The sequence below is a fragment of the Pinus tabuliformis genome, chromosome 2_2, assembly GCF_031772625.1.
Source record: "Pinus tabuliformis cultivar Carrire ecotype Pingquan chromosome 2_2, CPIR1, whole genome shotgun sequence".
NCBI classification, from domain to species: Eukaryota; Viridiplantae; Streptophyta; class Pinopsida; order Pinales; family Pinaceae; genus Pinus; species Pinus tabuliformis.
Window position 1 is genome coordinate 868,815,479 of NC_142300.1, and position 72,089 is coordinate 868,887,567.

Consider the following 72,089-nt stretch of genomic DNA (forward strand, 5'->3'; position numbering starts at 1 on the left):
TTTCCACCAAACAAAACTGATTCACAATAATCACTTCTCTGATAGCTGTACCCAGAACACAGTAACAGTAACCAAATACCAGATTCTGAACCCAGAACACTGCAGCAACAACCAGAGGCAGCTAGATCACAATAAAATACATATACGCTACTTACACAACCTGAAACCTGCGTGTATACGCTCCTGTATTTGGAGCAACCTGCGTATACGCAGTTTCCCTTTGCTGAACCTGCGTGTATACGCGCTTGCTCTTCACTGAACCTGCGTACAGATCTAAAAAGGATAATATGCTCTTTCAAACAATTAAACACAAGTTAACCCAGATTATCAGATTTATAGATCAAGCGTGCGCCTTACAGACCAGATCAAGATCATACAGATATACTATCATTCAAGCCTTAAAGATTATCACCCATCAATAGATCTTATCCTTCTTTATGCGCTTAGGTTCTTCCTTTATTCAGATCCAGATCTGCATATAACCCCAATCACAAAATGTTTCAGATCTAGCACCCGTTAGATATTCAATTGATTCAAAAATATACTTTGCCAAATGATCTCCTCCCTCTTTTATAGTCTTAGGCCTTTCTCAATACCATGAACCAAAACCATAATAACACAATACCACGGGCTCAATACTTGGGATCAACACGTCTGACGAGATACCATGGTCCAAAACCATAGGTTCAAATACCAAGGACTAACTGCCACGGACCAAAGGTAAGTTTTCCAACATATACACGCTTTTCCTTGCATGAAAGTGTGTGTATACGCATACGCACCTTTGTAAAGTCCAACCTGCGTGTATACGTGACTTAGTCTAGCTGAACCTGCGTATATGACTTTTCCTTCATTCTGAAGACCTGAATTGAGATCTGTCACCAGATAGAGTTGCCATCAAGGACAACACCTATGCCATAGCTCCAAACCTGTACCATAATGCCAACACTCTTATATATTAGCCTTTAGATGTACTCATTTGTCACAGGTAGAGCCTTTGCTACTAGCAGGCGTCCATAACCTTGACGGGGTTACCTTTTAACCATCAATGATTCAATATCCCATCTAGATAAGAGTGCAATTTTTAGAGATAAATTCAGATCCATATACTTACTTTTTTTTTCTTTCTTTTCTAAAACAATTTATTTTTTCTTAATAATTTCATTTTTTGTACTTAAAGGTCATTGTCTTGGTTTGGTGGCCAAAAATTGACAATGCCATTCACTGGTTGTAATTCAACTGAACAAGCTTGCTTGTGATGAGACTGCTTGTCTTTTGGTTAACATAATCTCAAGCCATTACCCTGTTTTGATATGCAATATTGGTAATGTCAGTTTGTTACTTCCCTATGAACATGGTAATTCGGCTTTTGATGAGACCTCTTATCCTTTAAATTTTAAGTATATTTTTCAATTACACTATAAAAAGAGAACAATTTACTAGATGGGGAGAATCATTGACTCCTTTATATTTTTTGGATGCAAATTATAGAGTTAAGGATGCTTCTCTGTGGAGAGTCTTTGTTTTGTTATAGATACTTTTTTTGAATGGTGGTAGAACAAATATTTCTTTATAAAGTTGTGTTTTAGCAAAGGACAAGTAATTTTGGTGGAGAACAAGCAGATTTCAGAGTAATATAACTTAGCTTATGTTTCAAATGTGAAAATTATCTTCTCAACAATCTCTACTTATACAAGCAAAAAGTCAAAATATAAAAGAGATTATTATTGTAAAGGCCAAAAGTAAATGCTATTTCACTTTTATTTTCCTAAAAAGTAAAAGAAATAGTGTACAAGGGATAGAAGAGGTTATCTTCAATGAAAAATATTTCTTCATAATTTTCCCATTAACAGGTAGAGAATCTCTCTTGCCTGATAAATATTGCAATAAAAAGGTTGATGGGCCTATTTGTTCCACAATCTGAAATGTGCCAAGCCACATTCTTTGGAATTTGGTATGCTTACCTTTTTGCTCGTGTGCTTTATCCCACTTTATTACTAGGTCTCTGAGCTAAAAGGATTTTGAACTTACAAAATTCGCATCATATGAATATTTGACTAACTGTTGATGTTGTGCATGTGTGATTTTGGTTTTATCCCTTTCTTCTTCGAGCTTGAGGATTGTGATTGTCTTAATTTCATAGAAGAGGAAGGAGTTTTTTCAATAAATTGAAACAGGGCAAAAGAGGGAATAGCTACATTTGTAGGGAGGACAACCTCTTTCCCATAGACCAAATTAAATGGAGAAGTTCCTATTGAGGCCTTTTGTGTTATTCAATCTTCCCATAGAGGAAATGTTAAAGACTTGTGCTAGTTTTTCTGACTTTGATCAACGGTTCATTTGATAATCCTTATGAGATTTTTGTTTGTAGATTTGGCCAAACCATTTTTCTCAGGATAGTAGTTAGCAAAATATTTAAGTTTAAAACCTCTTTTAAGAGAAAATTATGTCAAACATGTCAAATAATGTTTTTTGCCTATGAAATAAGATAGATTGTCAAACATGAGGGAAGATGGTAGACCAAATATGGTAATAATAAACTGGTCAATAAATTCAATGATGTTTTCAGAATTGGCTACCTTAATTGGAATTGCTTCCACCCATTTTGTGAAGTAATCAGTTGCTATAAGGATATATTTATGCGGATTAGAAGAGTGAGGAACGATCTCACTTATTATGTCTAGTCCCCATTGTTCAAATGGTTGTTCAATGTTGACTGGTTGTAATGGTAATGCGGGTTTCCTCTGTCTTCCAGCAACTGTTTGACAAATTTTACATTTCCTTACATATTCATGTGCATCTTTGAATAAGGTTGGCCAATAATAGCCAGCATGCAGGATTTTATGTGCCATTGTGTCTCCTCCAAAATGTCCACTAGCTGGTCCATCATGGAGTTCTTGCAAAACCTTTTCTGCCTCATATTTTTCAAGGCATCTAAGAAAAACAAAATCATAATTATTTCTAAACAACACATTATTGATGATCTCATATTTCTTAGCTTTTATCCTCAAAACCCTTTTTCTTTTGTAATTTAGTTGCATAGGGGCATATCCATTTTTTAAATAAAATATGATATCACCATATTTGGATTCAGTGGCATTGAGGCTTACCTCATATACTTGTATATCATCACCTGAGTCTTGTAGTGTTGGTAAGTTGGATGCTCCTGCTAACATTCTACGAAAAACTTGACCTTTAATAATTGTAGTTGGTTTAATAGATTTCTCACTACTGAGAATGGGACTACTACCTTAGTATGAGTTTTGAGGAGAAAAGGTCTGAAATTATTTATTGATTTGAAAATAGTGAAAGCGTTTTTTTCAACATCTGAATAATTTAATTCATCCCCCTACAAATTGGAGCCAAATAAAGAAATTGGTGCTTCGACTTTGTCATCATTGACCTATGTTAATATAGCTACATATGATGTCTTGGAAGCAAAAGTATATAGAATGAAATGATTAGAAAAATTCGGAGTTGCTAAAGAGGGAGAATTTATGATTGCTTGTTTAATTAAAATAAAAGCTTCATGCTTGGTATATCCCCATTTAAAAACATAATTTTTTTTAATCATAGATTGGAGGGGTAAAACAATTCGTGAAAAGTTAGGGACAAATCTTTTGACAAAATTTATCTGACCTAGGAAAGATTGCATGGATATTTTATTATGAGGTGAAGAGATTTAAGCAATTTCTCTTATCCTATCAGGATAATTGTGAATTCCTTCCTTGGATACAATAAATCCAAGGAAATTTCCTTCAATTAAAGCAAAGAAATATTTCTTGGGATTGAGAGAAATTTCATACCTCTCACAACGCTCAAATATTTGTTTTAAATATTTTAAATGATTACTGCATTTTTTTTAATACACAGTTATGTCATCTAAAGAAATTACCACTGACTTATTCACCAAACCTTTGAAAGCTATGTCCATGGCTCTCTGAAATGTTGCACCAGCACTGATTAACCCAAATGGAACCTTTTGGTAAGCATAGGTTCCCCATTTGGTCTAAAATGTGGTCTTTAACTGATCATCTGGATGTACGAGAATCTAATTATACCCTAAAAATCCATCCAGAAAAGAGATTAGTTCTGAGCCTGCAACTGATTGCAGTATTTGTTCCATAGGAGGTAATGGAAGTCGTCCTTGTGACAAGCTTTATTGAGATTGTGAAAGTCTATACATATTTAGATATCATCATTCTTTTCCCTGAATAGAACAAGGTTGGAAACCCACCTTGATTGCTTGACAAGAAAATTATTTTGGCTTTGAGAAGCTTATTCAATTCAGTTTTGATCTGATTTTCTAAATTCGGGTGAATTTTTCCCAACTTCTATTGTACAGGATTTTCTTCGAATATCATGGGAATGGTATGTTGAATGATGGAAGTATCATATGTATTGAGATCTTCATAGTTCCAAGAAAAGACAATTTTGTAGTTCCTCAACAAATGAATAAAGGTTTACTTTTCATCTAGTGTAAGACCAAGTCCCAGACTGAGATTTTAAGGTTTAAGGTCAGTTCCAAGATTAACTAATTCAAACCTCAAAGTTGGAATTTGAAGTTTTTAATTAGTGGGTTTCTTGAACCTGTCTTTAAGATCATATAAGTCTTCCAGCTTAACCACAAATTTAGTTATGGAATTTATAGTTGCTTCTTTCTTAAGTTGGCTGTCATGTTGATCTTCATCTATTATCTAGTCATTGTAAGAACCTTCAAATCTTAGGAAAAGTATGATATCTGGATCATTATTAAAGAATCACCAATTGTTGATATTGTCAGGAATAGAAGGCTTAAAAATTAATTCAATAGAAAAGCGACCGGGGTTATAATCTCCTGGTGGAATGAGCTTGGATGCAACGTTAGCCAAAAGATCGACACTTTCATTTTGAAGTCTTGGGATAGGGGAAATGTTAAATTCTATAAAATGAGAGGTGAGGTCCTAGACTAATGATTGATAATGTTTCAAATGTACAGATAGATAGTGTATAGTATTTCTCACCGATTTAATTACAATTTCTGAATCTCCAAACACTTGAAGATGTTTCATATCAAGGTCGATGGCTTTATACAACCCTTAAACTAATGCTTAATATTCAACAATGTTGTTTGTGCATTCAAATTCAATTCTGAATGCTAACATAGCTTTTTCCCCTTCTGGGCTAACTAATATGCATCCTGCTCTAGCTCCATCATTAGATTTAGATCCATCAAAAAATAATTTCCAAAATAAAGACTTAACTATAAGTTTGTCTACAAAATTTATACACTTAGAGGCATCTGTTTGAGAATAAGTTTCTAGGAAGGGTGAAGTATTTGCATTAAAGTTACCTAAAAATGATTCAATTGAATAATTTCCAATGATATTTTTGTTGTATGCAACTGGCTCATTCTCTCCCTCTAGTTTTGTAACCATATACTTTTGATGTCTTTCACGGTCAACCCTTATTTGTTTTGTCTTACCATTAGAGGGAAGCCACATATGGGACCAGTTGGTTGCAAAATAGCCATGAAGTTTTTCTGACCAGTCTCTGTTAAGGATTAGATCATAGAATTCAGGGATATCAACTACAAGAATGTCAATGACTTGACATACTTTCGGGTTTGATGAGAGTCTAATAGTGACTTGATTGAGTTCTCCTATAACTTCGACTTGAGATCGATCTAACTGCACAATGAAAAAAACATATTTTTGGGGCTCCACATTCAATTTCGCACAAATTGTTCTTGGTAGAATGTTAGATGAAGCTCCAGAATCAACTAAACAATTATGTATATTTTTATTGAAAACTTCAAATTTTAAAAGAAATGGAGGTGTATGGGATTTGGATCTTCCTCCTATTAGAGCAATGTCACTTGGACCAATTTTTTCTAATGAGGTAGTAGGATGCCTTCCCATTTCTTGAGTTGCCTATGAGATTACAGCAATGGGAAGAGGAGAAGTAGGGACTGCTTTTAGTTCTTTGAGCAATAGCTTATGTTCATGTTTTATCTTGCTAAGCTCATGGAATGTAATATCCGCCCTAGTATTTTTCATATCTTCAACGATGTTGTATTAAATTTCATTAGAGGCTACCAGGGTTTTAGCTGAAGGTGAAGAATTTGATTGAGGAGTTGTTTGAGTGGATTTGGGGGAATATTTCTTACCTATTTCTTTTTCTTTGGGAGTTGGAGTTGATGTTTTATGTTTTGGATTTTTTTGCGGAAAATATAAAGTGTTTCTACTCCTAGTTGCGACAGGTAATTCTTCTTATGCTTCTTCATTAGGAAGAATTAAATCCCACTTTCCTTGTAATTCAACTACTTCTTCATCATCAGTTTATTCAGCATTTGATATTGTTCTTGGAGGCTTAGGATCAGAGGAATGGTTTCTTTTGTAAGGTCTGTAAGCTTTCCTTGAGGAAGTCTCAGCTACCTATTTTTTGATGTCAACCACTTCATTTGACATGGTTTTAAGGATCTTTTGTAAACCTTCAAGATCAAAAGGATAATTTGGTGATTTTTTCTTAGATTCATCCCTAAAAGTTACCTTCTTGGATTTTCGTTTTTCTAATGAATTCTTTTATCTAAAGCTAAAATGAGTTTTTCTACAACTAATTATTCTTTCATGTTTTCTACCAAAGTTGGTTTGGCAACCCTGTCGACAAAAAACACTACGTTTGAGGGAAGAGAAGAAATGTACCATTCATTTTGTACTTCATCACTAGGATTCGATGTCATTGGGATCTTATTCAATAACTTATTAAAATGTGAATTGAAGTCCTTAATTGGTTCTCTAGGTTCAACTTTCAAGTTGGAGAGATCATTGAGAAGAGTAGCCATCGATCGGTCATCTCCAAACTTGGTTAGGAACTTCTCTTGAAAGGCAGCCCAACTATTAATGGAACTAGATGGTAATGAAAAATACCATGAACCTGATGATCCTTGTAAGGTATAAGGGAATAATATTACAACTGCATCTTCTTCTACCACTTCATTAAGATTTATCAACAACATAAAGTTGTTTATGTGTTCTTCAGCTGGTAGGCCATCATCAAGTTTGAACTTTGGAAACCACTTTTCTGGATGGGTGGGAAATGGATGTAATGGTCTTGCCATTCGAGAAGCCCCTAGAATTTTCCATGGTATTTGAGCCATCATGGGTATCTGTGTAGAGGAATATGTTCCAGTAGATGAAGGTGATTGGGTAGAGGAGGCTTGTGCTCCAGTACCAGTGTAAATGACGAGATGGAGTGGTGAGGTGGATGATTTATTTTGTGATGAGGTGGATGGAATAAATGAGGGTGTTTCAGGTATGATGATAGAACCTCACTATGAGCTTCAAAGTGTGTTTTATTAGTTTTCCTTCGATTTGGTAGAGGGAATTGAAATGGGGGAATCCAAAATTTTTCGCTCTTTGATCTAGTTAACCTTTGAGAGGGAGGAAATTGAGAAGAAACACTAACTTGGGATAACTCAAATTCTTCCTGAGATAAAGAAATCCCCTACAGTTTATGGATCAAAGACTAAAATTCAGGAGTTTCTATAGAAGAAGATTGATATGATTTCTTTGGGATCTCAGTAGTGGATTTTAAGGATTTCTTTACAATGTATTTCCTAGGATTTGGGGATTTAGAATGTGACCGAGAAGTTGGAGGTGGTGGTGAGGGAATTTTACTCTTAAAATGGCTTTCTGATTTAGATTTACTTGCCATTCATAGTTATTCCCTCCTTCTAGCGCCAAAATGTTGAAGCCTCGAAAATCGTTGCGAAACCATGGGGGAAAACCACCCGGTCTGGACCTTGAAAGAAGCTCCTTTTCAGTTTGGTGTAGTGGCTCCAACTGGGGATAATGGGACTAGTTTCCCAGAAAATATTTTGATAATGTTGGTGGGGTGATATATGATGTAATGGGAAAATGATTGAGCTAAGTGTAATCTAATCTAACTACTAAACACATGCATATATCCTAATTTAAAACTATTTAACTATAAATATACCTAGGAATTAAATACAATATGCAATCTAGAATGATGTCGTACAACAATTGGTAATAAATATAATTCAATTGCGACAAGAAATTAAATCGTTTTGGATAAATAGTTAGACAAAATGATTGAGAAAAATATATCGCATATAAAATCGTTCATGTATTCAAAATGAAATCAGAGCTAACATCATACAAAAGTGCAATAATGCTAAACTATAATTCAAACCTTCATACATAAAACAATTGAAAGAAGAAGTATTGCTTAATACATAAAAAAAACATGATCATAAGATAAAAGTATCATATATGACAAGTCCTGCTCATGTGTTTCAGCAATATTGACCCAATTTCAATCAATCCAACACATTCTAAGAGTACAAAAGTGAATTTCAGTAGAGCATGCTAGATATTTAAAAGAAAAAAGAAAATAGATCTTGTTCCATTCATTTCATCAAAACCTCCTCAAAAGTATAGAAGTGTAATGTTTTGAAAATTGTTTTTGATAAAATTTCTAGACCCCTCTCTAAATGCATGAGAGGGGTTTAAATACTAAACTATATGTCTTAAAATAGATTATTACAAAAATAGTTGAGGAGGTTTCAGACAACCTTCCTCAAATTATGCAAAAATAAAACTAGAAAAAAACTAAATTAAATGACTAACTCCTTTGAACTTGATCTCTAAGGTCGCAAATATCAGTCATGGGCTTGAGTTGGGGCGGTTGACTGATTGGAGATTTTAAATGCCCATCAAATATGGAATCTGTTAGTGTTGGTACCATCTTTTGTGTAGAGGTTTTTAAACACCTCAAGGTCATCCACTGGATGTGTGGTTTCACTAAAAACTGCCAGTATGCTTCCCAACTCAGCCTGTTTACCTATTTGATTGCCTCCTCCTTTTCCTGTGCTACTTGTCTCCACTACTGCTCTAATTGTTTGACATTCGGAAGAAATCCTGGTACACATTCCTTAACAAGATTGGCGCCATGAAGTTTTTCTTTGGTGGCTTCTATTATGTTTTTTTCTGTTGTCGATGCTATCGTTGTTTCCCTTTCCATTTGTTTCAATTGAGAATCCCAATCCATGAACAGAATATCTTTATGACACTCCTCCAGTTTTGGTAGGTCAGCCTTTCTCCCATCCTATGATTCTTGCCAGGTGACAAAGTATGAAATCCTTTCATGGATATTGTCGTACTCAAGACTCATGTCAATAACATAGTTTGTTAACTTATCACTGGTCTTGTAATAAGGACTTCTCTACGAGATTTTCTAGCAAAGTACTTCCTTGTACTGCATTAGTAGTGAATTAAGGTTGAGATCTTCCTTGATGAATTCATCGATTTGTGGATTGTCCTTAAACTTATCTATCATATCTGCGAATCTCTTTCTGATGAGATGGCTTGTTTTTATATTCTCATCTGTTTGAATTCCCTTTGGAGTTGTTCTACTTGTAATTATGCTTGTTGATTAGATTTTTCTTAAGCTAATTGTTGTTTTAGTAGTATAATTCTTTGTTCCTTTTCCTTGAGTAGCATTTGGACCTCTGTCACCTTGTCTATAATTGATGTGGCATAGGGTCTTGTGAATTGCGACAACTTTGTGAGATTCTTAGATGGTTCAATAGGTGAATACTTCGATACGATATCCATTGGTTCATTTTCCGAAGTCGTAACAACCACAATGTCCACTTTTATTTTCTTCCTTTGTCTCTTTACTACATCTTTGTGGGTAGGACTATAGAATACATCTAGCGGAGTTATTTCCTCAATTCTTAAGACAATTTTTGAAGTAGGAGTAGTAGGAATGACCTCAACATCCTGAGTGCCCGTAGTTTCTACCACTGTTGTTTCTGGATTTGAATTATGTTGGGTTTTCTTAGGATTTTTCATTTCAGATGTTTGTTCAGAAACTATAGCTAATTTCAGAGACTTAATGATCTATGTTTCTTTTAATGCATGTTTATAATCATGTAGCACAAATGCACCACATTGTAATGGAAATGTAGGCCAAATGGCCTTCTCTTGCTCTTTTAGTCCTCTGCTTAATCAGCCTTCCCCTGTTATTTTGTAGGCTATTTATCTGGCCATTAGTTTGTCGGGGACACAATATGGGAGAAGATGCAGTGAAGCAATGCTCCCAAAATATCTGATGTAGGTGAATGTCTCTTCCCCAAACCATCTGGCTACTGGCAAGATATCTACTTCAGCCTCTTTGGAAAACCTAGGGGAAGTTCTGTTGTACATTTATTTATGAATGGGTAGCGTAACCCCTTGAGATATTTTATAAAAATGGTGGGGGAATTGAGATTCTGACAAAATTTTATGGTACATATGGATGGGAAGCGGGTCCTATACAATCCACTACCATCCCATATTAGGAAATTGAGAACTAAAACATATTGCATCCATAACAAAAGAACTCATGAAAAAGGGGAGAAAAATCCTTAAGGAAGAACTTATTTTCCTTATATATATTCTATAATGGCCTTAGCCAAATTATCTGATAGAATTTGAGCCCAGTTCATTATTGTTGCATTCACTGTTGCATCTATTAACGAGAGCCATTCCATGGAAAACTTGGTGATATCGGGTCTACCAAACAACCTACATATCATTGCTGCTACGAAAATATGAGGTGGAGAAATGGATTTCATAGAGTACATACCAGTTTTATCCCATTTGAGCTTGCCTTCGCTTGATTTCCATGTCTGCGTGACATCTGACGGGTCCTCATTTTCCTTGGAAAATTGCTCAAGGAACTATTTGTTGTAGAGATTTTGTGGCTCTGGTAACTGGTACATTAGTCGTAGGTTATCTACTGAGAAAGACCCCATGACCTCTTGTCTAGGATTCTTGAAGGTTATGTCTGTGATGTCCACCTCATCAATTATCCATTTGACCATATCTGTGTATGGGATTATCTTTGGTCTTGCAGCTATGTGGTGTAGGAACGAACATGCTGTTTCGAAATAGTAGGCATCAGACGAATCCTGAGTATCTGTCATGGCCTTTGTTACTAGTGCCCTCGGGTGCTCTTCTTCTAACAAGTTATACGTGGCCTCCCATGCTGAAGTTCCTCCTTCCTTGCTGCATGTGGTATCAGAGAAAAGAGGAACCATTTCTAATATCTCGGATGCAACTGCCTTTCGCTGCTTCGCAATTGTTTCTAATGATGTTCCCTGTAGATTTTTCCTGAAATGGAACAAAATGGAAGTTATCAAGTCATCACAAGTAATAATTATAGTGAGAATGAATGATGCAGTTAACCTGAAAAAGGTGACAAGAAAGGAGATTTTAATCAAATGTAGATTAAAAGATATTGTATCACATCGAGCCTCTTTTTAACATAAATGCCATTAACCTTATTAAATAACCACTAATGGTTCCTTATCATTGCCTTTATTACTCATTAAAGTACCACATCGAAAAATGGGAAGGAAAACTTTTAAGGTGGCGGGTTTAAGCTGCGAGAATACCGATTTTGGGATTGCGATGCAATATCACAAATCACATTATCACATATTTGATTGTGCGCTTTCCCAAAGTTCTTTAGAATTCTGTGGGATGTAAGATAAGCAACATATCCTTTGTTGTTTAGAGCGTAGTTTGTGTGAATGAGTAATTACTTCATAAAGCACTTTTCACTACATGGCGGACTTACTTACAATTCATGTTATTGGCTTCTATCGGGTCCGGGCTTTATCACAATTCAGAAGCTTCCGTAGTTCATATATTAGGCTTTTAAGTAATTTGACTCAATGCGATTAGATTGAATTATTCTATCGCAATATCGCATCTCGCATGTTACAATGTGCTTTGCGGGTTGTGTCCTTTGCGAATGACGATATGTGACTCTGATAAGGTTGACTTTATTTTATAGGAAATGCCTTAGGTCTTAGCTATAAATGAAAAGCCCAATGATATCTAAGTTAAGTGCGGTGATCTTTTTAATCACAATTCACGGATTTTGTTCGTTAATTAGACTTTTAACACACTTGGTCAAGAAGTATGAAAAAAGGCCAGAATTGCTAGTCTTAAAGGGTTTTGACTTGATATCTCGATCTATTCCTAATTTTTTTTAAAAGAAAGTGCCTAAGTGCTAAACTTTTCTTAGAGAGTTTTTATAAAGGGTCCCCATTTATTGATAGAATATTAGCTATTAAACCAATAAATGTGGGGGTTTTTTAATATCACAACATGATCCTACAGTGATTTAATGTGACCATCAAAATTATATCAAACTCTTTGAGAATCCAATATTTCATGATCAATCCAAGGATATTGACATTTAGTATCACCATTTATGAGATTGTGTGCAGAGGCAAATTATGTTGTTGTAGTACATTCCGACAGAGGAACATGATGCAAATATTTTGACAAAGGCTTTGTCAAGAGGAAAATTTGAATTCCATAGAAGTAGGATTTGGGTATCTGATAATCCCTTTCTTACTGAGAGGGAGTGTTGAAAATGTAGCAAGAAAATCCTAATTTAATTTCACCTTGATTAAATTAGGAGAAAATTCGAATTTCAATTTCAGTAGAATACTAGGAGGTAGTTAACTGAGGTGACATGGGTCTTGTCACCTAGTTAAATTAGTAAATTCGATTTGGAGACACTTGAGTTCAGTTCTAATAATTGATTGCTAATTTGTAGCAACCTGTTTCAATTAATGTAAGTTATTGTCAGTGTGACTAGTTCTCACTGTTAGTAGAACTAATGGAGGTTCAGTCAAAGGCATGTAAAACTTTTTCACACTCAATGATCATCTAGTTAAACTGATCAATCAACCTAAATTGATGCATGCATGTAGAGAATTCGAGTTACCTAGTTGAGGTTGGAGTTCAAGGGCAGTGTACTATTAGTTGTAGAAATTTCCAAGTTGTACAGGTGGTGCATGCAGTCAAATAAGGGTCTAAAGGAATTGCATAATTCTCAATGAGTAATGTCGCTAATTAATAGGGGGCTAATTCCTCATTAAACAACACAAGGAAATAGGAGCTTGAAAGACTGAGAAATTGGCTAAGTATTAGCTTGAGTTAGTCTGTGAGGCAGTGAGATAGATTATACTAGTGTAGGGGTTTCTCAGGCTTGAGAAAGCATTGTATTTGCTTCTCTATTATTTTATTAATGCAATATATATAGTAAGCGTTTGAGTATTTTCTTTCTCCTAGATAAATATTTGTGTATGTTTGTTGAATCTTGATGCATGTTAATGATTTTTTTTCTTGATCATGATTTCATTTCCGCAGATGAGTAGAGTAGCTTCAAATCTTGTGATCTAGTAAATTTCATGAGAAATTTTGAATATACACATTAAATTTCTACAAAACGATTTGGTTTTGAAAGAATGTGTATAGTTCAGGACTCAATTATTGCTATGGAACATTTATTTTCGATTTATATTGATGTATATTAATTATTTCAATTTTCATTATTCTCATCAATGTAGATACACACATTACACTTTATTTTTATGTTTGTAGATGGAACTTGAAGAAGACAAGAACAATCAATTCTATCAACAAAACATTCGTCTAAATAGCCCAAGTCATGGAAGCAGCTCAAACATTGATAGTAATTCCAACGAAGAATTACGATCTACTTGGATATCAATGAACAATGTTGTATTTTTTGAAATAATTGTTTGTGAAAATCAGACATTTTGTTTAATGTAATGGACATAGTGTCCTAATTGAAAGACAAGGGGTTACCAATAACTATCCCATTTTGTATGACAAAGAGCCTCTTATTCATATATAATAAAATGCATTTTAATTTATTCTATTGTGTTTTCCAATTTCACTATGAAATGTTATACCACTCATTAAATATATGGATGATTAAATATTATAATGAAGACATGTGAAATATGATAATACAACAAATTAATCCAAACATAATATACAAATGCACTAATAAAAATTTAATTTGTGTGAATATTGTTATAAGGTATATATATTGATTTTTAAATGAATAATGAATTTAAAAAATCACAATAATTGCACTGTCACAGGCCGATGTTTCTAAAAAAAAGAAAATGGCTATGAGAACATTGTATATTAATGCACAAAGATTTGAATATGAGTTTTTAAACAATGATATTTATAATAATAAAAAATTGTATCTTGATATGTTCGTACATACAAAAGCTTGATGCGTTCGTAAAATAAATACGCAATGGGAAGATATACATTTCATGCACCGGTCTGATTCGCCTTTAGTGCATCGGTTCATCATTTTTTTTTCTAAGTAATGCTATTCTATTAAAAAAAAAGAAAAATAAAAATAGAGCGAGGCACCGGCCTCTGCGGTGCAGAATAGAGTTATAGCAAAATTTTCAAAAGACTAAACTCGACTACCCACCGAGGGGAAACCACTATGAGTGAGCAAGGGTCTCAAGACTTGACTGAAAAAAGGCCCTCACAAGGGTCCTAGAAAGAAACATAAAAACAGAAGAAAAAACCTCAGATAACAAGACCTCCAAACGATCAGCAAAGCGACATCTGGCAACTAGGTCATCAGTCTGGATGGACCCCTTGAATGTCATCAGGGGTGGGTTCTTCTACAATGTGACACGCGTACTCATACCAAATATCGTCCTCTGATGACGTGCCGTGCGGGATGCCACTAATTGCTTGAATGCCTGCTGAGCTGCTCTTCGCTTCATGTTTGCCTGACGTGTCACCCGGGATTCCTCCAGCTACCTTCGTGCCACCCGCTCTGCCTTCGGTAGCATGCTTGCTGCCAGCCAATCCCTTGCCATGTAGAGTGCTCATTTGCCCTACCATCTGCTGCTTGCCTGGTTCACGATTATCCCTGTTCCTCTTAACAGCCTTCTGCTATTCGCCGCTGTGCCTTTTCACCGGTTCAAGGTCGTGGGTCTGAGCTTCCTGCTCAGCTTGCGGACTGGAATCCTCACTAAAGGTAACAGTTATAGTGGCTATGATAACAGGATGGAGCAAAGTACTCTGGAAGCGAAATTGGGTTGTGTGGTGTGAGGGATGAGGGGGGTGGGGAAATTGGCAGTTTGGGTAACAGTATTCACTCTTCAGGCACCATGGGCTTGTGACCTACCTCTACCACTGTGGGTATCAGGGTATCTTCTAGAGAAGGGACCATGGGAATGAGTGGCAGAAGGTAAAGAGGTTGGAGAAGCAGGTTCAGGGCTGGGCATTGCGGGGGGGGCAAATGCTGTCGCCACGACTTCCTCCTCTTCTTCTGCGCATTCGATGTTGAGTGCGCGCCATGACTATGTTGATTGCAGAGTTTGCAGTTGGGGGGACAGAGGTATCTCCGGGATGGAAATGGTGATTTAGAAGAAGGGCAGAGGAATTCTAAGCATAATTCAACACACAGTGGGGAGTCTGAGAGAAATGGAGACCATTTCCCAAATCGACACAACTTAGAATCCAACAACGCCTGCTAGTGATGGTGCGAGAGCTTGGCTCTGCCGCTTGAGGGGGACAAGAGAAATTAAGTAGGGGAGGGATGAATGAATTGTGGTTTGTGGAGGCCATAGCCTTATGCTTGTTGCAAGTTTCTTGACTTGAGCACCAAAGTAATGGTGCTTGCAAGTCAACTGTAACTTGCCATAAATTGGCTTGGAGAGGGACGCAGGTGGCCATGTGGCCTAGCCGCCTGCCTTCCTTCTGTCTAATCGCCATTAATTGCATCATTATCACCCGCATCCGGGTGTGCCTCTTCACTTTGTACCAAATCATTATATTCCTATATCTGGGAAGAAGTGGTGATTGTATTGAGCGAACCTGTATATAGAGTCTGATCACTTTCAACCCCTAAATTAGCCAAGAGATCAGCCACTTTGTTTCCTTCTCTTCTAATATGTTTGAAGGTGACTGCTCTATTGGTGGTAAGCCAATGTTCGATGAGCTCTAATCTTTCTGCCAATCTCCAGTTGCTGACCACTTTGTATGCCGGGGTCCCCTGCAGAATCTGATTAGCCATATTAATGAGAATCTGAGAGTCACCTTCAATTACTAGTGGGAAGAAGCTATGTTGTTGAGCTAAAAGAAGCCCTTGCCATAGCCCTTCTAGCTCTACAGAATTGTTCGTATCCCATCCAATTGAGCCTAGGAAAATTAAAAGAGGTTTGCCTTTGTGATCCCTGAATGCTCCTCCATAGCCTGCTTTGCCTGGGTTACCTTTGGAGGCTCCATCGAAGTTTAATTGGATCATATTATGTGGTAGAGGGATCCATTTGTTTGGTATGTTGTGGTGTAAAGAGGATTTACTATGCTTTTCCTGTACCTGGTTCATCCGAAGATTCCAATTTGTCCATATATTCTGCTCCTGTGGAAGGGAAGGAAAGTCCTCTTCAGTCCAAGTTTGGAGCATTAATGTTTCCTGAAGGTTTTTGCAAAAGTTGTTCCATAGGACTTCTAATGGTGTAGATTGATCTTTAAAGATGTGGTGGTTCCTTTCTTTCCATATAGTCCACATAAGAAGACCTGGGATGATTTTCCATAAAGATTTTAACAGTTTTCTCTTGTACGGATTGATTTCCCAACTACGTATGGTGTTGGTAATATCCTCTTTAATTCTTCCTTCTTTTTGGCATCTGAAACTTGCTTTTTCCCAAAGTTTGTTTGCCAACTGGCAAGAGTTCATGAGATGCAGAATGGTTTCTTCCTGTTGTTTGCAGTTGGGGCATATGGAGGGCCCGTGGAAACTTCTTTTCCTGAGATTGTCCCAAGTGAGTATTTTGTTTTGACATAACAACCAGAGGAAAGTAGAAACTTTTGGCCATATGTTGGGGGACCATACTTTGTCCCATAGTGGATCCTTGACTGTTTGATTGCCAATTATTAGTTTGTAAGCCTCTTGAGTAGTGAAAGTTCCTCGTGCATTGTATCCCCATCGTATTATATCCTTCTTGTCAGAAAAACGAATTTTCCTATTGATAAGCTCTGTCTCCAAATTCTTATGAATAGACTCTGTTCCTTGCCTAATGATGTGGGTCGTGCTTATCCATTGTCTATATCCCTGCGTGAGAGTAGGCATCCAGTACTGGCTAACTTTATCCATCTGATGCTCTTCCCATTCCTGTGTTTCGTGAGGTCTAATTAGGACACTCAGCTTGGGTCTCTGCTGCCATGAGTCATCCCAAAATCGTGCATTGTTGCCATCCCTTATTTCCCATGAAACTATGTTGTTGGATTATAGCTTTGTGCTGACTAGCTGCATTCCAAATTAAGGAACCTTTTCCCACTTCTGTGAGTCGAATTAACTCATCTGTCGGTCGGTTGTTTGCATATTTGGCGGTCCAAAGGATGGCCCAGGGAGTATGCGGAGCAGAAATCCATTTCCACCATAAACGTGCTCCCATGACTGCATTACTATGTTGAGGATCATGAAGCCCAGTGCCCTCGGAAACTTTTGGAAGGCAGACCGTAGCCCACTTGACCAGTGCCCATTTTCTGTTTTGTCCCAAGGATCCCCATAAAAAATTCTGCTGAAGATTTTTTATTTTCTTAAGCACCCATTTTGGTGCTGCCAAAACAGAGAATAAATAAAGAGGCATGGATTGTAGAACAACTTTGACTAAAACTAGACGACTGGCCATATTGAGGACTCTATAAGTCCAGGAGGAAAGGCGAGCTTCCAATTTCTCTAGGAGCAATTGCCAGGTAGAGTGCTTTAAAGCAGAGTCAGTCATGGGTGCACCCAGATATTTGGAGGGGAGAGAGGCAACTGAGAATCCAAAAATGCAAGCTATTGAAGATTGGGTGATGGAAGGGGTATGAAAGAAAAAGATTTGGGATTTGGCATTATTAATGCTAGCACCAGAGGCTTCAGAGAACTCATTCAGAAGGGATTTTATTTTATGTGCCTCTTGAACCGAGGGATGGCCAAATAACATGTTATCATCCACAAATTGTTGGTAGGTAAAAGCAGGGGTGTTGGGGAAGGAAAGACCTCTGAGCTGTTGGGATTGAAGAGCTTTTTTGATACTACGTCCAAGCCCTTCCACCATTAAAACAAACAGAAAGGGGGAGAGAGGATCTCCTTGTCGGATGCCTCTAGAGGGATGAAAGGGGGTGGAAGGTATGCCATTGACCAGAATGGAGAAAAAAGTGGAGGATATAAGACTCATAACCCATCTAACCCAAGGAGGGGAGAATCCAAAGGCTATCAGCATCTTTTGAATATAAGTCCAACTTAAATTATCGAAAGCTTTTGAAAGGTCAATTTTAAGGAGCATACCTGCTTTTTTGAGCTGTTTCAGGGAGTGTATGATCTCATGGGTGAGAATGATACCATCTGTGATTTGCCAGCCTTCCACATACCCTGATTGCTCTGGCGAGATGAGCAAAGGTAGCAACGGCTTCAGGCAAGAGGCAATAACTTTAGATATGATTTTGTAAATGACATTACAAAGAGCAATATTTGTCCAGATTTAGAGATTGTGGCTCCTTGGGGATAAGGGCAATAAAAGTCGCATTCAGAGAGGGAAGCATCCATCGTGAAGTCCAGGATTCTTCAACAACTTGCCAGACTTCCTCTTTAATGAGATCCCAGAAGTTGTGAAAGAAATTTGAGGTAAAACCATCTGGACCGGGTGCCTTTCCTTCCTTGAGCTGTTGCATAGCAGACTCGATTTCCTGTAGAGATATCGGATGAAGGAGGAGCTGATTGTGTTCTTCTGTTATGATTTTCAGAATGTTCTGTATAATCTTCTCTATAGCTGGCTATCGGTCAACTTGTGGTTCTTGATGCACTTGTTTGAAATAATTAAGAAGCTCTTGTTCTATGTCCTCATGGTTTTCCAATCGTGCTCCTTGCTGATTCTAAATATGAGTGATATTGTTGTGCATTCTTCTTTGTATGGTAGTACGATGAAAAAAATTTGTATTTCTCTCTCCCTCCTTAAGCCATCTGACTCTATATTTTTGTTTCCAGAGTATCTCCTCGTGCTTTTCTCTTTCTACTATTTGTGTCTGAAGGAGCTTTTCCTGCTCTGAGAGGGCTTCAATTCTTCCTTCAGTAATGATTGTCTGTTGGATTCTTTTCATTTCCTAAGCGAGAGCATTCTGAGCTTGGAAGATATTGCCAAAGGTCAGTTGATTCCATTGCTTGATGTTCTTTTTGAGATGTTTGAGTTTTTGTTGGAATTGATACATTTTTGAACCTTCCAGAGGGCTGAAGCTTTTCCAAGTTGTATGTATCAGGTTGTTGAAGTTTGGATGCATCAACCAAAAAGCTTCAAAGCGAAAAGGTCTCCAAGTGTTGTTCCTGGGTCTTTGCCATTGGAGCGAAATAGGCCAATGATCTGAGCCAGTAAGAGGTAAGATCGAGGTAGAAAGATCTCCTCCAAGATGGATGGCATTGTCTGAAAGTAGAAATCTATCCAGTCAAGAGGCGATTTGCTGGGTGCCAGTTCTTCTGTTATTCCATGTGTAAATACCATTATTGAATGGAATATCTATAAGCCAGTTATTTCGGATAAAGTTCTTTAAATGGATACTTTCATTATCCAGTTTATTCCTGCCTCCACTTTTCTCTCCCAGTTTAGTAATCATATTGAAGTCTCCTCCTGTAATCTAGAGTGGATGAATTATGGTGGAGTTGATCAAAGTTAATGTATTCAGAATGTCTATCTTATGCACTGCCTCCTGGGGGAAGTAGACATTGGTGAGGTGACCATGCACATTTGTCCCTATTATATGAAAAGTGGCTTGAATGAAATGATGACTCACATGGATATTAGTAAGCATGATAGCTCATTCATCCCAGGCTATTGCTAGTCCTCCTGAAGCTCCTAAGGCATCCACTGCTACTGCTTGACTGCCTGGCCATGCTTTGGCAAGAGTTTGGCCAAGTGTGGTAGAATTACATTTTGTTTCTTGCATGAAGAAGATTTGGGGTTTCTCCTGCTGAATCATGTTTTTTATCATTCTGTATTTCCCAGGGCTATTTAGCCCTCTTATATTCCAAGATGTGAGCTTCATGTTTCATTATTGGGTAGGGGACTGTAATACTTTGTAAGCTTAGAATATCTTCCTGATTCCACCAGCATTTCCCCAATACGGATGGTTCTTTGGAGTTCTATCTTTCTCCCTCATTTTTTGTTGTCTTTAGGGATTTTTTTCCATCCCATTGGCTTCCGTGTTGAATACCTAGATATCTTTGCTGATGTGCTCTGGAGAGGATGACTTCCAAGATTTCCAACTACCTTTCTAGGATTTTGTCAAATTATTTTTTCTTACAAGCTTGTTCTAATCCCAATATGTCCAGATCTCCTATGTCTATACTTTCAGGCTCTTCTTCCATATGCTTGGCCTCACTGCTTTCCGCCGCGAAGTCTGTTGCACGGTGGTCTCTTGCTACAAAATGTCTATATCCATGCCATGAGGTTTCCAGATCGGTATCCGACTGGGTGTGGAGGTGGTTAGATCTATGGGTTGCGAGGGCTTTAGAGATTGCCCTAAGCCTGTGGGGTTGTGCAAAGAGGTTGCCTTGAGAGGTTCCTCGGAGGGTAAGGGGGATTCAGTGGTTGTCGGATCAGTATGAGCTAAGATATCAAAGTTGTTACTGGTAGATGGCATTGAGGTGTTGGCAGAAGGATTTTTAGGGTTTGATGCAGGTTTTTTGTGGTTCTTTTTGCAATTGTTTACCTTGGTGAAGCCTTCAGAATCAGGTTTTGCTAAGAAGGTGTAAGCTGGGGGTTTCATATTTAACGAGAAGTCATGAAAGAGATGGCCAAGGGAATGACATTTTCTGCATCTAAATGGAACATGTTCATAATCTATTGACTGAATCCACTCAAAATCATCATGATATAAACTTACCGCATCCGAAAGAGTTATGCTTAGATGCATATAGACACAAATGTGGGCGTAGGAAGTATATCTTCTGAGTTTTGTCTCCTCCACAATTTTAATGAACTCTCCCAGTCCATTTCCAATATCTCTCAGTGAATCTTCATCCCAATACTCCAGAGGAAGGGAATAAAGACAGATCCAGACTGGTGCCCAGCTTAGATCTTCTTTGTCTGGGTTGAATCTCTCAATCTAGTTTCTCAGGTAAAGTCTAGCTACATTGAAGAAGTAGGGTCCTCCATCGATGACCCTATTTCGGTCCTCTATACAGTTGAAGACTGCTGTGAAAAAGCCCTTTGGTCCCAGCTGCAAGGTGATGTGCCCTTTTGGTTTCCATTTGGCTGCAATCCAACCATGCAGGGCTTTCTCTGTAGGCCAGAAGCCAATAAATTTCCCTATTAAAGCATGATCCTTCATGTACTGTATTTGGGTGTTGATTCTTTGACTTGGTAGTTCAATCTTTGGTCTTTCTACTGCAACAGGTTTGCAGGTTGCCAAGGTTGCTTTGGGAACTTCATCCCTTCCTGTGTTATCTGTCTGTGCATTATGAGTCGCTTCCGCTTCTTCCTGTGGTTTCTTCCCGGTGTTTCCCATATGCATCTGAGGTGTTCCTTGATCATTGGGGGGAGGCACCGTGTCCTCCCCCTGGAGGTTATCCATTACGAGTACTCTATTCTCCATCATATATTATTGCCAGTGTTGCTGGTGAGTTGTTGCAGGAGCGCCGTAGTCTGAGCAGGTCTGCCATCGGAGGGTCTAACAAAAACTCTAAACTACCATAGTTCCTCCTAGAGCTCCCCATTACATGAGAAATTCTCTAAATTTTAGAATATGCATCGATTCATCATTACCTTTAAGGTATTGGTGCATTAGATTACATAAAAGCATCAATACTGAAAGATTTTTTTTTGCGTACCCTGTTACCTTTTCTGAAAAGTACGACATAAAGGCTTTTGCAAACACAAAAGAACTTAGGCATTATAATTTTCAAGCACTAGTGTTTTTCATACAACTCATCAATGCTAGTGCATTGTTCTGCATAACTACCTCATGCATTGGATAAGATAAAAGCACTGGGGCTGCAATAGTTTTTTGCCTACCCTGGTGCCCTTCTTGAAAGTACCACCTAGGGCGTTTTTATAAGAAATAAGCATTGGGATGATATACATTTTAGGCATCGTTGTTGTTTGCATTCGATGCAATCGTGCATGGTATCATAGATTGTATGAGCTAGTGCATTTTTATTATTGAAGCACCAATGTTTTTTTGATGCTAACACACCGGTGCTCCAAACATTTGTTTCCAGTCCCGATGCTTTTATTTAAATTTACAAAACTGATGCTTTTATATTGGTAGTGCACCAGTGCGGTTTGTCTAGTAAGGGAACCACTAAGAAAACATCTTATAAAACCTCCCTCCACCCAATTTTTTTTAGTTCCACTGAATTTATATTATCATCTTTGCTAAATAATCCATTATCATAAATGGAGGTTGTAGCAAAGGTTTTTTTTGACAATTTGTGCCAATTTTATAACAGTGAAATCCTTTGTTATAACCTTCGCTAGAAGGTATTTTCCTTGTGGTGTCATTTCACCTTTCTTTTATCATAAATAGGGTAGGCAGTGATTGGAAGGAGAGATTGGAAAAGGTGGAAATGGAAATCGTTGATATACCTGAAACTCTTTTACTTATACAGTATAAATTTATCTACAACACTTTGAATGTTACTCTTCATGGAGTGGAGTGGAGTAAAGGGTTAAAAAACTATATAATGCCATCAATTTTAAGAATATTTTTTGATATAGTAAGACGTATTTTTAATAAAAAAATTGTTACAATAATCATTACACTTTAAAGATGAGTTACTGGAATTCTTTTTTAATTGATAATTTTATTTCATATTGTTACCCAATCTTTATATGATACTTAACAATCTAAATTTTAAAATATGTGCTTTATACTTGCATTTCAATTCTCATTTATATCTTAATTCCTTAGTTCATTTTATAATTACATATATATTGTAAGGTCCCTAGGAACCCACAAGCACAAGCATCTCAACTGAGCGCTGAAAGCACAAGTCCCTTGCTGAGTTGACTTGATGGCATGAGAGGCACCCGAGCTAGCCCAAAATGCACCAACATGACGATGCCTGCGTCAGCCTGAAACACACTCATTAGAGGAAACTTCAGCCTAAAAGTGGTCTCCTAAGGAAAAATAATAAAACAATAGTTAAAATAATAAAATTTAGGAGTTATGAATTCTGTAGGGAAAAGAAGAAAACTACTTTTTTTAATTGTATTTTTGGCTCATCTCCTTATAGGTTTACTCAAATTTAAGGTGTAGACACTTGTTGGATGTAGAATTAAATTCCGCATACAACAAGTACCCATTATGCCTACTTTTGAGAAGACCCACATTGATAAAAAAGAATGAAGATACATTACAAAAGCGTGTTCACCATGCTTTTTTAATGTATCTTCATTTTTTTATTATCAATGTGGGTCTTCTCAAAATTAGGTATAATGGATACTCATTAGATGTGGAATTTAATTCCGCATCCAATGAGTGTCTACACTTTAAATTTGAGTAACCTATAAGGATATGAGCCAAAAATACAACTGAAAAATTAGTTTTGTTATTTTCCCTCCAAAATATTTAGATGTACCTCTTTTTAAATTTAAAGGATTTTTATTGGTTTACATATTATGACATGGAAATTACATGAAAATTTCATAGGCACTTTTAAGCTAAAGTTTCCTATAATGTGCATGACAATACCCAAGATGGCATGGATGTGCTTGAAGTGGTCCCAGGTCGCCCAGGATGGAACAAACACACCCGAGGTACATGTGAACCCACACAAATGCACCCAAATATTGGAATAAGTCATCCAAAATTGCACGAGTACAAATATTGAAGACAGAACAAATCGACTTGACTGAAAGTAGGGGTTTCCTGCATGAGTTAAGACATAATGAAATTTGGCCAATGAGATGGAGATTCAAATTGACACCCGAGCTACCATTCATTTTCATGATGGGATCATATATATAACTGATGGAATGAATGAGGAGACACATAATGGAGTTCACACAAGGAATAAGTGTACAAAATTAGGAATAGGTCTGAACGAGGAGAGTAGTTGAAAGAGATCTCACTCTACCCTTGTGGTAGATTAGAATCATGCTAACTGAGAGGTGGACAAGAGAGCTACTTGATAGTCAAACCAAGTGGAAAACTAGGCATGTGATAGTTCTGCAAGAGAGGTATTGAATGGAGGGGAGTGTCTTGCTTTGTATTTTTTGGGGACTCGGTTGCCAAAATAGGGTTTTTTTGCTATTATAATTTGGAGAGAATATACCATGGGCCAAAATCATATATAAATTAGAAATATGCTATAATATAAATATTTTTACATACATGTTGTCTCTTGTCTCATGTTCTAATGAAGTTTACAATTATAACACTTAGACAGTACTAGACTATTGTTGTACAAGGATGTCAATGAATGAGTATTTGGAAATTATTTGTGTTTAATATTAACTACTATTTCTTCTAACATAAGAAGTATCACATGTGAATAAGAAGTATAAGTTCTAGAGGTGTATTCCAGACTTGAAGTGCTCATAAGCTGTGATGCACCCTGGTATTGCACCAAGAACATTACAACTCCCAAGGGATTCTCAACTCAAATTATCAACCCGGGCTTGGTACAAACATAAAGGTGATATTTTTGTATGCATAATAGGTTAAGTTCTACCCATGCGACCCTTAGTCATGAAATCATATCAAGGTGTTCAGAGACCACTCCTCCAACTAACTATATTGAAAATTTCTCACGAAAGCATAAATGAACATGATTATTACTACAAAAGTTAAAATGCCATTCATTTAAATGTAAATGTTAATTGACATTGCATGAAAGGAAAAGGATAGTCTATTTTTAGAAGTAAATCATGATACTCTACTGGCACATTTAATAAGATCAATAAGTTATTTGTGTGCATCACTTATCTACTCACACTTTCTTGAAAATACGGAATCCAATTTTTAACATGCCTATGAATACAAATACTAATTCTAACATTGTTTTGCTATCTGATGGTTGCAATGAGGAAAGGAAGAGGTTGGAGTGGTCTTAGGGTCTTCCTTAATCATAAAATCACAAGTTGGTGGCCATTATTCAGCTTAATCATTCTAGCATCAATGTAGGGAGCAAAATTGGTTGAAGAAAACACTTTTATAGGGCTGCTACAAGATGTGCTACAGGAGGGACTATATTGCTACAGGAGACCCTCTTTTACTACAGGAGGGGGTATGAGAGAGTTTTAAATATGGAAATGGTGTCTTAGAGGTGGAGAAAGGTGGATGAAGGTATAAGGTGATGAATGAAGGGTGTGGGAGCCCCTTATCCAAGCCTAGTACCCCTATGAGGTCTATCTTGTACCAAATTTTATGCCCATGATGTCCTTCATTTTCCTTAACAAAGTGAAATCAAAGACATAATTTGAAAGAAAAGTGAGGTACCTAAGATGAACATGGAAAGGTCCAGGTGGATGTGGAAAGGTGTGCCCACCCCTAGTGTTATAGACATTTTTGGGCACTGAAACCCCAATCAAACATGTCTATAAACCAAGGGCTCCTAAGTCCCTAAAAGTGTTGTTTCATGCCCTAAAGGAACAAGGTCAACTGATTACATCATCTCCCAGAAGTTCTCCACGGGAAACTGCTCAAAACTGGTCAAAACTGGACCATACAGGTTGCTCAGTGCTAAGGGTGCGATGCATCCCACCTGCCCAGTGAAAAGGGTGCGATGCATACTTAAAAGTCCTTCTGTAGGGTGTGATGGGCGAGAGTGGACAAATGGCAGAGACAGTTTGTGAGGTGGATGATCATATAATCTTCCAGAAACTTCTCCTATGACACTTGCCTCTCTAAATTCGCCCAAGGATGAGTAGGAGATCATCAATCTCCAAGTGGAATCAAGAACTATCAGAGAGAGGACACTAATCAAAATCCCAGAAGTTGACTCACCCCCCTGTAATCATCTATATATGGATCCCTCATCCTAGAGATCCATAGGTTGGAATTTTGTATCTTGTAACGAAGTGTTGTTGGTTTCTTGTTGGAATATCATAGTGTTGGGTGATCTAAGCTTTTCATGAGGTGAAAGAAGGGCTTTCATGCTGGAGGATGACACTGGGTTAGAACAATTGGTTGTAATCCTCTTTGCTATTCTTGATATTAATAAAGCTATTCAAGTTTTCCTCCACATTATTTTATGTTCGATGATATATGAATTTGTGTGGTCAATATATATCTGGTCCTATATTGTTTATGATTGTAGATCTCTATTCTTCGATAGTATTATGCTGCTTTGATTCCACAAGTGCTCTTTGAAGCTGGGTAGACGAAGGAGAAGTGGCAAGGATCTGTTAGAAGGGAGAGGAACCGAGCAAGGAACCAAGCGCAAGACTGAGGTTGGTGTCCTTCATTCCCCTCTTATCTACTTCTCATAAAGGAAAACAAAAGTGGTTTTAGTTTGTTTGTTTCTAAGATAGCTACCAGTCTTAGTGGGACTAACAGCTCTGAGTGGACACTAGATTTCCCGATAACAAAACGGCGCCTCCGCTGGGGAGAGAATAGATTGTTTGCTTGTCTATATTTGTTTTTTCTATAAACTTATAGACGGAGCCTGAAGTTAAGCCAGCTAGTCTTCGAACTGCATTTGCTATGCAAGTGCAAAGTAGATCAATGCTGCTTCAGTCCATCTCCGGGTTTTTTTTTAAAATTGAACAATCGATTTGCAAACTTTCTAATTGCCCCAGTGGTGGCTCTAGTAACCTCATTAGATCAGCCCCTTTGATTTATATTTACTGATTATCACTTGCTCGGCCTAAATCCCTGAACTGAGCCGCAAACTGTGATCAAAAGCCAAGTAAAGTCTTGCACTGGTACCATCTCACCCTCTCTTCAAGGATATCAATATGCATCGCACTTCCCGTGTGCAGTAGGTGGGATGCATACTGGATTCCCTGTGTAACAGGTGTGCTGATCAGAAAAGGCTAATTTTGCCTTTAGACTTTGGCTTTTCTTCACTCTCTTTAGCTCTATTCAGGAGTTTTGCTGTCTGTAGTCAGTATACCTCTGTGGAAACCCCCTTTCTTTCCATTATTCGACCTCCATTGTGCAAAGAACTGTAAATTTTTTTTATGTATTTTGTGCCATTTTCGGTTCTCTTTTACAAAGAAGTAGCATAATCAAACTATCGTCTTTTGATTTGGAAGTTCGCAAGTGTCGTTTCTAGTCAAAGAAAAGAATTATATTGTTCTTGATGGTCGATTATATAGTTACTATTGTATTTTATTTGAATTAGTAGTTTCTTCAAGTGTCGAAAGTAGTTTTCAATTCAAAATAACAAAGTGTCGTCATTATCTTCCTTTCGTTTTTTGAAGAGAAACTTGTTAGTACAGTCGCTTGGAAAAAATAATTCAGATTTGTACTTAGCATTCTTCTTGTCATTCACACATTAAGAACGCTGAAAAAAAATACATGCATGTGCATTTTCATTTAGACTGCTTGTTGGTTTGATTTAGGACAGTGCATCTAGTGTGTGCTCTCTGCTCTATGTTGAAAGAATATCATCTCTCTTTCTTTAGTAGCTAGGATTTTCATTGCAAAAAGAAGATTAAACGATTATTTATAATCTTAGATTGCATTTTAGGAATTGTATATCTATATCACACGGTGAACCTGAAAGGAAAATTTCTTAAGAAAGATCAACTGTAAAATAAATTTAATGAACCTAAAAACGCTTTGGAACCTAACACACAACATCTAGAAGTCTAGGCTAGAGATGTATTCCGGCGTCGTAAAGCCTGGTAACTGTCTCTTTCACTATTGGTTGGGTGATTCCTCCTCTTTGAGACGACAAGTGCCAGTACGGACTTGTGCTCCCACATACCGTCGAGTATATATTGGGAGACCACAATAGGCTATATCCTTTATCCATAGGAAGCCGTGTCTGTTTCCCTATCGATCGCAATGCACTGAACACAACATTCGGGAAGATTGACTGCCGTACCGTAAAAAGTATTCTGCAGTTTTGCAATTGGTTTGGTAATCCCTTTGTCTAGATTTCCAGAGTAGTCTCTTTTGTTCCTTTTCACACTCCCTAAAGGAAAAGGTCCATCTGAGCACTTGTCACTTTAGGCTCATTAAAAATCGAAGGTGACTAGAGTCATCTTTTCTTTTTTCTCGACTCTTAAAAATTGAAAAAACAAGTTGTGTCAAAGTATCTAACATTTATTTTAATTGAAATAACACCACCTTTCCTGCGTTGGTCTTAGGTTGAAAAAAATGGAGTCTGCCAACCAAGGATTTCCCCTTGGAGGAAATCATAGTCCTTTCTCCTCTTGGAGAGATGTTGGTGCACCCCATATGGCCACGTTGTCACTTCCAGGATTGACAATCGGCTTGTCCGTATGGCACTTCTCAACCTCTGTCGTTCAAAACACCGTGATTCCTGAACAATCAAGTCAGCAACTAGATGATACAAAAGATACCCCCCAACCTTCTACTTCATCTGATTCTCCCTCTCCTCCTTCGTCTTCGCTTGATAAAGCTGATAAAGCCAAAAATCAAGTAACTAAGAAGGAGAAGAAAGGGAAGGAGAAGAAAGAGAAGAAGAATAAGGAGCCGAAGGCAAAAAGGGGTAACCAGGCATCGTCTAGTGAAAATCCACACACTGCATCGTCCAAGCCTAAATCTCCATGTGTCATTTGTAAAGGAGACCACTATCATCAAGATTGTCCTTGCATCCCTTGGATCTTAAGGGACTAGTCTCCTCGTTTGCACAATCCGGTGTCGTCAACCTCTGATGATCATGTTGAAAGTACACTGTCAACTAGTGAAAGCTAAGTATCTGGACAGGAAAGGAAATGTAAATTTTCTTGTAAACTGTGTGAAGGCAATCACGTCGTCCACCGTTGTCCCTTCCTAGATGAAGCTAAAAGAGTTTTGGAAGACCATCCGGTTTCACCGCTACGACTTCCTCCTGGACATAAGAAACTCTTGCCGAGTCCATCACTAGTTGAAAATCCGACTGACACGCCATTATGGTCGGTTGAAGCGTCTATCATTGAAGATAAACCATGTGAATCCACACTAGAAGAAAGTCAAAAGGTCGAGGTGACAGTTGACCCGGTCTTGCCTTCAGAAGGTCCATCTTTAGATGATAGAGTCACCGGAGAGAATAAGAACGACATCGTTCAAATTCTTTTCGTAAACACAGACTCCGATGAACATGGGGACAATCTACCCGTTCCTTTACCGCAGGAAGGAAGTTCGTCAGAGTCATATCCGACTGTCTATTCGGTCCCACCTCCAAGCAACCTAGTCATTTCCTTCGATTGGAATCTACTAGGCAGACCCCGTTTACCGACTAGTGTACCATTCCGAATCATTGCACAAGTATACAGAATGGTCATGGTCAGTACCATCATAGATGAAGCGGCTTCTTTGAGTATCCTTTCGTCAACTACTTGGAAAGTTCTTGGTTCGCCATCACTTCTGCCTGAGATGAGAAATCTGACAGGCTTTGACAAAGGAACAAGTCGACCATTAGGTATCCTTCCCAATGTGCCGATAACATTGAGAAGGAAAACCATTCACATGAACGTAATGGTAGTCCAAGGACCTCTGGATTATAATCTACTCCTTGGGCGTGACTATATTTATTGCATGGGAGCCATTGTCTCCTCACTCTTTAGAGTAATGTGTTTTCCGCATGAAGGGACGAGTGGTCAAGATCGTAGACCATCTTTCGTCCCCCGGCTCTCATCAATATCTATTCCATCCACCTGAAGAGCGCGAGTGATTTGGGAGGACATGACTGAAACCCAGGGGGCATGCACCCTGGTCTGTTTCAGCAGGAAAACCTTGGGTATAGAGTAGGTTTCCGCGGAGGATATATGACTAGTTTGACACACCCGTCCATTTAGGAAAATGGGATTAGACTAGAATAAGATTCCCTCATCAAAGTTATGTGAGTGGAGGCGACCGTGCTACTCACCTTTGTCTATTTCGATAGACATCACCAAGGAAGCATTTTGTCTACAACGTGGATGGAGAGCTTTCATATGGTAACCTGGAAACTTTTCGCTATACCTGGGGGCATGCAAACCTTTTTGCATGCAAGCGAAGAGCGACCATTTATTTTTGTAGTTTGTAGTTTCTCAACCCTTTAAACTCGTAGGATTGGTCATTCCTAACTTGCATAAAGAAAGGATCCGGGGAAAAGCTTTGAAAGGTGAAAGCTCCATAAAAAATGGCATCTTAGATGAGATATCTTTATTATATGACTGGCACAAGCAGTTTTTATGTGGAGTTCAAGCTCGTTAAAAATTAAACATAAGCAATGAGAAAATGTTTCCCTCGGAGTTTAAGCTCATTAAAAAAAAAATGAACCAATTTCTAGTAAATAACCATTGTGAATGTATTATCATCAGCTTTTACACCTTGGTTGTGTTCTCATCATCACCTCCACTCTGTTTTAGCCGATCATTCACCTCCATTTGATTGTTTACCCCTTTTGAGGAATAGCTGCGAAGATTGATACAGTTAGCCATCCTTGTGACACTGTCATGATTGGAAAATTCCAAACCTTACCCGGAATCAGCTGCTACCCGAAATTATCACTCGTTCCTCAGAAAACGAGTCTCCTTTAAGCTCTTTTCAACTGACTCGTAAAATATGAAAAGATTGCCAAGCGATTGGCCTCTCCAGATCGTTAAAGCGACCGTAAGTGCTATCCATCCTCTAGATTTTAATTTTTTTGGACCTGAGGGATTATTACACAAAAAGATCGAGCGCTTGTTTTGTTTGGCTCGTTAAAATTACCGAAAATTCATCCCTTTCGTATTATTTTATACTTTTTTGGACTTAAGAGATTATATGATGAAAAAGGATTATTGGAGTTTCCTTTACGTCCCTTTCAGACTCTCGAAAATTGAAAAGGACCGAGTTATCTTTGTCGTTAAACTTGTTAAAACCGAATAGCGACAAACTTGTCCATACAGACAAGAACAAGTTTCACTATCGCTAGGGTCGTTAAAACATAGCGACGGGTTTGCCTGAAGGGAAAATTATAGAAAAAGCATATGTTATCCTCCTCAAGCTTGAAAAAAATAAAAAGGTACTAGTCAGCAATGACTGGGGAAAAATTAGGAAGAAAACTTGAGAAACTTTATTGGTAGCAAGTCGCTCTTGAACATGACACTTTCACTCTGCATCCAAGTCGGGTTGGGTTGTTTCGTTCACCGGTCATATCACCATTGGTCCATCGCACCATCCATATTTGGGGTTAATGCTACCAATCCATGTTAGTGTCGTCGGTATGTTCAAGAGAAGTCGCTCAGAGAATTCACTTGTGTCTCATCCGCTGCAATACATTCACGCTCCATTCTTTCATGACCCCCACCCTAAACCCTGTATCATCAGATCGTTTTCACCTCCAAAATCATTTACTCCGTTCCATGTCATAGATGTGGAATTCATTAAGACCTTCCTACGACAGGTCGCTTCTTGTCGACATCAGCTCATTATCCAAGAAGTCGACTTAGGAACAACCCTTTCAGTACTTTGAAGCTTGCATGCCTCAATGGCAAGTTTCTCACTTACAGCGACAGGTTTACATCAATGGCCTTCGACCAAAAGATTTTGCGTGGTGGTGACGCCAAGTCCCTTTTCACAACATGTGAATTGTACTGTAGTACCTTGGGGGTCATCATCATTATCGGTGATTCCTCTCACGCTTGTTAACAGCTTACATCATTGGCTGGTAATCAGGCGATGTCTTTCCATGTTCGACTCCAGAACATCTTTCAGATGGATCAACTTGTACTTCGAGTGAAGATTGAACGAGTTTGAATAACCCGGATCTAGTTTCATCCATCTGGGCTACGATATATTTAGGAAAATAAAGACATCAAATGTACATCATTGCTACACAGATGATCATTCGAATCAAAGGATGATGACTCTATCAGAATCATCAGTCTCCCACACAGACAGTTGTTTGTCTTATGTACATGAAAATGAATTTCTAAAGTTGAGCATGGGAATGCCTGCCTCAGCTAGATCATGAAAATATTATGAAGATAATGTATTGTATTGTATCTTATTACAGGTCACCTTCTAGCTCGAAAAAACTTCAGATCCTCATGATAAAGCATTTCACTCAACGTCAAAAAGATTAACGACCTCATGCTTTAGGGGGCAACTGTTATAGACATTTTTGGGCACTGCAACCCCAATCAAACATGTCGATAAACCAAGGGATCCTAAGTACCTAAAAGTGTTGTTTCATACCCTAAAGGAACAAGGTCAACTAATTACATCATCTCCCATAAGTTCTCCACAGGAAACTGCTCAGAATTGGTCAAAACTCGACCATACAGGTTGCTCAGTGCTAAGGATGTGATGCATCCAACCTGCCCAGTGAAAATGGTGCGATGCATACTGAAAAGCCCTTCTGTAGGGTGCGATGGGCGAGAGTGGACAAATGGTAGAGAAATTTTGCGAGGTGGATGATCATAGAATCTTCTAGAAACTTCTCCTATGACACTTACCTCTCTGAATTCACCTAGGGATGAGTAGGAGATCATCCATCTCCAAGTGGAATCAAGAAATATCAGAGAGAGGACACTAATCAAAATCCCAGAAGCTGACTCACCCCCCTGCAATCATCTATATGTGGATCCCTCATCCCAGAGATCCAGAGGCTGGAATTTTGTATCTTGTAAGGAAGTGTTGTTGGTTTCTTGTTGGAATATGATAGTGTTGGGTGATCTAAGCTTTTCATGAGGTGAAAGAAGGGATTTCATGCTAGAGGATGATGTTGGGTCAGAACAATTGGTTGTAATCCTCTTTGCTATTCTTGATATTAATAAAGTTATTCAAGTTTTCCTCCACATTCTTGTATGTTCGATGATATATGCATTTGTGTGGTCAATATATATCTGGTCCTATATTGTTTATGATTGTAGATATCTGTTCTTTGATAGTATTATGCTGCTTTGATTCCACAGGTGCTCTTTGAAGCTGGGTAAACGAAGGAGAAGTGGCAAGGATCTGTCAGAAGGGAGAGGAACCAAGCAAGGAACCAAGCGCAAGACTGAGGTTGGTGTCCTTCATTCCCCTCTTATCTACTTCTCATAAAGGAAAACGAAAATGGTTTTTGTTTGTTTGTTTCTAAGGTAGCTACCAGTCTTAGTGGGACTAGCAGCTCTGAGTGGACACTAGATTTTCCGATAACACCTAGAGATCAGCATAGTCCTTGCAGCTAGCCAGATAAATGCATCGAAAGAACAATAATATAGTGAGAAAAATTATCATGGAAAAGATGAGTTGGATTTGATTAAGATCTATTATATCCAACAAAAATACTCTAATCAATCAAGCTAATGACATGAACTCCTAAATTGAGAGAATAAGTAGGAAAACTAACATATATCAATTTCCAAGAAATCATAAACAAATATTTTTGAGTTGTTATTCTAGATATTTCCAATCACTCTTCCCACAAGAGAGGTGATAGGCAAGCCTGCAATTACAAGTTTTTATGATACAATATTTACCGAAAGAAGAGAAGGATTAAAATTCTTTGAAACAAGAACAAGAAGGAAATACAAGAGAGGGACTAAAGCCTCTGGGTTGGCCCCAAACCCAAGGGTTTCATCCTTCCAAAACTAACTAAGATGCAAAGCAATGGTAAACTTCTCATTAACAGAAAATAATAGTCTCATACATCATATGAAAGTTAAGAATAACAATGTCAAGCACTAGCCTCTTAGTAGCTCCTCCTTTCTGCAAAAATAAATGAATCCTTGTGAGCCTTTCAACTCATTTACTTATAGAAAATTGACTGAGGGGAGTCTTCTTTGAAAGGAGGAATTCTCCCCTCCAAAATCTCAAGATTTGTTGATTTGTTTCCCTTTGTCCTTTCCATGCACATGGATTTCCTCAGTTTCTAGTGAATTTCAGCTTTTGGATAGGATTCTGTGATTTGAAGCCGATTTATTGAGTTAATGATGTGGGAAATCTCCCTATATTCTCTCTAGATGTCTCCATCAAGCCCTTGCATGGTAAATATCTCCAAAAATTATTATTTGACCTACATATTAATCACATTAGGCCATTGTAGAGTCTCATGACTACTTTGTTTTTTACTCTTTTCATCCATTTTTCCTCTTTTCATCATCGCTATCAACTCAAATAAGCAGTAAGCTATAAATTTTGACATGGTAAGGTACTCAAATGTCTTATTTTTCATATTTATTAATGTGACTTATTATTAAGTTAAAATATTGCAATAGCTACAGAATTAATACAATTCTGCAGCTGTTTCATGATTCTGTAGCTATCTCCATGGTTTTCCAGATTCTAGTATGCCATCCAAGCAAAGAAGCACATGGGCAGATGGGGATTTATCTCCTCATGGGTCTCCTCCTATTCGTTGGAGCCAAATCATCAAGGAAATCACCCAGTGGTACAGTCAAAGAAGCAAGTCAATACATGGATAAGCGGAGCAAGGAGAGTTCAGATAAATCACGACTCTATGATTTTCTTTCCAAATAGAAAATCGTAGAGAAATGTTATTACTCTGTTATAGATTAGAGTTCAAACTAGGATTGTCTTAAGTTTTATAAGACATAAAAGTCTTAATCTGTTGAGCACGAATTCTATATATAGACTGTGTAAACATAAGGAAGAGGAGACGTATGTAATCTTTGAATGTCTGTTTGAAGTGTTATAACTTTGTTCTCTTTAATTGAAGAAATATTTTCGTCAACCTCATGTGCAGTTAGCTATTGAATTAAAGTTCTAAAACCTGTTGTCTTGTGGAGGGCCCCTGCAAATAGTTGATGTTCAATATTTTATGTTTAGCTCGGTCATTTCATTTTCATTATGTCTAGAATTTCATTATTGTATATTTAGTTTATTTATAGTCATTTGTTTACAGTCATTTTTTTCTATATACCAATTTCAATAATTTATATGCTTTCTAAAATAGAACCATGTATATACTCTTCTTCTTTTCATAGCAAATACATTTGTTAGAATGCATTCCTTCTGCTTTTTGCTTTATCATTTCAAATTTGAATTGTTAATTGCAATGTAGAGATCTTAACATATGATGCTTTATAAATTAATTTTAGAATAGAAGTGCTTCTCTTTTAGAGCATAAATAATTGTCTTTCTAGAACATAAGTATTTTATTCACAGATTCTAGAATAACTTTCTTTCTAGTTTATTTTTACAAACACAATTTTTCTTAAAGAAGTTTTTCATAGAATTTACAAAGTAGTTTTTCTTTTCCATTACCTTGCACAGTAGTTCTTTTGAAACTAATGATAGTCAGTTAAATTGGATCATGATAGCTTATTTTAATTTCATTTTCAGAGTTGATATTAGGAATTTAATTGTAAATCATCAATTTCATTAGCAATATAAGAATAAAGAAAATCCTTAAAATAAACACAATCATCATTTTAATGAACTCAAGAAGGCTTATAGCATATATAGTGCACTTGCACTTCACAAGTTTACCAACTCTGGTCGATAATTTATGTAAGCAATATAAGAACATTAAATTGGTCAAACATTTTGGCATTGTTTCCGGGGAGGTGTAAATAGAAGTCTTTATTTCTTTTGGATAAAAAAAAAACAACAACAAAAAAACAATAAAAAAATTATATGCATAGGGAAGGAGACTCTATGGGTATATTTGTAGGTAGAAGAAAGAGCTTAATTCCAACAACATCACTTACCCCACAATGACCTCATAGTGCCACATCAACCACACAAACTCAAATTCCACCCATAGTAGATAAACATGATCTTCTTGAGGTATTTAGATCCAAAATCCAACCTAGAGATTCACCAACTTCATCAACAAAATCCATAATAGAAGAAGATCCCATATCCCCAATGTTGGGCATGGCATCCACCAAGGGTAGTTTTGGGGCTAAAAGCCCATGTTTTGGTTAAATTTTGTAATCCAAGTGTAAAGACTCCGAATTTATTTTGGAAATGTAATGACGGCTATAAAAGATCTACCCATGGTCTGCCTGACCATGGAATTGTATAAATAGAGAAAATCTATAAGTAGTTTGATAGAAAGTAAGAGGAAGAGAGTCATAGCTTAGAGCAAGGAGTCTAAGTCTTAGCATAGGTAGAGGCTCTACAACTGAGTGTGCAAAGGACTAGGGTAGCAGTTTGCAGGTGAGTGCATGGACCCCTGCAGCTGAGTGCGTAGGGCAGGTCGAGTCTGTAATCATCTGAAATTATCAATAAAGAGAAGTATTCTACAATTTTTACGTCTTTATTTCCTATTTATGAATCTGGTTATGTTGGGTATGAATTTCACTTATAATGCTTATATGATGCGTGAACATATGAAATTTATTGGTTAAGTGAATGCAAGTAAGAACATCTATTTACGCAAAGCTAACTAAGACTAGTTAATAAGATAAGTAAGACACTTAGCATAGTTTGGGAGAGATCGCAGCTCGCTGCCCTAGCAGCGCAGAAATCCCTGAGCTGTAGGTTAGGGCTGCACAAAAGCCAATTATACCCTTTCGCGAAGCTACTATAGAGTGGAACAAAGGGCTAAGCAACCCGCGCGAAGGGAGGTATAGCTAGAATAAACCAACATCACAACCATCTCAAACGTGCGGAAACTTCATTCTAGCATCCCCCCATACTCCTTCGGGTGAGACTTTAGTACGCGCTCCACGGGATGATGCCGAAAAGGCCAGTAGTGTAGGGATTTGTTTGGCTAACTAACACTTAAGCTAGTTCAAGCCCCCTTAAGCCAACAAATGGCTCCATTGCCAGGACCAGAATCTGCATAAGAGATGTGTGATGTCGTATCACTAGAATCCAAGTAAGAAATAAATTGAAGGCTGGTTGGATAGAAGGATCCACGAGTTCGTGGCACAAGAAAATAGAAATCTGTGACTAAATAAAGAAAAGTGGCTAGATAGGTACCTATATACGGTGATCCACAAAAAAAAATTCCCCTCCTAGAAGATAGCCAAGGAAGGTGGAAACTTGACAGTCCTATTGTGTGGGCCCCATAGCTAGTGCGAAGGTTGGAAGCATCGGAGGATAAGATCACCTACCCTGTCGATCATTGGCTTGATCATGTCATAGGAGGATTTGTTACTGAGTTCACGGTTGACACCTCAGTTAGCTATAGTGAGGCAGAGGGACACTTTTTCAAAGGACCGCGAGGTAAGCACATAAAATCTTTGAATACCTGGATTAAAATGTTGTTGTGCGAAAAATGGGTTATGTAGCTACCTTGATATTTGGGATTACGCGAATTGGAAAAAGTTACAGAAATGAAGGAAATAAGGGTCCTGAGTATAGCCCATTGATTTCACCTCCGCGAAGGGACAAAGAAGCGATAGCAAAGGTTTCTCCACGAAGGGTTATTTAGTTGATAAGACAAGGATCCCCGCGAATACCACCTCCGCCTACACCACCTTCGACTTCACTGCCATAGCCTCCAACTTCACCCATACCACCTCCACATCCACCGTGGTTCAGTATGGAAAATATAGTGAAGTTTCCTTTGTTCAAAGGCTTGGGAAATGAGGACACGGACCAATTCTAGTTCATTGTGAGGGTTGTATGGGAAGCTCAAGGTGTTACAGATGCCCACATAAAGAAGGTGACACTGGTTAGTGCTTTGAAAAATCGCGTGCTAACCTGGTATATCAAGTACTCTAACGATAACCTGAATGTTGGAGTATAAGATATCCAGGCAACACTAAATAGGGAATTTAGCAGGTCTAAATTTGAGGCGTAGTCAATTGTGGGATTCAAAGAGATCGTGATGTGACCAGGTGAGACACCTTGGGAATTGGATCAAAGATTGAAGTGTCAAATCTGCGAAGCCAATGTGAATTTGGCAGATGGATAGCATCGCGAGTGGTTTGTGGCTTCGCTACTACCCCACTCAAGGAGTGCGGTGTCGCAATAGAAGATAACAACTCAGTGTTGTTGGGAAAAGTATCTACTCAGAACGCCCCTATCCCACTCTAAGGTGTGACAGTGCCTTAGCAACAAACAAGGAAAACTACTTTCGTATTCTTCTTTATGAAATGTAAACGAAGAGGAAGGATGAACTAACCTGTGTCTTGCGCTAGTTTGTTGATCCAATCGCTCTCCTCTTTGTTTGCTTCCCGCTACCTGCTCCCTTACTTGCCCAGCTTCACCAAGTTCCTGCAAGATCATAGAAGAGGAAAACTACAAAAAGACATAGATTTACATTCATAAATAGCTTAGGATCAGATTTAAGCTAAACATGCAAATATAACAAAACATCATTGATACACAAGCATGTAGGAGAAACTCAAATAGTTTTATTGATATGATAAGAAGATCCAGGAGGAGATACAACCAAGTGAGTCCCGATCCAGCATCTACCTCCCAGCAAAGGAATCCCTTCTTCACCTCCAACAAATCATAAATCACCCAATGCACTAATCTCAATCTCAAAACCAACAACAATTCTCTGCAAAGTACAAAATTCCAGCCTCCGGATCTCTGGGATGAGGGATCCATATATAGATGTATGCAAAGAGGATGAGTCATCTTATGTTTTGACTTGTGGCTTCTCTCTGTCAGTTCTTGCTTCCACTTTGAGACTGAGAGCCTCTTACTCATCCTTGGTCGAACTCAGTGAGGCAAGTGTCATTGGGGAAGATTCTGGAAGCTTCCATTGTCTGTCCACCTCGCGGAATGACACTGCCATTTGTCATTCCCCTCTCAGCGCACCCTGGTAGTGCATTTAGGTGCGTTGCAATGCACCTAGCTAGTGTACTGGGGTGCTATGCAACGCAGGTAGCTAGTGGAGCAGCTGAAATGATCCTGATTTGACTGATTCTGAGTAGTTTCTGGTGGAGAACTTCTGGGAGAAGCTGTAATTGGTTGACCTTGTTCCTCTAGGGGTAGGAACAACACCTTTAGGGACTTTGGATCCCTTGGATTATGGACATTTCATGCTTAAAGCTGTAAGGCACAAAAATGTCTATAACAGCTGCCCCCTAAAGTATGAGGCCGTTTATCGGGTGAAATGCTTTATTAGGAGGATCCGAAGTTCTTTCAATGCTGGGAGGAGACCTATAATAAGATACAATACGATACATCATCTTCATACTATTTTCATGATCTAGCTGAGGCGGGCATTCCCATGCTCAGCTTTATAAATTCATTTTTATGTACATAGGACAGACAATTGTCTGATGGTAGACTGATGATTCTGATGAAGTCATCATCCTTTTGGTAGGATGATTATCTGTGCTGCAATGCTGTACATGTCAATGTTTTTATTTTTCCTGAATATATATCGCAGCCCAGATGGATGAAACTAGATCCGGGGTCTTCAATCTCATCCAATCTTCACTCGAAGTACAAGTCGATCCATGTGAGAAATGTTTTGAAGTCGAACATGGAAAGACATCGCTTGATTACCAGTCGATCATGTAAATTGTTAACAAGCGCGAGAGGAGTCACCGATAAGGATGATGACCCTCAAGGTACTGTGTTACACTAAAAAATGTCACCATGGCTATGTACAGTTAGTATGGCTCTATCAACAGTCATGCTATCCTCCTGGGCAAGTCTCAAGCCTCTGCTCTCCATGTCAAACTCCAAAAGAGAGAGAAAGTATTTATAAATGTATTTATCTCTGGGTACGCAGGTTCTCTCAACCTTTCCTGCGGGTACGCACCTAATGTTCACAATAACTGCGTACTTGTACGCTCTGTATGTAAAGGGGCAGGTGCGTCCCCCTGTAAAGGTCAAAATGCGCAAGTTTCATCTTTAAAAAGTTACTTGTGGTCATTTCTGGAGCATTCTAGAAGGTTGTTCGACGTGTATTGAGCACCTCCAGATGGTTCATGTACCCCTACCAAAGAGGAACTTATCCCATCAATGAGGGAGCTATCCCATCCAAAGAGGGGATTATCCCATTGATGGTGGACCTGATTAACTTCCTCTTGAGCACTATAAATAGAGGCATTGGGCCAGAAGGAGGGGAGGTTGAAAGCTAAACATTTCTAAGGGTAGATGCTGCAGGAATTAGGACTCCCATTTAGAAGCTTGTGAGGAGAGATTGTCATCTTTGCTTGTTCTATTTGGAAGTGGGTGAGCTTTGTCAAAGTAAAGGAGAACTCTTGATGGACCCTGGGAGGGACTTGCACAACACCAAGGCTCAGGTTGTAATTGTTCCTTTTGTTTCCTATTAATGCAAATGAGTCCATTCTTCTCAATAACTTGTTGTTTATGAGTTGTTTCATATACTCCTTGGTCTATATGTTAAATATGTTTTATCTTATGAGATTATCAAGTGCTATTTAATCGTTTGATTGTTAGTGGATGCAGGTTTCGAAGTGAAGGAGGAGCTCATCCGGATCGGCGAGGCTGGACTACTACAACAGTGTTGGACTACATGTAGGATCTAAACACTTGATTTCTTGTATAGTAAATGCATGTTTAGAGAAAGATTGCTCTTGTTTCTCTTGTTTGTCACTAGAGAGTCTTAGGCTCCTAGGGAGGTTGATTTGTGTCCGCACTATCGACTCTTTCGGCGTGACGAAATGGCGACTCCACTGGGGAATCCATTGATGTGAAAGTCTTTTCCTTTGTATGCAACTTTGATCTGAGAAAAGTCATTTATTTTCTGGTTTTTGGCTCTGTGACTTTGTTTTTGGGTGGGTTAGCTTAGGGTTAGATTGAATTTAATATTTCTTAGCTTTTTCAGTAGGATGCACCCTCTGAGTATTGCACAGTGCGTACTTGTACGCACTGTTTCTGTGTGCACAGAGCGGGCCCGCACCTGGCTTAACAGGTTGCCTGCGTCCCCTGCTAAAAATTAAGAAATTTCCATCTTTTGCATTTTTTCTCTTAGATTTTGCTTTTTCTTAGTTTTTACTGCCCAGATCCATTAGTCTCTTGTCAAAGATCTCCACCTGAACTTGTTTCGATAGCATCGAGTGTTTTAGTGGATTTCATAGAAGTTTAAGCCCTAGGGTTTGATTTTTGAGTAGGTCTTGTAGTGACTTTGGCGGTAGAAGTTGTCAAGCCTTAGATCTCTCTGGTTTTGTCAGCATTCTTAGAAGTCAGACCTGTCATAAAGTCTACCTGTGAGAGCAACTTACCTTTGAGTGGTCTCTTTGGCAAATTTCGAAGTGCTTGTTGATTGAGTATTGAATTCCATTTTACAAAAAGAACAAAAAGATTTGAGTTTTGTTTTGACTGGTCTTTTGATTCTGCATTAGCTGGTCCTTGACTTGATTGTGGTCAAGTAAAACAACCTAGAATCATCTTTGTAGGCTTTTGCCTTGTTAGGTTTGCTTTAGAGTAAATTTCTTTTGATTTGCTTGTGAGTCAAGTTTTTCATAGATTTTATAGCTTTTGCGATTGATTTTTATTAAAATAGATTTATATGCTTTATTAAATAAGAGAAAATACAAAATTATCTCCTTTGAAAGTTTTGTTTCAAGTAGCTTTGAGTGGTTTTGAAAGAAAGAGAACTTTTCGTGCACGTAAGGAGTGGTCATGTTTGTATGCTTGGAAAGATAAAGAGAATTGTTTCTTTGATTGTCTTTACTAAGGAAGTTGTTTTCTATAAAATTTGCATTTTCCAACTCTCTTAGTTAGGAGTTTCATCGAAAGAGAAAAATAGCGTAAATCATCCTAAGTGCATCTTTGTAGTGGTTGAGTCGAGTCTACACACCATTGGTTTCATTTCCGCTACCTTTCGTCTTAAGGAAACCATAAAATTAACGCTTAAAGTAAAATCAACGTAGTAACTTTTATTTACTAGGGCTCTGAAACACCAATTTAGATCAGGCTAGTGTCTTGGAGTAGGAGAGTAATTAACTCTCCAAGACAACAAAACCAAACAAGTAGCTTATCTTGTGATAGAATAAATCCAATTGTCTCATTTGTACTCTGGGAAAGCTCCTCTTAAAGGAGAAGCATGAGCTCGTGTCCGAACCAGTGAGGGGATCAATCCTCCCTTGTTGGGAACGACGCCAGACACGCACGTATTACAAACGGTAAACCTAGGATTAACCATTGTCGAGGAGCCAGGGGTCACTTGTCGGTAAACCTTGGATTATTGTCAAGGAACCGGCAAGGGGATTGAGCTTGATACTCTGCCCTTGCGTGCTGTCGGAGTGTAGACTGTTCCCCCAGGTGCATTTGTTGCGGTTGGTAACCTTAGTGACCATTATCTTTCGGATTCTACCGAGGTGACGGTGGAGGGAAGATCCCACTGTACCTGGAGCAGACGTCGGCTAGACTCACTTGGATTTTCCGGGGGGTTCACTTCACTCGAGACGGTTAAAGTGGAGGAACTTGTGCCAGTCTATTCATTAAGCAGGTTGCCGGGGTAACTGTTCCACCCGCCACTTCTGTACTGAATCCAGCGATGTTGGGTTTCATCTCCAACTAGCGTTTTCGGTCTAGAAGGCCACTGTTTGTGCTTGGTTTGACGCCCTAGATTCTTTAGGTGTGTGATTCAAATTTGTTTGGTTCTTTAGAGACTTTAGGTGGTTTGATTTGAGATTTTACTTTGTTTTCGTGTGTAGTAGTTAAAAGTTTCTAGCTGTGGCGGAATTACCGAGACAGTCCCGTAGACTTCGGGGCCAGTCTCCTGAAGTTGTTTCTGTGGCCGAATTGTTGAGAAGATCCCGTAGACTTCGGGGTGAACATCCTCGAGACGACCCCAGTAATCTAGAAGGAGGGGAGGTTAAAAGCTAAACATTTCTAAGGGTAGATGCTGCAGGAATTAGGACTCCCATTTAGAAGCTTGTGAGGAGAGATTGTCATCTTTGCTTGTTCTATTTGGAAGTGGGTGAGCTTTGTCAAAGTAAAGGAGAACTCTTGATGGACCCTGGGAGGGACTTGCACAACACCAAGGCTCAGGTTGTAATTGTTCCTTTTGTTTCCTATTAATGCAAATGAGTCCATTCTTCTCAATAACTTGTTGTTTATGAGTTGTTTCATATACTCCTTGGTCTATATGTTAAATATGTTTTATCTTATGAGATTATCAAGTGCTATTTAATCGTTTGATTGTTAGTGGATGCAGGTTTCGAAGTGAAGGAGGAGCTCATCCGGATCGGCGAGGCTGGACTACTACAACAACGTTGGACTACAGGTAGGATCTAAACACTTGATTTCTTGTATCGTAAATGCATGTTTAGAGAAGGATCGCTCTTGTTTGTCTTGTTTGTCACTAGAGAGTCTTAGGCTCCTAGGGAGGTTGATTTGTGTCCGCACTATCGACTCTTTCCGCCTGTAGTAGTTAAACGTTTTTGGGTCGAAGTTGGTCATATGCTATGACAGCGGTTGTGTCATCGGTCTTCAGAGTAATCAAGTTTCCACATAACGGCAAGATCGTGACAATTGATCAGCTAACATACTTTTCATCCGACCCAACCTCTTCAGAGAGTATCCAGCATGTCGGTAAAACGACAATCCCTTATAGGGACGTTGGCGTAGGTTTAGTTAAAGATTCCGGTTGACTGGGAACTTTTCCTTTCCCTCCAATCAACGCAGACCCTTAATTTGCATCAATTCATATGATTACATCAGACAACATTATTTATGACGATCCTTGGATTGTCCCATCTGAATCTGAGATAGACTCATTCGGTGATGCTATGCCTTTGAGTCCATATGAAATTGCTTATGAAGCTGTCATGTCTTTTACCGACTCGCGTTCACCCAAAATCGACCAAATGGATGTGGTCAGTGAAGAATCACTTTTCACATCAACCTTAGTACGGATAGCGTTTCCCGAAGTCGTGTCATCTGAAGAGCAACTTCGCGAAATCCTAAGTGTAGACGATCTACCATGGGAAGATCTTCATCACAGATCTTCGTTTTTACCTAAGGATGATGTTTTTGAAAATGATTTTTCATCTATCTTTACCGCTAAATATGTCAAAGACGCTCAAAATCCAATGAAACATCTTGATTCAGAGTTGAATTTAGGGAATATTTCTTGTACTATTCCCGCTGACATTTCAGTGAAGCCCGGAATTGAGGAGAACATTCATATAGGTGCCTCGTGTACAGATGAGGAAATTCAAAGTTACAAGGCCCTATTCCAAAAATTCCGCGACATGTTTGCCTGGTCCTACGAGGAAATGCCAGGAATCGATCCCACTATTGTTGTTCATGAAATCAAGACCTACCCGGACGCTAAACCCGTTCGGCAACGGTTGCATCAGATTCACCCTCGAAAAGCAGCTGCCATTAAAGCAGAAGTCGAAAAGCTGTTGAAAGCAGGTTTCATTTATCCGATCCCGTTAACGGATTGGGTATCGAATATTCTTCTGGTTAACAAGAAACAAGGAACAATAAGAATCTGTATCGACTATAGGGATATCAATCGAGCTTGTCCAAAAGACAACTATCCTACGCCCTATATCGATCAAATAATTGATGATTGTGCCGGAAGTGAAATGTTTTCCTTTATGGATGGTTTTTCAGGCTATAATCAAATCAATATTCTACCTGCCGATCAACCAAAAATGACATTCATTTGTCCATGGGGGACATTTGCTTATTGCAAATTACCTTTTGGGCTTAAGAATGTCGGAGCCAGTTTTCAACGGGCGATGTCTTATGCATTTCATGACATCAAACACATTGTGCAACCGTACCTCGATGACTTGCCTGCTCATTCTTTACATCGAGCTGATCACCTTGTCCACTTACGAGCAATCCTCATGAGGTGTAGGCATTATCGTATTCGGTTGAATCCGCACAAGTGTGTATTTTGTATAGAGGCGGGTCGATTGCTGGGATTTTTTGTTTCAAAAGCCGGCATTCGCGTTGATCCCTCAAAGGTCGAAGCTATCATCAAATTGCCTCCTCCTTCAAGCTTGCGCCAACTCCAAAGTTTGCAAGGGAAAGCAAACTTTTTACGCCGATTCATTCCAAACTACGCCGAGGTCACTAAGGGTTTTACACGGTTGTTGAAACAGAACGCTCAATTCTTTTGGGACGAGATTGCCCAACAATCTTTTGATGCACTTAAACACGCATTGGCCCATGCACCGTTGCTGCATCCTCCCAACTACAACCAAGACTACTTCTTATACCTCGCGGCTTCGCATTCCACTATTGGAATGGTGTTAGTTCAAGAAGATGAATTCGGAGCGGAACATGTGATATATTATCTTAGTAGGACATTAAACCCCACTGAGCTAAAATATTCGCATGTGGAGAAATTGGCCCTGGCAGCCGTTCAAGTTGTCCAGCGTTTTCGTCACTACATTCTTCTCCGTAAAACTATAGTTATTTCAGATTGCAACCCTATGATTTATATTTTGACTAAACAACTGCTAGGGGGAAAGTACTCTAAATGGATCGTTATCCTGCAAGAGTTCGATTTGGAGTTTGAAAAGTCCAAGTCTAAGAAATCCTTAGTTTTTGCGGAATTGATGTGTGATTTCCCGCATGCTGACACGGAAACTGTGGCAGAGGAGTCCATCGTGGACGAATCTTTGTTTCTTATCAGTACTTTAGATCCGTGGTATGGGGATATCATCATCTATCTCCAGACCCAAACCTTTCGGCCTGAAGCTTCAAAGTCCGAACGTCGAAAAATTCGGTTTCAATCCCAGCAATATAGAATTATTGGAGATACACTTTATCGCCGGGGGGCAGACTTGGTTTTTCGACGTTGTTTAACTCACGAAGAGGCTGAGAGAGTTTTGAATGATTGTCACTCTGGAGCGTGTGGCGGTCATATGTCTGGGTATGACACAGCTCAGAAGGTGCTGCGTGCTGGCTATTTCTGGCCGTCCATGTTTAAAGATTTCATCATTGCGGTCCGAAAATGCCACAACTGTCAAGTGTTTGATCGCAAGATGCGCGCACCACCTGCTCCTCTCCACCCTATAATTCCCGTTGGTCCTTTCGCCAAATGGGGTATCGATTTTATAACTTGTAACCCTCACTCGGCCGGGGGGCATGCGTATATCATCCTCACGGTTTATTATTTTACTAAATGGGCCGAGGCGATGCCTACATTCGATGCAAGCGGAAAAACAGCTGCAGTTTTCGTATTCAATCACATTATAACTAGGTTTGGTGTCCCGCAAGCGATTATCACTGACCATGGGAGCCATTTTCGAAACATCATGATGACTGAGCTTACAAGCCAGCTTGGTTTGCGCCACGATAGCTCTACTCCTTATTATCCACAAGCCAACGGTTTGGTTGAGTCTATCAACAAAGTTCTCGTTATCATGATCCGACGAATCATTGGCATTCATCGGTCGAATTGGCACAACATGTTATTTTCAGTGCTATGGGCATATCGAACTTCAGTGAAAACTTCTACAGGGTTCACTCCTTTCCAGCTAGTTTATGGTTTGGAAGCCGTGTTACCCATTGAATGCGAAATCCCATCACTTCAAATGGCTGTCGAATTACTTCCAGCTACTTCCGAAGAGGAGAAGCGTTTATTATACTTAGCTAAATTAGATGAGACTCGACGTGACGCTGCATTGGCAATCGAGACTCACGCAAAGCGAATGAAAGCTCAGTATGATAGAAATGTGACCCCTCGAAGTTTTTCGGAGGGAGACCTAGTATTATTATATGATCAAGCTAACGATAAGCTAGGTGCTGGAAAATTCGTTCCTATGTGGCATGGACCCTACATTGTAAAGCGAAAGCTAGCAAAAGGGGCTTATGAGCTGGTAGATTTTGATGGGTACTCTTTGGGTAAACCCAGAAATGGACTTTACCTAAAGAGGTATTATGCTTAAATGGTGGGTATGGAGAATTTTTAGTTAGGTTAGGTTTTCTTTCTAGCTAGTATGTTTGTTAGTTTAGATGGTGTGCTTAGCTTAGACAGTGTGTTTTTGTCGTTATTCTAGCTTATCTTGGTTTTACTCTTGATATTGCAGATGTTGACGTCTCTCCAAACGTACATTGGATTTGCTGATGGTGCTTGTCGTAGTACACGGAATATCTCTTCCGCAGCTTGGGTTATCTATTCGCCCTCTGACGAGTTAGTTTCTATGCATGGGGTGAGCCTCGGTCAAATAACGAACAACATTGCAGAATACAGTGCAGTGGTTGAATTATTGTCTGAATCTATTTCATTCGGAATTCGACGTTTGATAGTGAGGTTAGATTCTGAACTCGTTGTATTACAGCTTAATAGAGTATATGCCATTAGAAATCCTGTGTTATTAAGGTTGTTTTTGAGAGTGCGTCTCTTGGAACGTGAATTTGATTACATTGAATATCAGCATATTCCAAGGTCTTTAAATACATTAGCAGATGCAATTGCTTCTCGAATGTTGGACAGACATTTGCGATAATCATACAAGTAAATTTAAAAACATTTCATCACATATGTTAAACAAGACAAGCCGGTAATAATGATATATATATATATATATATATATATATAAGTAGGAGTGTGTCAAAAAATATACATCGTCTTCGATCATAGGTTGAAAAACACCTTATGATCGGTAAAATGATAAGTACAAAAAACCAAAAATGACATATGTGTCTATAAAGTGACTAGCCAATCACTGGTGGTGCTCTCTATACGAGACCACTGCCCGCGCTACCCTACACAGGAACCCTCTGATAGGTCCTGGGACTGCAACCACATAGTGCTGAAGTCGAATAGGAATGTCATCTATGGTGGTCTCTGGTATATCCGCCATCAGACGCTCTAGATCCCGTTCCAGCTCGACTAAGGCCTCTGCGGCCACATCCTGTGGGGCGGGTGCTGGTACAGCTGGTACTCTTCTCTCAAAAGCCCGGAGATTGGCTGGACGCCGTGGACCTACATCTGCATTTTGAAAATTTGTACTGTCAGTTTACAAAAAAATATATAATTTGAAAACTTGTGAAAAATAAAGTACCTCTGTCGTCCCATTGTTCTCCCTGTGGAAGAACCATGTCTGGATCATTCCGAAAATCCACTCCGGCATAAGGAAAGTCCTGAATAGCAAAGACCTGGTCCTCTAACCAGTGAAAATAACCAGCAGGGAATCGAACAACTGCCGCGCCCTCGTCAGGATGCCAGCCCATCACCGTAACCCATCGTATCAGCTTTGGCTCCCGAGGACCCAAGATATCAACAGTGAGATGCTGAGGGATCAGCATCGGAACTCTCTCTAAGGCAAAGCTCACAACTAGAGGCCCATATCCAAAGGTCTTCAGTTGTCCGTTCTTTGCCCTAGTCAGTTGGGCCTTTATATTGGCCGACACAGCATCGCACCAGTTGAAGATGGTGCCTCGAAAACAGTCAATCACCATCCGCATTTGGGACCCGGTAGCAATATGTAGAGCGGCTGCACCGCAAATTCTGGTAACCGTGAAAGCTATAACCTTGAGTTCACGCTGAGAGATGTATTTGATTTCTACGCCTTTCTCATGGTTTTGATTGGGTATGCACCAATCTGCCCGGAGACTAGCAAGGGATTGGCCACCCGGCCTAGTCCCGGCTAGATTGAGTTGCTCGCCCCTATTTGGCAAGCCAGTGAGAAAGTATATGTCAGAGGGCTCTATCTCGAGCTGGTGCTCTCTGATGTAAAAGCATTGCTCATGAATGTTCCATCTCTCAACCAGCCACTCCAAGAATCTCACCTGAGCCCTCATGCCAGGTATGGCCCAGTATTTATATAGTCTGCATGCTTTTAGGGCATCAATGGAAGGTTGATGATTGATTGCGGCTAAATCAACGTCCTCATGCTCTCTTTCTCTCCAATCCAACATGGTGAGTGCCCTACACACCAAGAAATGAAGGTTAGAATTAATTTGGGAAAACTCAAATGGTTATTTTTGGGGTTTGGGGTTTCAAATTCCGCCCTTCGCGGGGGACGCACCTAGCGTTTAGGACACAGAGCGTCGAGACGCAGCTGGCCTGAAGGTGTGCTGCGTACCCCGACCTTTTTCCTGTGTAGGAAAAGGTCGGGGGACACAGGTCACCCTTGGGGCACCTGCGTACCCCGCAGAGCGGTTTTTAAAACCTAAACCCCCCCAAAAACCAAAACTAAAACCTAAAACAAAATTTTAATCAGATGAAATTGAAGAGGAGGATGTTGTGAAATACCTGGAAGAGACGACGTTCGATTCTGACGGTCGGATTCTCCGCAACGACCACAGGAAGTTTCTTGCCAAAAGCCCTTTTCTCAACCTCAACAGTAAAATGGTAAAAATGACATGGTAAAAAGTCTTTTTATAGGTTTTTTGGATGAATGAATGCTAGGTTTGTTTATTTTTCACCATGGAAGGATATTTTTCAATGTATTTTTGCCTATCTTAAACAGGTATGAGTAATGTGTCATTTTTGTGCAGGACAAAGGGATTTAGAGGGAAAATTGTCATTTTTCACGAACCAAAATATCAGAGTCATCTTTTAAGCCCTTTTCTGACTCCTAAAATATGAAAAGATTGCCGAGCGTTTATTTTACACTCGTTAAAATGGAATTAAAAGACGGTCCCCTTATAGCCCTTTTCTGACCGTAAAAACAGGAAAAGGTTGCCGAGTTTTTGTCGTTTCAAACTCGATATTAGAAATAAAACGACGTGTCCTTGATCGCTTTTTACTTTTCAGGTCAGTGGCACTAATTATGAAAGTACTCCTTGGTCGCAAGATCAAGCGGTTCCCCCAGGTATTATTTTATACTTTTTCGGGCTTGAGGGACAGAAATTTACGAAAAAGTTCAACCTGGAGTCTTCTTAAGTTTTTTCAGACTCTCTAAAATTGAAAAACGCCGAGTTTCTCCTATACTGGGCTCGTTAAAATTTCATAGTAAAGGACCTGTTCAATTACAAACAGGAACGAACCACTCCTTCCTAGGGTTCGAATCAAAACTAGGTTGGACTCGTCCGAAGGATGAGCTTATAATCAAGCATATGTTATCCTCCTCAAGCTTGTTAAAAATAAAGAGGTACTTGCCAGAAATGGTGGGGGAAAAGAGAGAAGAATGAGCCTATTTGTTATCCTTTGTCCCAAAAGAAACTTTATTACCACTCTTGGACATGACACTTTTCATTCACCTGGGTTGGGAAGTCCTTTACCTCACAGTTGATCAAACCACATTGAAAGTCTTCAGCCGGGTTCCGGGGATTAACTTTGAGTCATTTATCACCAAACCATCTGTTGTGTCGTTATGTGTTCAAGAGGTCTGCAAACAAAACTTTCATCTGCAAAATACTTGTTATCCATTTGACCATCCCTGAGTCAGTCCTTACAGCAACATTTCTTCAACTTGAACAAATGATTTCGTGTTGTGGGCTTTCCTGCAACGGGTCGCTTTCTATCGACATCAACACATTATCTAGAAAGATGACTTAGAGATCGTTAGTACCTTGAAGTCTGCATGCATCAATGGCAGGTTTCTCGCCTTTGACGTCAGTTTACATCATCGACTTTCGATCGAAGGATTCCGTGAAATGTTCGACATCAACTCATTCATTCACATCTCATGGATTGTACTGGGTACTTTGAGAACCATTAACATTACTGGTGGTCTCTCTCACACTTGTTAACAGTTTACATCATCGACTGGTAATCAAGTGGTTTCTACCATGTTCGACATCAACTCATTTAATCGCATGGCTAGAATCGTACCAAGTCGGGAAGCAGAAATGAAGACCCTGGATCTAGTTTCCACCATCCAGGCTGCGAGGAGTTTTGTATTCATTATCTAAGTAGACTAATCATAAACAGATGGTTGCATCCATACTGTGTCTACAAAATTCTATGATTATGATGTATTGCAAGATCATTCCTATATCAGAGTAATTAGTCTGTTAGTTAAAGTTTTGATCTGAGTATGGGAATGCCTACCTCAGTAATGATATAATCTTATACATGTATTTTGTGTTGAAAATTGCAGGTTCTGACCAGGCTCTCCACGAGATAATCCTTGAAATGATAAAGCGCTTCACCCTTCCTAGATTTACAAAACCCTAATCTACTACAGGCTTCGCACTTTAGGGGGCAATCTGTTACACTAAAAAATGTCACCATGGCTATGTACAGTTAGTATGGCTCTATCAACAGTCATGCTATCCTCCTGGGCAAGTCTCAAGCCTCTGCTCTCCATGTCAAACTCCAAAAGAGAGAGAAAGTCTTTATAAATGAATTTATCTCTGGGTACGCAGGTTCTCTCAACCTTGCCTGCGGGTACGCACCTAATGTTCACAATAACTGCGTACTTGTACGCTCTGTATGTAAAGGGGCAGGTGCGTCCCCCTGTAAAGGTCAAAATGCGCAAGTTTCATCTTTAAAAAGTTACTTGTGGTCATTTCTGGAGCATTCTAGAAGGTTGTTCGACGTGTATTGAGCGCCTCCAGATGGTTCATGTACCCCTACCAAAGAGGAACTTATCCCATCAATGAGGGAGCTATCCCATCCAAAGAGGGGATTATCCCATTGATAGTGGACCTGATTAACTTCCTCTTGAGCACTATAAATACAGGCATTGGGCCAGAAGGAGGGGAGGTTGAAAGCTAAAAATTTCTAAGGGTAGATGCTGCAGGAATTAGGACTCCCATTTAGAAGCTTGTGAGGAGAGATTGTCATCTTTGCTTGTTCTATTTGGAAGTGGGTGAGCTTTGTCAAAGTAAAGGAGAACTCTTGATGGACCCTGGGAGGGACTTGCACAACACCAAGGCTCAGGTTGTAATTGTTCCTTTTGTTTCTTATTAATGCAAATGAGTCCATTCTTCTCAATAACTTGTTGTTTATGAGTTGTTTCATATACTCCTTGGTCTATATGTTAAATATGTTTTATCTTATGAGATTATCAAGTGCTATTTAATCGTTTGATTGTTAGTGGATGCAGGTTTCGAAGTGAAGGAGGAGCTCATCCGGATCGGCGAGGCTGGACTACTACAACAGCGTTGGACTACAGGTAGGATCTAAACACTTGATTTCTTGTATCGTAAATGCATGTTTAGAGAAGGATCGCTCTTGTTTGTCTTGTTTGTCACTAGAGAGTCTTAGGCTCCTAGGGAGGTTGATTTGTGTCCGCACTATCGACTCTTTCCGCCTGACATACTGCAGTACAATTCACGTGGTGTGAATAAAGGACTTGGTGTCGAACACCATGCAAAATCTTTCGGTCGAAGGTCATTGATGTATACCTGTTGCCGGAAGTGAGAAACTTGCCATTGAGGTATGTAAGCTTCAAAGTACTGAATGGGGTGTTCCTAGATGTACTTCTTGGATAATGAGCTGATGTCGACAAGAAGCGATCCGTCAAAGGAGGGCCTTGATGTATCCCACATCAATCACACGAAACGGAGCAAATGATTTTGATGGAGGTGAAAACGATCTGATGATATATGGTTCAGGGTGGCGGTCATGAAAGAATGAAGTATAATGTATGGTAGTGGATGGGACACGGGTGACTTCTCTGGATGACTTCTCTTGAACATGTCGGCGACACTTATATGATGGATTGGTAGCATTTACCCCAAAAGTGGATGGTATGGCGAAACCATGGTGATGTGACCGGTGAATGAAACAACCCAACCCGACTCAGGCACAGAGTGGAAGTGTCATGTTCAAGAGTGACTTGCTACCAATAAAGATTCTTTGAGTTTCTTCCCAATTTTTCCCCAGTCATTGCTGACCAGTACCTCTTTATTTTTGTCAAGCTTGAGGAGGATAACATATGCTTGTTCTATAATTTTCCCTTCGGGCAAACCCATCGCTATGTTTTAACGAGCCTAGCGATAGTGAAACTCGTTCTCGTCTAAAGACAAGTTTGTCGCTATTAGTGTTTTTAACGAGTTTAACGACAAAGATAACTCGGTCCTTTTCCTTTTTAGGGAGTCTGAAAAGGTACGTAAAGGTAACTCCGGAATTCCTTTTTCTTCATCTAATCCCTTAAGTCCGAAAAGGTATAAAACAATACAGAAGGGATGAATTTTCGATAGTTTTAACGAGTCGAACAATACAAGTGCTCGATATTTTTGTGCAATAATCCCTCAGGTCCAAAAAGATTAAAATCTAGAGGAGGGATAGCACTTCCTGTCGCTTTAACGAGCTGGAAGGCCAAAACTCGACAATCTTTTCATATTTTACGAGTCAGATGAAAAGAGCTTAAAGAAGACTCGTCTTTTGAGGAACGAGTGATAAAAAGAGTAGCAGCTGATTCCAGGTAAGGTTTGGATTTTTCCAAGCACGGCAGTGTCACAAGGATGGCTAGTGAAATCACTCTTTGCAGTTGTTCCTCAAAATGGGTAAACAATCAAATGGAGGTGAATGATCGGCCAATGGAAAAGTGGAGGTGACGGTGCAAACACGACCAAGGCTTTAATGGCTGAAAATGCTTCATTCACGGTGGTTATTTACGGGAGGATAGTTCATTTTTTAACGAGTTTAAACGCAGATTGAAACACTTGCTCAGTCTTATGTTTATTTTTTAACGAGCATGAACTATGTGCTAAAACTACTCGATCTTATGTTTATTTTTTAACGAGCTTGAACTATGCGCTAAAATTGCTCGATTAATCCAGTCATATGATAAGAATGTCTCACTGAAGATACCAATTTTTATGGAGCTTGCACCTTACAAAGCTTTGCCCCGCATCCTTTCTTTATGCAAGTTCGGAAACGACTAATCCTACGAGTTTAAAGGGTTAGAGGTCCTAAAAATTTAAAAAATAAATAGCCGCCCCTTGCTTGCATGCCAAAAGGTTTGCATGCCCCCAGGTATAAAATAGAGTTTCAAAGTTACCCCTCAATTTTCAGACAAAACATTTGTTCTATCAGGAGAGGCCTACCTCTTACAGGCTACCCAAAGATTGTTCTATTTGTGCAGCAAACAAAACACTTCTTTGGCGATGTCTACCGAAATAGACAAAGGTGAGTGACTCCGTCTGTCAACTCACATAACTTTGACAAGAGAATCTTATTCTAGAACGACCCCTCTTCCAATCACGGACGAGGTACGGACTAGTCATATTCTCCCGCGGAAACCTACCCTATACTCGAAGTTTTCCTGCCGAAACAGACCAGGACGCATGCCCCCTGGGTTTCAGTCATATCCCTCCGAATTACTCGCGCTCATCGGGAGGACGGACTGGGACTTGAGACATTTCTTGCGTGAAGAGACCATTTAGGGACGGTATATGACTATTTGCTATGCGTGATCTGGGAAATGAAAGCTGGTCCACGAGCTTGACCACTCTTCCTTCGTGCGGAAAACACATTACTCTAAAGAGTGAGGAGACGATGGCTCCCATGCAATAAATATAGTCTCGTCCAAGGAGTAGGTTATAATCCAAGGGTCCTTGAACGACCATGACGTTCATTTGAACTGTCTTCCCTTTCAATGTTATGGGCACATTGGGGAGGATCCCTAAAGGTCGACTGGTTCCTTTATCGAAGCCTCTCAGATTTCTCATCTCAGGCAAAAGCGATGGCGAACCAAGCGCTTTCCAAGCAATAGAGGAAAGGATACTCACAGACGCCCCCTCATCTATGATGGTGCCAGCCATGACCATTCTGTATATTTGAATGATAATTCAGAATGGTATGCTTGCTGGCAAACGGGGTCTACCTAGTTAATTCCAGTCGAAGGATACAACTAGGTTGCTTGGAGGTGGGACCGAGTAGACGGTCGGGTATGGCTCTGACGAAATTCCTTCCTGCGATAAAGGAATGGGTGGATTGCCCCAGTGTTCGTCGGAGTCTGTGTTGATGAAGAGAATTTGGATGGTGTCATCCTTATCCTCTTCAGTGACTGTATCATTCGAAGATAAAACTTCTGAAGACAAGACCGGGTCAACTGCCGCCTCAACCTTTTGACTTTCGTCTGGTATGGTTTCAGTTGGTTTATCTTCAATGATAGACGCTTCAGCCGACCACTTGAGCGGGCTAGTTGGGTTCTCAACTAGTGACGGACTTGGCAAGAGTTTTTTATATCCAGGAGGAAGTCGTATCAGTGAGACCGGACGATCATCCAAAACTCTTTTAGCCTCGTCTAAGAAGGGACAACGGTGGAGGGCATGGTCGCCTTCGCACAGTTTACAGGGAAATATAGCTTTCCTTTTTTGTCCTAGGGCTTCACTTTCACTAGTTGAAGGTGTGCTTTCAACATGATCTCCAGAGGTTGATGACACCGGATTGTGCAAACGAGGAGACCAGTCCCTTATTATCCAGGGGATGCAAGGACAATCTCTATGAAAGTGGTCTCCTCTACAAATGACACATGGCGATTTAGGCTTGGTCGGTGCTGTGTGTGGATTTTCATTAGACGACACTCATTTTCCCTTATTCGCCTTTGGCTCCTTCTTCTTTTTCTCTTTCTTCTTCTTTTCCTTCTTCTCCTTAGGAACTTGGTTTTTAGCTTTACCAGTCCCGTCAAGCGAAGAGGAAGGAAGAGAGGAAGAATTAGAGGAAGTAGAAGGTTGGTGGGTAACTCTGGACTCGTCTAACTGCTGATTCGACTGTTCAGGAATAGTGGTGTTCTGAACGACATTGGTTGAGAAGAGCCATACTGGCAAGCCAATTGTCAGTCCTGGAAGCGAAAATGTGGCCATATGGGGCGCACCAACATCTCCCCAAGAGGAGAAGGGACTAGGATTTCCACCAAGGGGAATTCCTTGGTTAGTAGGCTCCATTTTCTCAATTTAATGATCAACGCAGGAAAAAGGGTATGAATATTCCGTTTAAAATAAATTTTACGACGCTTGGACACAACTTGTTTTTTCAATTTTAAAGAGTCGATAAAAAACAAAATATGACTCTAGTCTCCTTCGATTTTTAATGAGCCTGAAGTGACAAGTGCTCAGATGGACCTTTTCTATTAAGGAGTCTGAAAAGGAACGAAAGGGACTGCTATGGAGATTTGGGTAGAGGGTGTGCCAAACCAATCGCAAAACCGCAGAATATTTTTTAGGGTACGGGCGGTCAATCTTCCCGAATGCTGTGTTCAGTGCATTGCGATCAGTAGGGCGGCCGACACGGCTTCCTATGGATAAAGGTTTTATGCCTATAGGGGTCTCCCAATATATACTCGACGGTACGTGGGAGCACAATCCATACTGGCACTTATCGTCTCACAGTGGAGGAATCACCCAACCATCAGTGAGGACAACAGTTACCAGGTTTTACGACGCCGGAACACGTCTCTAGCCTAGACCTCTATGTTGTGCGTTAAGTTCCAATGCGTTGTTAGATTCATTCGATTTATTTTAAGTTGATATTTCTTAGAAGTTTGCCTTTTTGGATCACCACGAGATGTAGATGTAATTCCTAAAATGCAGTCTAAAGATGATAAGCAAGCTTTTATCTCTTTTCAACAATGAAAATCCTAGCTACAAGGGGAAAAGAAAGACACAATCTTTTCTCAAAGAGCAAAGAGCACACTGTAAATGCACTTTTCCTAAATCAAGCCATACAAACTGTCAAAATGCAAATGCACTTGTGCATGTATTTGTTTTTCACTTTCTCAATATTGATGCCTAAAAAGAAAGTTGTTGTACAAATTTGAATTCGATTTCAAGTGAAAAACACAAACAAGCTTCTTTTCGAAATCAAAAAAGTAGAGACGATTACAACACTTTATGATTTTGAAGTAAACACTTGTTTCGACACTAGAAATTCACAAATCCAAACCAAAGACAACAATATAAGCGTAATCAACTGTCAACAACAAACAAACTTTCTCCTAAGATCAAAACGACACTTATGACAGATCTAGATCTAAGGGTGACAGTATGACCAGTTTACTTTTGCAATGGGAAACTGTAAATGACGTAACAAATACAGTTTCTTTTATACAACTGAGGCAGAATTAAGGCAAAGAAAAGGGGTTTTCAGATAGGTACACACACTGATAACAGGCTGCAAAAATCAGAGATAAAACTGAACAAAATGAAGCAAAGAACCTCAGCTGCACAGGGCAAAGGCTGATCAGCGCACCTGTTGCACAGAGAAACTGAATTGCAGTGCAGGTAGCCCTCTCGGGACCTGTGTTGAAATGCAGAACCTCTTCACAGAGCCTGCGCTGGGGCAGAAATAAGACTTCTATCCGGGTTCTGGGTCATGGTTTGCAGTTTAATCTATGGTTTTTGGCCGAGTAAAAGCAATCAGTAAGGTACAATCAGAGGGATGATTTAAAGGAGGACTAAGAGCTATCACAAAGGGAAATTAGAGCATTTGTGGATCAACTGTTCAAATCATAAACAAATCCTAGTGAGTGGATTGAAGTAGCAACTACTTTGCATTTGATAATGGCAAATGCAGTTCGATTGCTACTTCTGTGTTTATGAAACAAACAACAAGAGAAACACAAACAAACTAACTAGACACGATCCCCAGCGGAGTCGCCATTTTGTTGTTGGGAAAAGTATCTACTCAGAACGCCCCTATCCCACTCTAAGGTGTGACAGTGTCTTAGCAACAAACAAGGAAAACTACTTTCGTATTCTTCTTTATGAAATGTAAACGAAGAGGAAGGATGAACTAACCTATGTCTTGCGCTAGTTTGTTGATCCAATCACTCTCCTCTTTGTTTGCTTCCCGCTACCTGCTCCCTTACTTGCCCAGCTTCACTAAGTTCCTGCAAGATCATAGAAGAGGAAAACTACACAAAGACATAGATTTACATTCATAAATAGCTTAGGATCAGATTTAAGCTAAACATGCAAATATAACAAAACATCATTGATACACAAGCATGTAGGAGAAACTCAAATAGTTTTATTGATATGATAAGAAGATCCAGGAGGAGATACAACCAAGTGAGTCCCGATCCAACATCTACCTCCCAGCAAAGGAATCCCTTATTCACCTCCAACAAAGCATAAATCACCCAATGCACTAATCTCAATCTCAAAAGCAACAGCAATTCTCTGCAAAGTACAAAATTCCAGCCTCCGGATCTCTGGGATGAGGGATCCATATATAGATGTATGCAAAGAGGATGAGTCAGCTTATGTTTTGACTTGTGGCTTCTCTCTGTCAGTTCTTGCTTCCACTTGGAGACTGAGAGCCTCTTACTCATCCTTGGTCGAACTCAGTGAGGCAAGTGTCATTGGGGAAGATTCTGGAAGCTTCCATTATCTGTCCACCTCGCGGAATGACCCTGCCATTTGTCATTTTCTGCTCAGCGCACCCTGGTAGTGCATTTAGGTGCGTTGCAATGCACCTAGTTACTGTACTGGGGTGCTATGCAACGCAGGTAGCTAGTGGAGCAGCTGAAATGATCCTGATTTGACTGATTCTGAGTAGTTTCTGGTGGAGAACTTGTGGGAGAAGCTGTAATTGGTTGACCTTGTTCCTCTAGGGGTAGGAACAACACCTTTAGGGACTTTGGATCCCTTGGATTATGGACATTTCATGCTTAAAGCTGTAAGGCACAAAAATGTCTATAACACTCAGGTCAAGGGCTTGGAGATTTCCATGAGACTACATGAGACTCCGATGCAAGATCCTAATCTAGGAGTTCAGCAGATCCACACGCAGCTGCAGAATCTGTGCCTTCTGATGAGCCCCAAAAATGGATAATTATTTGGGCTCATTCAACCTTGTAATTCAACTTAATCCACCATTCTCATTAGTTTATTGCATGTTTTTTATTATATTTATGCTAATAGAGCGAATTGGGTTAGTAATTATGCCAACAAGTCTAATGTGTGCTTTGTGTAGTCTTTTTGGTCAATTTGGAGAAAAAATCAAAGGTTTTAATGAGCACTTGGCAGCCAAATTCGTGGGAGAACAAGGGAGAGGATTTGTAGGAAGGTGTCCCTTTCATTTATGGGCCCTTACCTCGAATTCTCCACCATCATCTTGGAGTTCAAGGGCCACCAAATCGATTATCACAAGGGCAGCCAAGCAAGTCAAGTAGGACTGCTGTTAACTGCAAGTTTTGGGCAGCCGAGTCCCTAAAGTTTAGGAGGACTGTTGGGGTCCTCAATTTGTATAAATAAGAGGGCTTAGGGCCTCATTCCAGTGAGTCATCTTTTAGTCATTTTGTAGGTAGAAGTTAGCTAGTTTGTAGTTCGATTTTAGTCAGTAGATTAGCTTTTCATTTCAACACATTTTCAAGCTTTCCTTTGTGGACAGTTTTTGATGTAACTCTTCTTTCTTGCTCAATAAAGATGAATCCAGCTTTGCACCAGCTCTAAATCTCTCTTAGGAGGCTATAGCTCTTGGGGTTGGGCCCATCTCAAGTGCCCAGTACCTCCTTTCTTTACTTTCATGTGTCTTTGTTGCATTCTTAGAATAAAATCTGCTATTCAGATTTAAATATTGTATTGTTATTTAGGTTGCTTTTGATGATTAAAAAGGTTTTTCATGTTCAGATTTACTTGATAGGTTAATCATAGGGAAGACCTTCAGAAAAAGGCTACCAAGCACCTTGGATCTCACCTCCCCCTCAGTGGAATCATGAGCTGGGACCAATGTGACTTTGTTGCTAACAAAAACGTTGTTTTGCTTTGTCATGCAATCCTTAGTGTACTGTTTTCATTTGCAGAAGTTGGTTATGTGTTCAGATCTCTGAAATGTTTCATTGCATAGTTGATATACATGGTTCTCTTCCAAATAAAGTTGTTGTTCATTCACTTTAATGTTAGATAGATTAGATTAGCTAGGACTTTGATTACTTGCAAGACTTTGTTGATTCAGTTGAATGTATACGGTGCAGAGCATCTCTACCACTTTTTCATCCACCTAAGCTTCATCAGAGCCATCTGCTCCATCTCCTAGCTAGGTTCCTCATCTCACATATGTCCTCTTGCCCACGTAACCCTACCTTTTTGTGCAATCATTGTTTCAGCCTTCTTTGAGCCAATTTAGCCATCTACACCTTCTCACCACTCCATCCACCAGTCCCTGGGACACTTCAGACCCATATCCTACCTCCATATCCATTCATGCATCTTCCCTCACTCACCCATCCTCCAAAATCCAATTTTTAAAACATCCTGTAGAAATTTCTAAACATCCTGTAGAAATTCATGAACATCCTGTAGAACCCCTGCAGACTTCCTGTAGAAGCTCACAAATGAGGTTTATTGATAGCCAAACTTTGTGAAACTCTCTGGAAGGGCGTTAGAGACTCCTTAGACCCTCTTTAAACCTTCCTAACCTCTTCCAAGCATTTCTCCTCCTTGATCCACCCCTGCACAGTCAAAGAACAGTGAAAGCATATGCATGATGAAACTGACGACTTAATCAAAAATACAAAAAGATGTTTTCTTCAGATAGAGGTAGTCTAGACACATGTATTTTACCTTCATAGAAGTAATGGCATCTCTTTCAGTAGTTTTCATTCTCTCCTTTGCATCAGTAGGACTAGCTGGTAGAATTAGGGTTTGCTAGGGTTTGCGTTTTCCTTCAGTTTTTCAATCTCTTTTTGCAATTATATTAGCTTCCTTCGAGTTAGCTTTCATCCATCAATTAAAAATATTCTTCGAAGAGCTCATAGAAGTTGGCTTAAGCTCCTAGCGGACTTGTGCCATCTGACCAAGTGACAGCTGTGGCAAGAGCTAGTACTTGTGCATACAGCACCGTCGCTTCCAAGTTTGTTACGAACTACTGGGTTGATAAAAGTAAAGACGGGAGTCCTAGGAGTTGCAGCATTATTGCTACAATACTAGAGCCCACCAACTTGAGATGCAAAGTCTGAAGCAGGACAGGATAGTTTGACCAGAGGTATGTGAGGAGGTATGGTGCTTGAAATGCAAGAGTCAGGGTCATGACAATGACCATTGCCTGGTCTTTGCAAATTACATTGCAAGAGGAGGACCGATGCCTTTAAGGCCGGTAGCTCAAGTAGGACCTAGCACGGGGCCTACATTATGGTGCGCTATCTGTCAAGTAGCGAAAAAGCATGCCATGGATAACTATCATTTGCTACAGAAGTATGTACAAGCATCACAAAAGTTGTTCTAAAACTTTTGTAGGTCGGTAGAACATGATGAGCGTACGTGAAGGAGCTATGAATTGATGATGGATACAACTCGCGCCTACAAGGTTTAGGCCAAAACGTGACCCCTTGACCAGAATGCAGGGATAGTGCAGGCAGGATTTCAAGGGCACGGACGAGGCTAAGGAAGAGGATGACCTGGTAGAGGTTGTGGATAGTTGATTTGATACAATTGCAAAGGACTAGGACACTATGGCCATGATTGCACTAATCCAACGCGTCCATCATGCAAGTATTTCATGTTGTTTGATCATGAAACAGAAGACTGCCCTACGCTGATAACTAGGATATGAGATAAAGGGGCACTACCACCTACACCGACTCAGACCTTCAGATGATGAGGTCTCAGCCACGCAAGGAAGATCCGAACATAAATATAGTACTGAGGAGTGTCATCGCGATAGGGGATGACAAGGGAAAATTGCCAAAAGACAGTACATGGGTTCACAAAGCCCTGGAAAAAGAGGCCGAATTCGACCTGGAGTGTGCTCGTGAAACCTTCATGGAAGCTAAGAAGAGCTTCGTTGAGGCCTCCACCTCAAGAAGCAAGGATAAGCCTGAGTTGGAGATGGACCCTTCTATGCTCACAACTTTCCTGGAACCTTGTATGAAGTTACTGCATGATAGTAAGGCTGTGAAAGGGTTAGAAGAACTCATCAATAGATGTGTTGGGACTGCACCAGGTGAACCACGTGTAGTTTGAAAGATCGATAAGCGTAAGACAAGGACGGGTCTAAAATGAGACTCACTGCGCAGATCGGAGAAGACAAAATGGATCAAGTCATTCTAGATTTGGGCTTAGATGTGAATGTTCTACTGAAATAGACATGAGAGTGAATGGGGAGACTTGTGCTGCAATGGTCCCCAATTCAGCTAAGTATGGCGAATTAGCAGAAAATCATCCCCATGGGGTGGTTGCAGGGGGTGACCGTGGACATTGAGGGAGCAAGCATGCTGGCAGATTTTGAAGTAATAGAGATAGTGGATGATAGAAATCCTTACCCTGTGCTCCTAGGAATTAACTAGGCTACTGATATGAACGGGGTAATGAATATGAAGAAGTGAAATATGATCTTTGAGAAGAGATTACTGCGAGTAATAATACCACTGGATCTTGTTGAAGGATTACGCTATATGGAACTAGTCCATGATTATGAGAGTGATGATGATCTGGACTGCATCTATAAGATAACAGTGCGAGACCAAGATTGGGTGAATCACACCACGGATGGATGGATTAGAAGGGATCGTGAGAGTTCTTGCACTTTGGACTCTGACAAAGAGATAAAATGCTGGTAGAATTGGTTACATGAAGTAACTACACTGAATTGCAATATGATGACCCGATCACTATGTTGTGTGTCATCAGAGGTAAGAAATATGCCTATTTATGATGGTCTAAATGAGGTAGATATCTTTTTGTATGCATTTGAAAGGGAGGTACCAAAAAAGAAGCACTTCTAGGCCTTGGACTGGGCACTGCGCGCTACGCCTACAAGATTGTGGGGTACACAAGGGAAGCTTTGATGATTGGCACAAATGTAGGAGGATGATGAGAACATGATTTGGGAATCCTAAGATGTGACTGACAAACAAGTATGATGGGAAGAATGATCTACATGCATATCTAGCCAAATGGATGCAAGCTTATGGAGAAAATCCCCTGTTTTGTCATACCCTCGATGTTATCCCAATGAATTGGTATATATAAACAGAGATCTGCCATGTGACAGGTGACTAGGATATGCTACGTGAAGGATTCATGATGACATTCAACTTCGAGGATGGGTTTGATAGTATTGATGAGGTGCTACAAGAGGTGAAAGTAGCCATCTTTAAGATACCGCAGGATCCTTTAGACCTAATTTAGCCTGAACAGGCTACTCATCTGAGTCACACACTTGAATGTTATAATGTAACTACTAAATATGAGGATGAGGATCTGTGGAAGATTAACATTCCAGAAACAGAAGGCCACCACGAGGTTTAAGGACCACATATTGAGAACCTTGATATAACCGTGCCAGTGAAAAAAAAACAAGTGAACATTAGTAAGGAAGCAGAACCCAAATTCGCGAAGATTGGAGACTACTAGGATGATGCGATGGTGGATAGGGTCCCTCAATTGCTCCGCGAATACTAGGACTTATTCCCGACCAAGTTTACAGAAAAGAAAGGAATAATCAGATACCTATGAGTGATCAAGATCACGTTAAAGACCGATGCAAAGTTGGTTAAGTAGAGGCCTTACCGTCTCAATCCGAAATATAAGGAGAAGGTCTGCTCAAAGCTAGACAAGATTCTAGTGGTAGGCATCATTGAGCCTATGGAAGAATCCGATTGCGTAAGCTCTATGGTGGTGCAAGAGAAAGCAAAAGGATGAGATAAGGATATGCATGGATATAAAAAATTTGAATGACACTTCTGTGCATGATCCTTTCCCAACTCTATTCACGGATGAAGTGTTGGACAATGTAGGTGGCCAGGAAGAATATTCCTTCACTTATGGGTTCTCTGGGTACCAAAAAAAAAAAATCATGCCAGAAGATAGGAGCAAGACAACTTTCGCAACTGAGTGGGGTTGTTTTCAATACATCATAATGTTGTTTGGATTGAAGAATGCGCCTGCAATATTTTCGCGTGTGGTTGTTGTAGCATTTAAGGAATTTTTTCATAAGTTCCTGGAGGTATATTTTGATGATTAGACTGTATTTGAGCTGGTTAAGTGCCATGTATTGAGCTTACACTTGATGTTGGATACCTATCGAAGATACCAAATCACGCTCAACCTCAAGAAGTGTCTGTTCTGCATTCCTTTTTGGGAACCTATTGGGTCATGTGGTTTGTAGACAAGGACTGATGGTAGACCCCACGAAGATCGTGGTGATACTGAACTTGAAAGCATTAAGGAGTGTGAAACAGTTGTGCACTACTCTGGAACATACGAGATATTATAGAAATTTTATCGAAGGCTATGCCCAGATCACCGCGCTGATAGAAAAATTGTTGAAGAAGGATGTGATGTTCTGTTGGAATGATGAATGTAAGAAAAGCTTAGATATATTGAAAGAAAATATGGTTACCGCGTCGATTCTAATCTTCCTGGACTAGAAGAAAGAGTTCCATGTACATGTTGACGCGTCATGTATAACGCTTGAGGTAGTACTAACACATGATGGAGGCGAAGGCTTGGACCATCCTATCACGTTCGTAATCCACAAATTATCCAAAGCAAATAAGAACTATTCTACCACTGAACGCGAGGGGCTAGCTATGGTGTATGCGCTCTAGAAGTACCAACACTACTTGCTAGGAGGCCATTTTAAGATGTATACGGATCACTCAATGCTGAAGTACCTAGTCAATAATTCTGTCTTGGGGGGTCAAATCTGCAGATGGCTCTTATTGTTCCAAGAGTATGATTTTGAAGTTGTTGTGAATCCTAGACGATTGAACGTGGGACCTGACCACCTTTCACGCATTGGGACAAGGGAGGAACCCACTAATTTGGAGGAAGGATTACCTGATGTGCACCTCTTTGTTGTGCACATTGCGGATGGAAATTTCGAGGATATAATACACTTCCTAACAAGAGGAACTACACCAGAAGGATACTTTGTCCAGCAAAAGAAGGAATTAATGGTGTGCGCGGTAGATTTCTCTATCATTGTTGGGAATCTATACAAGATGGGGACTGCTGAGATATTGCGATGGTATGTATCTAAGTTTGAGAGAAGCAGCATCCTCATGGACACTCAAGGGGGTGCTACAGGAGGACACTATGCAGGGAGAGCAACCGCGCAGAAGATTCTACGCGTAGGGTTGTTGTGGCCAATCCTTCATAAGGATTCAAAAGCATATTGTAAGGTGTGTGATGTATGTCAGCAAACAGGAAACCCATTGTGGAGGGTTGAAATGCCTTTGAATCCATAAATGACATTATAACCTTTCAAGAAGTGGGCAATAGATTTTGTAAGACCCATTCAACCACAAGGGAAGACAGGAGTGAGTTATATCATCACTGCGATGGAGTATTTGACACGATGGGCGGAGTTGCGGCCTGTGAAGGATTGCACAGGCACGATGGCTGCAAAGTTCCTATTTTAGCATATATTGACGCAATTTGGATGTCCAAAGATTTTGATGAGTGATAAAGGTATGCACTTTCTAAACAAAACAAGCAGTGCCCTAACAGAAGCATTTCAGGTATATCACTAGAAGAGCACACCTTATCACCCACAGGCTAACAGGAAAGTGGAGGCATTCAAAAAAGTGCTTCAAAACGTGCTGACCAAGGTTTGCAATGCTCAACAAAGTGATTGGCACCTATGTATACCTATAGTGTTATGGTCTTATCAGATGATGTGCAAGAAGTTAACTAGATAGACACCCTTTAGGCTGGTATACGAGGTTGAAGTGGTGATGCCTATGGAGTATATTGTGCCTAGTCTACACATAACGGCGCTCACAGGTATGATAGATCGCGGAGCCCTGGAAGAGAGGCTAGCACAGTTGGATGAGCTCGAAGAGGAAATTTTTTTGGTTGGATTTTACTAGCAAGTCCAAAAGTAGCATGAAAAGGCATGGCATGATCGACACATCAAGTTGCACACATTTAAGGTAAAAGATCTGGTTTTGTCGTATGATAGTAAGTTTGATAAATTCCCTGGAAAATTCTAGATGCACTAGTTAGGGCCCTCTGTTATTAAGGAGATTACCAATGGTGGCGCAGTCCAGTTGGTTAAGTTGAATGGAGATCCCTTCCCAAGAAAGGTGAATGGCAGTCAATTGAAGCCATACACAAGTGGCTCGGCCATCTGACTATGCAACAGAAGCACAGTCTTAGTGCTCCAGGCAACTGTAAGGAGGCACAGGACTATAAACTACACTACCTGGGTTGGGGAGCTACGGGATTTGAGGACTACACGAAGCAGGGAAGTGTTAGAGGGTTGGTGACAACGTGAAGGTAGCTGTGCTACTCATGGAAATAATGTACAGGTCCACTAGAAAGTGACCATTAAAGTCACTGTTCGTGATTTGATGGTCAGATTGTGGCCAAATGTAGTGGGCGGCAGGTATTTAAGGTGAAATTTATGGGCTAGATTCTTGAAAATCTGTCGCCATCTAGCATTAATGGGCCAAATGTGGGGGGAACAGTCAAATTTGAATTTAAAAGGCCCTATAAATTACAAGTGGTTCTCCAGTGAAAAACAATTGGCATTTTGAAAATTCAGTTGTTGCGCTATCAGGTGTATGGAACGTGCAAACTTTGAGGCTTTGAGAGAAATTTCAGAGTTTGAGAGATTGCCAAAGGAGACGCAGGACCTCCTAAATCAAATGATGTCAACACCCACAAAATACATGGACACAGGAGTGGTTATAGTCGAGGAAGCCGCGCAGACAATTGAGGTAGTATAAGTTGCCCCAGAGAGTGCCAAAGTGGTAGTCGAAGTCCCTAAATCACCCAGGACACTGAGACCAAAGAAGGACAAGCAAATTATGCTACCAGTGCGCATCTCACCAAGAAACCCATAGAGGACCAAGCTCACTTTGCATGAAAAGGGGAAGGCCATTAATTTGGAGGCTGATGAGGAAGAATCTGAAGCAATCCTGGTGGATGAGGAGGATTTGGAAATGGAAGTTGAAACCTAGGGTGTGGACCCTATTACCAGGTTACCAGAATATGTTCCTCCATGCAAGGGCAAAGCCAAGGTGCTAAAGGACATAGATGAGAGCAGGAGCTCCCTACAAACTACATTGCTCTTGGATGACATTATTTTTGAGGGGCCACACTTATGGTAGGTTCCTGTACTAAAGTTCAAAGATTAGGACCTCGCAGATCATGAGAAATTCGATAATTTAGACACTGAGCAGTTAATGCACTGATGGATTGATATGACTACTGGAATGATCAAATTAGAGCTACAGAGATGGCTCAAGGGTGTAGAGAAAATCAGGTTTCTCAACCTTCTCTAGGTACCACATTACCACCATGTCCCAGTAACCGTCTTCATCATCAGACAACTTCTCTGCTTGGTACATGATCGGTGTTTATGGCTAGAGGATCCCATTCCCATCACAGATCACTTGATTCATCAGATCACACAACTGCCTTACTCATGGGAGAATCCAACAAATATATCAGAGGGAAAAGGTGGTGAGTTGACCCTCACAGACGCTATGAAGAAGAAATTTAGTTTGGAGAAGAATAAGTGGGGATATGCCACCTCGAGCATTAACAACCTTGCATTCAAGGTAGAAACACAAATATTAATAGGGAAGGTGATGTGGAAGTGTCACGCGGATGAGGTGCCCGCGCTTGTGATTGCATTAGCAACCCAATGCACTAAGGGTGTCCAATTCAACTGGGAGAATTATCTATGTGACGAGTTCCTTACAAACTATCGCGAGGTACAGGAGTAGGGCAAGATGTTCCACTACGCGTGGCTCTTGCTCTTGATTATGCTAGTAGCATGGGAGCTGCTAGAACATAGCCAATTCCCTTCGGTCATGTCGGACCTTCCAGAGGCAGTGAAGTATGCTTCATTGTGGGCGACCAAGGATGCACAGTGCATAAAATAAAGCAAGATCTTTTGGATCTTGATGGAGATGAGTATCTGGATGGGGATCAATCACAAGCCACGATTGTCACCCACATTATATGCTAGTTTGCAGAGCTTTGCAGAGTTCAAAGCATATTTCCACCATGTCTTTATCAAGGCACAGAAGGACCCTATGAAGACATGGCATAAATTACCATATATGGTAGCTAATGATGTTATCTTCGCAGTCCTCGAGTCTTGGCCGTCGGAATGGCGCGCTGCAAAAGGCTCTGTGGTGAAAATAGACAAGTCCACCACATAGCGTAAGAAGGAAGAAACAAAGCTCAAAATGGCACAGCTGGCTGAGAAGCATAGAAAAGAGGAAGCAAAGGCTAAGACCTAGGCAGCGTGTGACGCCAAAAAACTGGCAGAATAACAAAAAATAGGAGGAGAAGAGCACAAAGGAAAAAAGTCACCTTTGCCCGGGACTGAAGCAGAAACAATGGAGCCAACAGAACAAGGTGGTGTAGACCCGCAGAGGACATCCACCCAACTCAAGCATCAATGATAGCAAGAGAACGTAGTGTCGCGGAAGAAAACCAAGGCCTCAAAGACATCCTTCAACCCAATCACCCTCATTGAGGGGGATTTGCACAATATTGGAGAAATGGTGAGGGATGTCACCTCGAAGGCCCTCCAACAGTTTGAAGAGTAGAAGCAATTGGTATTAGGGGCTCTCTGGATAGAGCTGCAAGAGTTGATTGCATGTACTCCATAGGCTGGCACAGTGTCCACTAGCCTGGTGATCAACACTTCAGCTGCGACGGAGATGTTGCGCACAAAGGTGACCAACATGATAGTTCTACTAGATGGGGCACTTACTACAGAGAATGAGGCCGACAGGCCCACAGTCAGCATCCTGAAAGGGATGGGATTGAATATGGCCATGCTCCCTCGAGAGACACTCCACCTCTTGCAGGATGGAGTCACGATGGAACTTAGGGCCCATGAGAGTCGCATTCTGCAGGTGATGAGTGAGTAGTGCATCAACATCGAGAAGTTGGGCCTGCAACGCAATGAGGCAGTTGAATAGAATAAGCAGATCATGTAGGTTGTGGAGGAAGCCTGTCGAATGGTCCTGGAGTTGGACATTTAGGTAGAAGAACCAGTTGAGGTGTGCATCTGCAAGTTTGCTACAGGGGTGTGCGATGCTCGGAAAGAGATGGCTAGGATTCAGCTAGAGCTAAACCTAAAAAACGTAGAATTGCAATTGAGGGCTCAGCCTCTAACCCCACCAGAAATCAGGGAAAAACATGCCACCATTGTTGCAACAACAATAGTGGTGGTCAAAAGTGTAGTATAATACTAGATGCAACTTTTCGAACAGCCATTCGAGGTCCTAACCACCCTACAGGAGGACTCGAATGTAGTGCACCTAGAGACAGAGGTGCACGAGCTCCAATAAAGGTATGATGAGGTCAAAGGGACCATACAGACGGTCGCCCTTACACAGAGGCTCACATGGATGCAGCAGGAAAAGGAGCTTAAGTAATAAGTGTATGCCTCTCGACACAAAGAAGCATCCCTAAAAGCACACCTACAGCCATGGATAGACGAGGCATATATGATCACAGCTTCCATTAAAGAAAAGCTTGTGACGCTGATGAGCACCAGTATTGTAGCAAGGATGTTGCAACTCCTAGGATACCAACTTTACTTATCAACCTGGGGTTCGTACAAACTTGGAGGTGACAATGCTATATGCATAAGTAAAAGTGAAAAGGTCTTGCCTGTTGTCACTGTACATCTGGCCAGAGATCTCAGGGGTTCCAAGCCCGACTTCTATAGAGTTAGAAGAAGTTTGATTCTTTGATGGAAGAAGAGAAAATCTATTCTAAGAGAGCTACTCTACTGCAATAATGAAGAAAACAACATGTAATGCTGAATCACACCATATCCTAATTAACCATTTAAATAGTTATGCTAAGAAGAATTGCTAAATCAACACTAACCTAATGCTACTATCTAAGTTACGAAAGTAAAGAGCATCAAACCATACTAATGTGTAAGCAAGGAAACTAAAATAAATTTGTTTTCACTTTTTTGTTTTCTTTTTTCTAAAATCAAGCATGCAATTTAATTGGTCCTGTGGATGTGACAGGTGGATGGAAGGTGGTTGAGGATGGCTAGATGGTCTATGGAGTGTTTCAATGGTGTGGAAAGGTCCTAGGAGACCTTTTGTGAAAGGAAAGGCCACTGTTATAGAAGATTAGGCCGAGAACAAACTCATTATGTTAATATTTATTTATTAATATAGAAGTGCGATTTATGAGTCTGTGTGGTGTGTATTGAGTAATTGAATTATGAACTGTGTTTGGATTACAGTAATTCTACATAACATAAGTGTGTAGGGAATTCAAAAAGAATCTGAGAGAGAGGACAGTGCTCAGAGGAGTATTGTGATGATAAGACAGTGTTCAATTCTGATTGAATAACCAAATCAAAGCTCATGAGTGGTAGCGTTTAAATAATATGTAGAAAAAAGTTCGGGAAGGAGTCAAGTGAAAGAGAAACCGAATATCGAAATTAGCGAAAGGAAGAAGTAATGAAGAAATAGTGCATAGGAATCGTTGGATCAGTCGAATCAATAAAGAGGATTAACAAAATATGAATAGTGAAGGTCTTATCGCAGGAGATTAAGTTAATAGATGGATGGATCACATCATGTCACATGTTGACAGAAGGGTGGAAAACATGCAGAATGATGGAGTGGTCTTCGTAGGTGGTAAGAAATATCTCGCATGCCTTAAGAGCTGTAAGCGGTATTCCTAAATTTCACGCGATTAGACTAAGTGGGTAACACATAGCATGGGAAAACCACTTTTCTCGTGCAGCGGTCTTCGTAGGTGGTAAGAAATATCTCGCGCGCCCTAAGAGTTGTAAGTGGTATTCGTAAATTTCACACGATTAGACTAAGTGGGTAACACGTAGCATGGGAAAACCACTTTTCGCATGCGCTCGTGATCGGTGTCGTGGCGGAAAAAGTCGTTTGTGCGGGCACAACTGACCTCCCTAGGAGTCTAAACTCTCTAGCGACAAACAAGACAAAATGGAGTGATCTTTCTCTAAATATACCTTTTAAAACATGAAAACTACAAGTGTTTAGGCTTACCTTATTCCAAAACGCTGTTGTTGTAGTCCGTCCTTGCCGATCCGGATGAGCTCCTCCTTCACATCAATTCTTGCAACCACAAACAATCAAACAATTACCAAGCACTTGCATTTCATATAATAAAACATATATTCAACATGCAGACCAAGGAACACATGAAATAACTCATTAACACAAGCTATTGAGAAAAATAAACCAGTTTGTATTAATAACGAAACAAAGAAACTCTTACAACCTGGCCTTGCTGTTGTGCAAGTTCCTCCCAGGGTCCATCAAGGGTTTTCCTCTACTTTGACAAAGCTCACCCACTTCCAAGTAGAATCAAGCAAAGACAATCTCTCCTCACAAGGTTCTAAATGGGAGTCCTAATTCCTGCAGCATTTACCCAAAGAAAATGTATAGCTTCAACCTCCCCTCCTTCTGGCTCAATGCCTTTATTTATAGTGCTGTAAAGAGGTTATTCAGGTCCACCATCAATGGGATAATCCCCCTCTTTGGGTGGGATAGCTCCCTTATTGATGGGATAAGTTCCCCCTTAATAGAGATACATGAACCAACTGGAGGCGCATCCAAATCATCAAACCGACCTCTAGAAAGTTCTAGAAGTAACCACAAGTAACTTTTTTAAGATGAAACTCGTGCATTTTGCCTTTTACAGAAGGACGCACCTGTCCTTTAACTTACAGAGTGTCCAAAGACGCAGACTTTGTGAACATTGTGAGCGTCCCCGCAGGTGAGGCTTGAGAGAACCTGCGACCCCAGAGATAAACATATTTTTTACAAGACTTTCTCTCTTCTTTGAGTTTGAGATGGATAACAGAGGCATAAGACTTGCCTAAGAGGGTAGCATGACTGTTGATTTGAGCCATACTAACTGTAAGTAGTCATGGTGACATTTTTTAGTGTAACAGATTGCCCCCTAAAGTGCGAAGCCTGGAATAGATTAGGGTTTTGTAATTCTAGGAAGGGTGAAGCGCTTTATCATTTCAAGGATTGTCTTGTGGATGGCCTGGTCGGAACCTGCAATTTTCAACACAAAATACATGGATAAGATTATATCATTACTGAGGTAGGCATTCCCATACTCAGATTCAAAACTTTAACTAATGGACTAACTATTCTGATACAGGAATGATCTTGCAGTACATCATTTTTATAGACTTTTGTAGACACAGTATGGACGCAGCCATCTGTTTATGATTATTCTACATAGATAATGAATACAAAACTCCTCGCAGCCTGGATAGTAGAAACTAGATCCAGGGTCTTCACTTCTACTTCCCGAATTGGTACGATTCTAGCCATGTGATTAAATGATTTGATGTTGAACATGTTAGAAACCACTTGATTACCAGTCGATGATGTAAACTGTTAACAAGCGTGAGAGAGACCACCAGTAATGTCAATGGTTCTCAAAGTACCAAGCACAACCCGTGAAATGTGAATAGATGTTTTGATGTCGAACACTTCACGGAATCCTTTGATCGAAAGTCAATGATGTAAACTGACGTCAAAGGCGAGAAACCTG